The sequence below is a fragment of the Rhinopithecus roxellana genome, chromosome 17 (genome assembly GCF_007565055.1).
Source record: "Rhinopithecus roxellana isolate Shanxi Qingling chromosome 17, ASM756505v1, whole genome shotgun sequence".
NCBI classification, from domain to species: domain Eukaryota; kingdom Metazoa; phylum Chordata; class Mammalia; order Primates; family Cercopithecidae; genus Rhinopithecus; species Rhinopithecus roxellana.
In genome coordinates this window covers 84744305-84805252 of record NC_044565.1, presented here as the reverse complement: position 1 = coordinate 84805252, position 60948 = coordinate 84744305, and the positions used below count along the sequence as shown (strand labels likewise).

At 40.4% G+C, this 60948-nt stretch overlaps 2 pseudogenes; both read right to left on the bottom strand.

Moving 5' to 3' along the window:
• Nucleotides 1–13311: 13311 nt before the first annotated feature.
• On the bottom strand, nt 13312–15978 carry LOC104674558 (annotated as a pseudogene).
• A 21358-nt stretch (nt 15979–37336) lies between these two features.
• On the bottom strand, nt 37337–38621 carry LOC104674541 (annotated as a pseudogene).
• Between the last annotated feature and the right edge of the window lie 22327 nt (nt 38622–60948).

Below are 60948 nucleotides of genomic sequence, written 5' to 3'. Positions count from 1 at the left end.
TTTCTCTTGATTTATTTTCAGTCACTAACCTACCAATGAGCTATTCTAGTCAGTTTTTTATTTCAGTTGTACTTTTCGGCTCCTAAATTTTCATTTGGTTCTTAAAAAAACTAAGTCTCTTTATTGAGATTTTCTACTTATTGCTTTATTGTTAAACAATAGGTTGTTTAATTTCTTTGATAACAGTCATCACTCACTGAAAGTATCTTACTGAATTAGTTATCTCCTTCCTTGTATACTGTCTGTACTCCCCACCCCACCCCCACTTCAATAGAATGAAAGCTAGGTATCTTATTTGTCCTGTACATCCCTCCTTCCCTAGCACCTGCATAATGCCTGGATCATAGTAGGTGCTCAATAAGATAGTTATTCAGTGATCACATGAGAACTTCACAAGGTAGAGTTTTTTAAAAAAACACTGTGTTATACATGAGAAAATTCAGAGAGGTTAGGAAACTTGCTCAAAGTCACACAGCAAATAAATGGAAAAAACTGGTAATTTGCCCACAGAGTGTCTTTACCAAAACCATTTGCAAAGCTGCTACTGGAAAGGAAGGCATGTCACACTGAAGCCTAACAGGTGTGCTACATAAAAAGTCTGCTGTTTGTACTAGTATTTACTGATACTGTGCTAATATAAGATGCAATGAAAGATATAAAACAAAAGCAAAGAAGCCAATCTCTGGTCTCATTGCAAAAGGAAAAGCAAAGCAAAACAAAACAGAAGCAAAGGAACCAATCTCTGATCTTACTGCAATTGTCCTGGGTAAATTATAGCATACCCAGGAAACTTACTTCTCTCAGTCAGGTACTGCCAACTGCATGGAAAGTCAAAAGAGCTGTAGAATTCATACACACACACACACACACACACACACCTTAGTGTGTGTGAACACGAAAAACTTTAATTCCTTAAATATGCTTCCTTTCGTTCATTTAACATATTTATAATAGCTTCTTTGCTGTCTTTGTCCACTAAATCCAACATCTGGAGATATTCAGAGACAATTTCTATTGATTACTTTCTTCCCTGAGTATAGATTGCACTTGGCTTATCATTTTATGTCTCATTTTTTTTGTTGAAAACTGGACGTTTTAGGTAATATGTGGTAACAATTATGAATTCTGATTTCCTGCTCTCTCGTGTCAGCTACAGTTGTGTTGCTGTTGGTTTAACAATTGCCTGGGATTTGAAAACCTTGTCTCTCCCACTGTGTGTAGCCACTGATGTTTTTGCTCATTTTTTTAACATTCTCATTTTTATTTGTAGGCATGGCTTCCTAGGGGTCATAAGTGTCTGCATACATAGCTTAGTGACTAGCCATTAATAGGACAGAATTTGTGTTAAGACTGTGACCCAAGACACAGAGTGACAACCATGTGAAGACACGTACAAGCCAATGAGAGAGGCCTCAGAAGAAACCACCCCTGCTGACACCTTCATCTCAGACTTCTAGCCTCCAGAACTGTAAAAATAAGTGTCTATTTTGAAAGAATAAAGCCTTCTGTCATCTGCTGGAGTGAGTGTGTGTGTGTGTGTGTGTGTATGTGTGCATATTAGAGCACAATCAAAGTTAAAGCTGTATTCAGGTCTGCCTTGATTTTACTTTCCGCTGGGTCATTTTGTATCTCCTTGATGCATACATATAGCATCGGGATTGACCAGGAATGTGTTGCTAGCTTGGGCCATCTTTGGTCAGTGCTCACATGTACACAGCTTCAGCCAAGAATAGGTTTGTCCTGAGGACAACTGCAGCTTTAGCCAATGGAACCATTTACTCTTCCAGATGGCCTACTGCCAACACTGTCACTTTCACTGCCACCGCCACTAGATGTGGACCTCTCTCACCACTCCTCTTTGATGACGCTGCGTGTCCTTACAGCCAGCCCCACCTAGGCAGAAATTCCTCGCTGATCTAGATATAATAAGGATGGGAAGAGCTTTCTGGCTCCAAGGTTTTGCTTAAAGGACTGTAGACTCATATATCTCTTTAAGAGGGGGGAAAATAAATTTGTCTTTGTGGTAGGGTTACCGGATTTAACAAATAAAAATAAAGTTAAGTTTAAATTTTAGATAAACAATAATTTTTGATATAAGTATGTCCCAAGTATTACATAGAAAATTCAGATAAAAATTGTTTTTTAAAAATTTGAAATGTAAGTTTTCTGAGTGTCCGGTGTTTTATCTGGCAGTCCTACTTTGAGGAGTTCCAAGGTTTATTACAGAGAAAGTAATATTTCAGCTGAGTCTTAACAAATGTGCAGGTGGTGACCAAGGATGGGTCACCTTGCTGTTTCGGAAAGGCCAGGACTGGTCCAATCCACTGGAGAGACCCACTTCATTTTATGGCATATAGCTGGTTGGGGACTGGGAGCTATAAAACTTTAGGCTTTTTTCTCTCCCAAAAGGTACAACACGAGCAATGTAGCAATTATAGACTTAAAGGCCATCATTTTACAAGGAGGCTAAGAAGAATTATATTTAGAGTTGGGAAAAAAACAGACTCCTTTGGGAAGTTTGGTATCTTGTCTGAGCTTACTGAATTATTTTCTAGGTTCCTGGGACAGGAAAGTCAGAAATGACTATTCTCATTTGAAGTATCAGGATTAAATGTATTACCATGTGTTTCAGGGCCAAGTAAAGGACCTGGATAAGAATGTACATGTTCATGAATTAATAATGAATGTGTGAAGGAATGAATGATTTTCTCTTGTGGAATAACTGATTTCCAGTAGATATTTTTTCTCAATCCCGTTAAAGATTCTTAACTAGGGTCTAGAATTCCTTAGGAATCCATAGATGGGTTTCACAGACCCTGAGACCTCCAAAATTGTATTTGAAAATTTCTGTGTATGGATATATGTGAAATTTGTCTGGTTATAGTTGTGCTATCCAATATAGTATCCACTAGCTATGTGTGTTACATATATATATATACACATGTAGAGAGAGAGACAGGATCTTGCTCTGGCACCCAGGCTGGAGTGCAGTGGTGCTATCATAGCTCACTGCAGCCTCAATTACCCAGTCTCAAGTGACCCTCCTGCCTCAGCCTGCCATAGTGTTGGGATTACAGGCATGAGCCACTGCACCTGGCCTATGTATGCTATTGAACACTTGAAGTGTATCTAATATGAATGAAACAGACACCAGATTTCAAAGATTTACTACAAAAAGGGAGTAAAATATCTCAATAATATTTTATACTGATTACATGTTGAAATGAAAACTTAGGTGTATACAATATAGTGTTAATATTAATTTAGCTTTTTTTTTTTTTTTTTTTTTTTTTTTTTAATTTATAAGGGAAAGAGGTTTAATGGACTCACAGTTCCGCAGGGCTGGGGGTGCCTCACAATCATGGCAGGAGGCAAAGGAGAAGCAAAGTCACATCTTACATGGTGGCAGACAGGAGAGCTTCTGCAGGGGAATTCCCACTTACAAAATTTTAAAATGTGGCTTCTTGAAAATTTACCATGCTATATGACTCACATTATATTTTTGTTGTATAGCACTGCTGTTTTAGTCTGTTTGTTCTGCTATAACAAAATACCTGTGACTAGGTAATTTACACATAATAGAAACTTATTTATCACAGTTTTGGAGGCTGGAAGTCCAAGATCAAGGTGCTGGCAGTTTCAGTGTCTGGGACGGCCTCGCGTCTTATTACTATCATATTGGTGATTAAGTTTCAACATATGAATTTTGGAGGAGACACAAGCATTCAAAACATAGCAACTATATTAGAAGGTTTATCTCTTTCCTAAGTCTCAAAGGAATCTGTGACCAGATATGATTAAGAGTCATTGTAGGTAGTTTACATCTGACCTGCGATCAAGCCACATCACTAGATGTTCATATAACAGGATCACATTATCTTATCCACTGGAATTACTTCACCATGGGAAACTATTGCATTTGTCATAATAATATTGTTTAGACTATTGTACATTTATCCATTCATTCAATAAACTTGCAGATGCTGGCACAGGCCCTAGGATATAGCAGTGAACAAAACAGAGGAAAATTCTGGTCTGGGGGAACCTACATTCTAGCTGGTGGTAAGCCAATTAAAAAAATAAGCATGTGGTATGTTAAAATGATGGTAGATGCTATACAGAAAAATAAACCAGAAAGAAGGGGGAGGGAGTGCAAGGATGAGGATGGAGGTTAGCAATTTTAAGTGGGATTATTGGGAAAGGTCCCATCGAAACAATGACATTTGAGCTAAGACTTGAGGCAGTGAGGGAGTTGAGTTGTGTGAATTACAGGGAACAGAACATTCCAGGCAGCAGAACAGCAGCTACAAAGGCTGGAGGCAGGAGCAGTCCTGACATATTCGTGTAACAGCAGGACAAGGCATCCCCTTTGTAAAACCACACAGAAATTTTTTTTGTAATACCAGTGCTAATTTAGAACTTGGTTTTTCTGCGGAACTGGAATGTTGTATCCTCTCTGGTAACACACATGTATGTGTTGCTGAAGAAAGTTTTCTCTTTCTTTTGACTCTCAGGAAGCTTGGAAGAAACTCGATGGGTCCTTATGAACTGAATCCAATGTATTTGTATTTTTGTCTTCGCCTTACTTTGTCTTACCGCTTTAGTTTGTATTTCCCTTGAGTTTCATGCTTTGCCCTCTTATTTATAGTTGACGATGAATTTTGGTGTATGCATCATAGGAAGCCATCCCAACTGCTTGAAAGAAAGAGGCAGTGAACATTTTGGGAAGCAAAACCCTGTCAGTGGCAGGATCCATAATTTATCACTGTTAATCCACCTGATTCATTCCATAAATTTAGCAAATGCCAGTTAGGCGCTACTGACTGTGGAGTGAAAGAAGCTGCCACATGTAAAAACAAATCCACTTTTAGATCATTGTGACTTTAAAAATGTGTTCAGTTGTTGGCTGGCTCACTCACACATTTGTGGCTTTATATTGTAATAGTATTGTGGGTCTGTTGAAGGTTGAAATCTGATTGTAAATCCCTGTGTGAAAAAGCTCTGTAAAGTCAGTTTTTCCTCTTGATGTATTCTCTGATGGCTGCCCGTGGAGCTTCCATAGGTTGCATTCAGCCACAGGGGTTGGGGCCAGCCATCCTTTCAAATGACCATCAAATTAATACAATCCATATTTCTCATTCCAAAGATATTTGTATATCTTTCATGGAGACACTAGGGACGCCTTATCACATGCTAACACTTTTGAGCATTTTTGAATTTGGTAGCTTTTCTTTGGTAAGTGTAGCAGATGGATTGCTAAGGAGTGAGGCATATTTGTCACAGTGGGTGGATATTTTCTGCATGGACATTCTGCATTTGAGATTAGTTTGTTTCTTTTACTGTTGTCATCCATGCATTCCCTTCTCCTCTTCCTCAGTAACTGGGGCGTATTTTTGTAGATGAAAAGAGAAAAAATGATGACAGTTTTGGCTTTGCAGAATCTCTGAGGTCATTTGTACCCAAAGAAATAAAAAAGTTTATTAAGTGTGCACCTGCTGAGGTACTAAAGGGAAGCAGAAAGTGCTTGTCCTTCATCTTTATTCATGAAGCCCTTGAGGGTGACGGGAAAGGAGACTGGTGATTAGGAGGCCAAGCACACTTGTAGACAGTCAGAGACTGTGCAGACACATTTGGGTTGGTGAGTCCTGGCTGCTTCTGTTCATGTGCATTCAGGGCTGTGCCAAGCCGTCTACCTTGGTGTGCTCTGCATTATTAATCTTTCATCAGGGCACTTATTTGTATGCTGCAGAGGAGGCCAGGTTGGCACCATCTCATCTGCACTGAACCCTGCCTATTCACTGCTGTGACACCAGGGCTCCCAGAATGATGCAAAATTGAGCAAGCACAGCTGGAAGACAGCAGATTGTCTGAAAGTAGGAAAAACATGCGTTTAGTCAATTTTAAATTAAGAGGCTTTGTTTACGTTTTCTCAGCTCCTTTTACAGAGTTAGTCAAATTTTAGATTCCCTCCAAAATTAAACAAGTGTCAGGAACAGATGGTGGGTTTATTTTACTTCATTCAACCTGCTCAAAGAGTGTGAACTCAGGGACAGATCACTGTGACACAACTTTTCATGTTAAATTGTCAAAAGAAAGCTTGATGTATGAGTTCCTCAAAGAGAATAATTTATATGCATGTGAGGTGATAGCCTATGGGTTGGATTGGCCCTGACCAGACCTGGCATTATTCTCTTGTCCTGAGAAGACAGGCTGCTGCCAAAGCCTACTAAATAGGAAGGTAGAAAGTCAGATCTGGGCTCGTATTAATAGTTCTGGCTTATATTCTATCAGTTTTCACGTTGGGGAAAAGATTTAGTAAATCTCGATATTACGGCTAAAATGAAATGCTTTGATGGTGTCAATGATCTCCGAATTAATGATTCCAAGTTTACTTCCGCTTTCAAGCCAATTTCCCATGGTCTTTTGGAGTTAACTTTTGTGTATATTTTACAACTGCTATGATCTCATTGGTGGGAGCAAGGGAGGGAAAGCCAGTCTACTAGAATTTCAAACACGTTGAAAATCTTGTTTTATTGCTTCTCATTTGAGTTTGCATTTGAATTTGGGCAAGGCTGACACTGTGGGAAAACATAAATAATTTGGACTTGTGATTCTGTAGACATAGTTCCTGTCTTTTTATAGATATGAGTAATTGTTTTTCAATTACATGATCACATAATCACACTGGAATATTTTCTTTGTTTTGGAGATTCTTGTCATCTAAATGAGGCATTCCATTTGGAAACTAATAGTGGTTAAAATAGAAGCAATGATTTTTTAATGGGTAATTTGAGTCTCCATTCTCTACTTCCCACCCTTTCCCCTTGATAGCATATCATGAGATTTTTAATTATCCAGATAATTACTTCAGTGCTCCACTTAATACTGCATTTGCAGAAACAGGATATTACATCAGGTTTTTAGGTAAATGTCTGAATACTCCAAATCTCTCCTGCTTGTTTTACTCTGTTACTAATGTAAAATGACTGTGGAAGTCAATTTCTAATTAAAAATAGAAAAACAGCCAGATCAATAGATGCCCAGTTGCTTGGTGTTTAGTTTACACTTTTCCCAAACTTTCCTATTTCTCATGGAACCTAATTAGCTGATGTTCTTTAGCTACACAGCAAGCCTTCAGTAATAATTTAACTTAATAAGTTGCCAGATAATTCTTATGTGAGGTGAGTGATTGGTCAGTTGTTCAAAGCTTTTCTTAATCTTGTTGTTAGTGTCGACAAGCATCAAAAATGTAAAGTTGGGCCAGGCACAGTGGCTCCTGCCTGTAATCCCAGCACTTTGGGAGGCCAAGGCAGGTGGTTTATCTGAGATCAGGAGCTTGCGACCAGCCTGGCCAACATGGTGAAACCCTGTCTTTACTAAAAATACAAAAATTAGGTGGGTGTGGTGGCATGCACCTGTAATCCCAGCAACTCGGGAGGCTGAGGCAGAAGAATCGCTTGAACCTGGGAGGTGGAGGTTGCAGTGAGCCAGGATCATTGCACTGCACTCCAGCCTGGGAAACAGAGTGATACTCTGTCTTAAAAAAGGGAAAGTCGATGTTAAAGAAATATCTTCATTAATAATAATAAAAAGAAAATATTTCCTGATGTTTTAAAGCATGTATTCAGGGAAATATTCTCATTGGTCATCATCATGGATTTGTTGGGCAATGTATGTATTTTTAGTACTGTAGCATGCTAAAGTAAAAAGATGTAAGATAAATGGCTAGTGAAGGATATTCCTCTATGTAAAGACTTACCTGAACATATTAACAAAGTAATTTATCATGGAATGATTATGTGTATTTCTAATTACGACCAGTTCTGTGTGGCCCTTTCTTTAGTTTGATATTTATTAAGAGTAAAACAAAATGAATTTCTTAATTCTTTTAAGAAGGAAAAAATAAAGACCATCAGAAATAATTAGCTGGCTTGTACTTAACTTTGAGGCTAGCCCAAGACATGATATACAAAAGAAGCAGGTGTTTCCTAATTACAGTGGTCCCCCTTATTGGAAGGAAATATGATCCAAGACCTCCAGTGAATGCCTGAAACTGTGTATAGTACTAAATCCTGTATATACAGTATAGACTATGTATTTTCAATCTGATAACTGGGATGGCTACTAGGTGGCCAATGGGCAGGTACCATACACAGTGTGGATAGGTTGGGCAAAGGATAATTCATGTCTGGTAGACAGTGGTGTGGAAGACAGAAGAGGATGGTGAGAGATTTTATTGTGCTGCTCAGAACAGCACAATTTTAAGCATGCAAATTTTTTACATCTGGAATTTTCCATTTATTATTTAAGGACTGCAGTTGAACATGGGTAACTGAAACCTCAGAAAGTGAAACGCTGGATAAAGGGGCATTACTGCATTTGTTTGCCTAATTATGAATCTGTAGTCCATCATCATTAAACAAAACTTGGTGTTCAATTCATGGATGTAAATATACGACATTGTATGTGTTCATAATTGTCATTTCATTTATTTTAAGCATTTACCCTAAACAAAAGTTAATAATAACTGCTATTTCATGAGTTGCTTACTGTGTACAAGATACTGTGTTAAGTGTCTATTGAATCCTCATGGTGGCTGTAGAGACTGTCATTTTATAGGTGAGGAAATCAAGGCTCAGGGCAGAAAAGACACTTGTCCCAAGTCACACTGCCGATCAGCACATTGAGCTCAGTCTGTCTGATTGTATTATGCTGCCTCGTTGGGAATATAATCCATGAGAGAAAATTTACTTTAAATTCATTTACATAGTAATATAGAGTTTTACTTTTCTTGTAGTTAGAAATAGATAGGACGTTATTATTGAGTTCTGCTTGTCCCCCATTTAAGTTTTTCTGAAGGTGTCAGCCTATTTTGTCAAAGCTACTAAGGCATCCAATAACTTTTCTCAGGTGGTGGAGAAGAGTCAAGGGAGAAGCTAAAATTTCTAATAGGATACTGAAAAATCTACTTATCACAAATATCTAAGAATCCTTAGAAAAAATGGTAATCTAGAATTAAAAAGTAGAAAAACAGTAGATGTCGGTGTGGATGTGGCAGAAGGGAACACTTACATTGCTGGTGGGAATATAAATTAGTACAGCCTCTATGGAGAACAGTATGTAGATTCCTTAAAGAACTAAAAGTAGATCTACCATTTGATCCAGCAATCTCACTACTGGGTATCTATCCAAAGGAAAATAAGTCAGCATATGAAAAAGACACAGATACATGCACATGTATGTCTATAGCAGCACAATTCACATTTGCAAATATATGGAACCAAGTGCCCACTGACCATCGAGTGGATAAAGAAAATGTGATATATATAGACCATGTAATACTACTCAGCCATAAAAAAGAATGAAATAATGTCTTAGACATAAAGAGTGATATAATGGACTTTGGGAACTCAGGATTGGGGGACGTTGGGAGGGGGTGGTTGACAACAGACTACGTATTGGGTACAGTGTACACTGCTCAGGTGATGGGTGCACTAGAAGTTCCGAATTCGCCACTTATAGAATTCATCTATGTAACCACAAACTACATGTACCCCAAAAGCTATTGAAATTTTTTAAAAAATTGGCAAACTGAGTTATACATTTAAAAAATCCAGTAAATTTAAGTGAAGTAAAAGGAATTAAATAATATTTAATTAAAACGGAACTGTTTTTAGACAATTATCAGTTTAAAGATTATTTCTCCTAGCAAATGAAATCTCAAGCATTTTAAAGGGGTTTTAAAATAGTGACTTATAAAAATTACTCCACATACTTAAAAATCTCAGTTTCCTTCTGCAGTTGAGCAGTCCTCATACGACAATTTGCAAATGGGCTCAGATTTTTCCCTATGGATCTTGCTATATGTTTGTAGCAAGTTTGTTAGGGAAAGAACAGGATAGAGTATTATATAGGCAAATAACTTTTCACATTATTCTCATGTAGACATCATTTTTTAAAACTAAACTTATTTGATGTTTTGGAAATGTGAAAGATAAGTAGATAAATTAAGCATGGGTATTCAGAACTTTTGGAGGAAGTTTAGTTTTACTAAAAGTAGTCATTCATGATGATGACAATGTTAAAATTATGTATGTTCTCATTGATAAGATTCAAGATGGAGAGAAGATTGCTCTTGGCATTGTAGAGGTAGCCATGAGGAAAGGAATGATGATTTAGGCAAAATAAAATTATATCAACAAATTTAAGAAAAAAATTGGGCAGTTTTTTCACCAAAGATTAACACAAGGAAGGACGTGGTCATGTACAATTGGCTCCAGATTGCGGGAGGCCCTGGAGGCCAGATTGAATCCCATTTTGACTCTGGAAAGTGATTTATTGAACATCTACCATGTGAGTCTGTTTTATTTTAGCAGATACTGAGATAATACAATAAGGAAAATGTGGAAATTACGCTCTCAAGGATATTTTAACCCAAAAGCATATGTCAGGATAAATGTTGAGAAACTGGTGTATGCACATACTTCCTTCATATGCATGGAAAGGAAGAACAGAAATATGTGGAAGGTCACATGTATAGACAAAAAGAAAGAGGAAGAACCAAAATGACCTATCTAGACACTAGGCTTCTGTGCGGACAGAAGCTCTGTCTGGAGTTTTCAGCTCTGTCTGGAGCTTTTAGCTCTATCTGGAGATGAGCTCAGCTGAAGAAAACTGCCGCCCTCAAAATCATGTTTACTCAGTTACTGGCCTCTGTCCAGTAGCTGAGTAACACTTGAGTATAAAGACCTGGCTCCCTTGCTCCAACTTAGGACAACTTAGAAAAGCCATCCCAGCTCCAGAACTTCTTGAGGGGTAGGTAGAAGCCTCTGTTCGTCCTGCATTGAAGGTTAAGTTCTCCCTCTGCCCAAATCCGCCTCCTTTCCTATGTTTCTACAAGTGTTAATCCCAAGAGCTCTTTTTAGTAAACATACAGGTTGCCAGTCTCCATCTCACCACCTTCTTTCTGGGAAACCTGTGATAACTTCTTGGGTCTATGAATGACACTGCCCTTCTTTTCAGCTCCTCTGCTTCTCTGTGACTTTCTTTCTTTCTTTTTTTTTTTTTGAGACGGAGTCTTGCTCTGTTGCCTGGGCTAGAGTGTGGTGGCCAGATCTCAGCTCACTGCAAGCTCCGCCTCCCGGGTTTACGCCATTCTCCTGCCTCAGCCTCCCGAGTAGCTGGGACTACAGGCGCCCGCCACCTCGCCCAGCTAGTTTTTTTTTTTTTTTTTTTTTTTTTGTATTTTTAGTAGAGACGGGGTTTCACCGTATTAGCCAGGATGGTCTCGATCTCCTGACCTCGTGATCCGCCCGTCTTGGCCTCCCAAAGTGCTGGGATTACAGGCTTGAGCCACCGCGCCCGGCTTCTCTGTGACTTTCTTTTATCTGCCATTCTCTTTGTTTATTTGTCTTTCTGTTGTCTAGTCACTCTTCTTTTTTTCTCATGCTCCTGTCTTTCACCAAAATGTATTCCTAAAATGTTTGTTTTAATTATTTAGTAGTGTTTATTTCACTCTATTTTTAAAAATAATTGTTTTCTATTTATTTCTTTCATAATACACTCTCATTCCTTCTAGTTTTTCTTCAAAACAATCTACAATCCAACACACTCTTCATTAAAAAACCCAAAAAAGTAGCCTAAATAAACTACTGAATCTCATTTTTGAATTTACCTATCTGACCCTTAACTAGGGTGACAATATGAGTATATGCTGTTGTCTCAGTACTGTATATTTATTAATAGCACTCCAGTTCACCCTCAAAAGTGTCCCTTTTTAGATAAAAAACTGCTGAGATATTTTCTTTACTTTTAATGGAGTTTTGTAGGTTTCGGCTGATTTGCAATTGGAAAAATGCTCCCCTCTTCTAGTTTAGGTGGCACATTTATTTAATAAAATCTTAAGAATGAAGTCAAGGTTTATGTGTCATTATCTCAACCCCCTCCCTCTCCACCCCAGTACCTTTGAACTGATTCAGAAATAAGCCCTTTTGGAATTAAACACTTTAAATGTTGTATCACAATTTTGATTTAAAACGGTAACTCAAGAAAGGATGCCAACAGTCTTTTTATTAGTTTGATACTTTCTCTGAAGATTCATTCCTGTTAATCATACCCACAGATGGGTTCACTGAAGAACTGCTTCACACATTAAGTCCAAGGACAAAATTCATTCATTCAGAAAAAAATCCATTGAGTGAGAACGATGGCCGGGTCCTGCTCTTTAGGCATATAGTGGTGCCCTTGCTCAAACAAATAAATGCATGAGAGCATTTCAGATTATGAATAGAACTATTCACGGGATAGTGAATAGTTGGGATTCCATGGGTGGGATGGATGATGAGGGAGGGCCTCATGGAGAAGGGGGCATTTCAATTGTGACCTAAAAGATCTAAATGTAGAGTGTTCCCAGGAGAGGGAAGAGTGCATACAAAGACCCAGAGGTGGAAATGAATGTTTGATTGGAAGACAGTGAATAGTTGGGATAGTGCAACCAGTGGGCCTGGTAATGTGAAGCCCTTCTTGGATTTTATTTTGAGTAGTTTAGAAAGCCATTGGGATGCTTTAACCAGAGTGCAACATAATGTACTTTACATTTTTAGAAGATCACTCTGGCCACTGGGTGATGGATGGACTGTAGTGGGGCAAGAGTGAAAGCTGAGGGACCAGTTGGGCTCTTGTAAGAATCTCAGTGATGACAGTGGCTTAGATCTAGGCTGGCAATGGAGGACATGGAGCCAACATGACTTGCTGCTGGGTTGGAAGTAGGGAAGAAGAAAAATGTAGGCTGTGTTCTAGACTTCTGGTTTGAGCAGCTGGTAGGTTGGATAGTGTCATCATAATGAGTTGAGAAAGACTGGAAGAAAGACTGGGTTTTCTTTTCTTTTCTTTCTTTCTTTCTTTCTTTCTTTCTTTCTTTCTTTCTTTCTTTCTTTCTTTCTTTCTTTCTTTCTTTCTTTCTTTTTTTTTACAAGAGGGGATCTGGTAAAAAACAAACAAACAGAAAAACAAACAAACTATCTTTGGGCTGTTTAAAATGTAAGATGTTTCTAACCAGATTTTAAATGAGATTTTTCTTGTTGTTTTGGGATTTTAACTAAAGCCCAAAGCTAAGGACAGTAGATGACCATTGCCCCCCATTTTTTGGGGGGGGTACCAAATTTATTTATTTGAAGGAATGGTACAAATCAAAGAACTTAAGTGGATGTTTTGGTACAACTTATAGAAAAGGTAAAGGAAACCCCAACATGCATACGCTGCCTTGGTGACCAGGGAAGTCACCCCATGGCTATGGGGAAATTCGCCTGAGGCTTAGCTTTCATTGTCATTGTCTCCCAGGTTGTGCTTGTCAAAGAGATAGTCTGCCAAGCCAGATTCGGGTGCTCCCATCTTGCGCAAGTTGGTCACGTGGTCACCCAATTCTTTGGTGGCTTTCACCTGCTCATTCAGGTAATGTGTCTCAATGAAGTCACACAAATGGGGGTCATTTTTGTCAGTGGCCAGTTCGTGCAGTTCCAGTAGTGACAGATTCACATTTTTTTTTCCAAATGTAATGCACACTCCGTCGCATTCAGCCCGCTCTCTCAGTCGTCGTAGTCTGGTTTCTTGATATCCTGAAGGAAGATTCGGCCACCTTGTTGGTTCTGCAGTTTCACGGCATGTTCCCTCTCCTCATGAGATTGGTGAAGAAAGTGTTTGGCAAAGTTCTTCAAAGCCACATCATGGCGGTCAGAGTAGTAAGACATGGACAGGTAAATGCAGGAGGCGTAGAGCTCCAGGCTGATCTGGCGGTTGATGGCAGCCTCTGAGTCCTGGTGGTAGTTGTGGCGCACCTGCCAGGTGGACGAGGTCATCAGGGCGGTGGCTAAGGACAGGCGGCAGCGGGGGTGGCTGCACAGCGCTGGAGCGGTGGTGGGGGCCTTGTGCCCCCCATTTTTAAAGGAGATGTTATACCCACCCTCACATGGCATGTTAAAAGGTGGCTTAAACTAGGCCTGAGCTTACCTCTAGTATCTGACAGAGAGGATTCTTTAAAGGTAGTTCATGGAAGTAAGATGCCATTCTCTTTTTATGAGGAGCAAGGCATGTGTGTGTGTGTGGTTTTTTTTTTCCCCCGTAAGCTGAGAAAGGGACTTCAAGACCCCCTCAGAGAGATTGGAGATGCTTGCCAGAAGGAGGGCACTAGCTTGCTCTTTGACCATCAATAAATCAACTTTGCAAGTACTGTATTCCTTCATTTGTCCAAGTATTCTAGGCTGCAGCGTGTGAGGAAATTGGGGACTTGTGCTTGTTGTGTGTTATGTTTATTATCCTTTCCTTATGTATACCTGTATTGTAAGATACAGCTTTTACTGACCCTAACAGAAACTTCAGATTGACTAGGTTAGACAGAAATGCAAATAGGTAGGTATTCTTATGTAAAATCAGTGGTGGAATCTTAGCATTGATAATTAAACTAATTAATTATTGTCTTTTAAATAAGATAACTGAGGGCCTCAAATGCGAATTGACATATTCTAGGTTTCAATCCATTAAAAATGGAGCCAGGACAAGAACCCAGATATCCTGACTCTTGGTGATGGTTCTTGCATTAACTCTTTGTTAAGATGGAAGCAAAACAAATTTCCCTCTTTTGGGGGGGACTATTTAAACCAATTCTTTTAGAAGTAGGCCAATAATGTGGGTAAGAACAAGTCTTTTTTTGTGTGTGTGTGATCTTTTGCTTTTTACTCATTGCTGAGAGACACTTCTGCTTCTCTCAAATCTTTAAGTTCAGAAATTCTCTGAGATTTTGGTTTAAGTAGGGAAAAAGAGGAGAAATACTACTGATTCCGTATTGTATCTTCCCCTTCCTCCTCATATTTCTCTGTGTCCTCTCCCCTACATCCTCATTTTTTTTTCCTTTTGATTTGCTGGCAAGCTGCAGAACCTCACTGTGTTGAATACCTTCTTCCTAAATTATGCCTTAGCTGCCCCTTTCATGGAGAAAAGAAGGAAATAGCATGTGTGTTTCACCATCACAGTGACATATTTCCCTTGGCATTGTATTTAATTAGATTATAGTGAATGCCATGCTGTGTGGTGCTGTGTTTTATTAAGGTCAAAACGTGGTTCCATGATAGAACATGCTGCAAGTCCTGCAGTGCAGTGCAACACGAAATTTGTAGCAACACCTGTGTCTGCTACATCATAGAGGGTAAATACGGGCCAAAATGTCTATGTAAGGGAGGAAAAAGCCAGAGGAGGTGCTATTATCCAAGTAAAAAACACTCTCAGCTTGAAGCATAAAATCTAAGTTTATGATAGAAAATTTCAAACTTTTTAATAGTATCGGAATGGAGCTTTTCATTTTAAGCATGATTGTCTGGTGCAGGCAGTGCTGGAAGGCTGAGGTCACTGAAGGATTCGGGTATTCGTTTGTTCACTTGTCCATTTGTTCAATACCTATTTGTTGATCATCTGCCTTTTACATAGCACTGAGGGGATACAAAGTTTGTTTCCTTCCTCGATGAGCTTGCCCTGTGGATCCACTTGTGAGCCTTATTTTCCTTATCATTGAAGTGAACTCTGTCTACAATACAGCTTTCAAAAAAGGCTCCATTGCAACAAATGTTTGTTGAACACTGGCTGGCTATATGGAAAGAATTAGACTAGATTCTATCTATGTTCTAGTCAGAGCCTTAGCTGTTTCTTAAAATGAATATTTGCTCCTCCCCCCTGCTTATTTTCACATTTTCTTCTTTTGCCAAATATAGGAACTTCTTTGTGTGTGCCATGATTCAAACTAAAGAATATGTGGACATTTTAAATCTGAGGTTACTGTATCCATTGGCTTTGCTTTATCTCCTTCCTCCAGGCCTAATTGGGTACTCATATGGAAATATGCCAAGAGATAATAAAGTGGCATAGGAATAAGCCACTTGTTGGAAATGTATTACGTTCTTCGTGCAAGAACATCATACTGATTGCGATATCCATGGAGCATACTCTGATTTTATGCAGCTCCTGTTCAGTCCTGGGCTGAGTCTGCCATTCACAAGCCAGATTTGTTTTGCATCTGGTGCTATTAAGAAGTCAGGGTGAATGATGCTTATTGCTGTGTGTAAGTTCTCAGTCCAGAGGACAGACTTTCCAGGAGATTTAAAATGAAGCACAGAAAGGCACACAATGTAACCACTACTTCAGGTCTTCTCTATCTGAAACCTCAAAACACATGAAATGGGGTTGCGTTGCTAGGTAGCACCTGTCCTGCCAAAAACTAATGGGCTGAGGATTTTTCCAAATGAGATAAAATTCATTTCTTTAAAGGGTTGGTTCTGCTCTCCTAGAATGTTTCTGGAGAGGCACCTGGTAGCTCTCTTCAGTGAAAATTACAGAAATAGACAGTTATCACAAGACTGTTTAGTGATGAGATGCCATTGCTTAGCTAGTAGGATGACAGAGTTTGAGCTAGCCAAGCAGCGAGTCCCATTGAAGTTAACCTTAGTAGATAAAGAGTAGCAGTTCTTATATTCATGAGAAGTTCAGACCAGAAGATGATCTATTGCTGCAAGTAGATACCACGAGAAAGAGGAGTTACTGACAGAATATGATAAATAACACAGCTAGATTATACATGAGAAAGGGCTTAAATCTTTCAAAAACTAATGAATAGATGACAATGATAGCTCAGTCAATGCCGATAAATAATAAAAAGTTGCTGGATAGTGGAATATGGGACTAATTTGTGCACCACTCAGCGTATGAGATTAAAAGTCTAAGAGTCAAGTATGTGTAACATTAAATATGAATGATTAAAATGAAGATGGAATGAAGTGAAAGTCAAGTCTGTATGTGCCATTAAATATGAACCTACAGCACCCGTAGGCATTTTTTTCAATCTCTTGGAGGATCAAAGTGTACTTGCCTCTGAAAGCAAATGTGTGTATATTTCTTACATGTGAAAAGAGTCAGTGTAAATAAAGAAACTTTAAAAATGGACAGCATATTCAGAAAGAATTGGTAATGTGACTTTTGATTCTGAACATTTGGATCAGTGTGAGCAGTATTGATATTTGGCTCTGAGAATGAAAGGCAAAGAACCAAAGAACAAAGGGCAGCCTGAGCTGGCAATGGACAAGAATGGAATAGCAGATAATGAGGAGAGGAGTACAACCAGACACACAGGGCCTCAGATGTCTGGGAGGATAACTGACAAGAAAGGACAGAGTCAGGGCAAAGAAATGTGAAATCATGGCGTCTTTGATGAATCTTTTCCCCATCAGTCTAGGTATGTTGTAAAGCAGACCTAAAGAAATAAAAAGCATCATCCAAAGGCCTGTCTTTGAGTTCCATTAATGATGACATGACAGAAGACAAAACATCCACATCCGTATGCAGACTCTTTGAAAACACTGATGAGTGAGATGTCATCGAATCTTTTAGTGCTTATTAAATTGTATGGAATAGAGTGTTTCTGTTAGAGGGAAAAATGTATATCCAGCTAGTTAAGAAATAAAGAGACAAACTAATTTGTATTAATCCAAGGAAAACCACTTATCTGCAACTAAATGATATGGTGGTTAGAATGGGTCTTTCTAATTAGTCAAATAAGAGCAGCATTGCCCATATCTAGATACTCTAGCCTTTCTTCATATGTGTAAATTCCATCACCTAAAGACAGATATGAATAAATTTTATCTTACAAGGATGATCAGAGAAGACCCTCAGGAGAAACAAAATGTTTAAGTATGGAAAGATAGGATGCTATTACTGCTATTGCTTAAAAAGTAAAATTCTAGCTAATCAATCATTTCTGTTCCTTGGTTTATAATTAACCAGTTTGGAAGAGTTTCTTTCTTTTGCCACAAGAAATTGGGTAGTCAGAAGTAATGATGATTTCTGTATACAGTTGCCCTGGAACAATGCAGGGGTTAGGGACACTGACGCCCTGCGCAGTTGAAAATCTGTGTATAACTTTTGATGCTCCCCCAAACTTAACTACTAATAAGCACTGTTGACCAGAAGCCTTACTACTAACATATAGTTGATTATGTTATCTATTTTGTATGTTGTATGTATTATATGCTGTATTCTTACAATAAAGTGTGCTAGATAAATGAAAATGTTATTAAGAAAATTACAGGAAAGATAATATATTTACTATTCATTAACTGGAAGTGGATCATAATAAAGGTCTTCATTTTTGTCATCTTCACATTGAGTAGGCTGAAGAGGATGACGAAGAGGAGCATTGGTCTTGCTGTTTCAGGTGTAGCAGAGGCAAAACAAGTGGAGGAGGTAGGAGGGGAAGCAGGAGAGGCAGGCACACTCTGTGTAACTTTATGGAAATACGTCATAATTTCTGTCTGACTTTTTGCTTTTTCATTTCTCTAAAAATGTTTCTATAAGGTATTAATCCTTCTTCAATCATTTGCTTTAGTTTTAGTACCTGTATCATAGAAGGGTCCATGTTGTACAAGAAGTTAAAATCAGTCTTGAATAATCAGAACCCTTCTGTCAGGTTTTCTGATGTCATCTTCTTTCCTGGCACTGCTTTTCTGTCTTTTTCCTCGTTGTCTGGCACTGATTCAGAAACGCTCATCTCCATTAAGTCCTGTTCTGTTAATTTCTCTTGTGTAGTGTCTATTTGCTCTTGAATTTCTCCAACATCCATATCTTGAAACCCTTTATGCCCCACTTTTTTGCCATATCCACAATCTCTTTTGTTATTTTCTTCATAGGCACTGTCAGAAAGCCTGTGAAGTAATGAACAACATCTGTATATAGTTTTGTCCAGCAGAAATTTATGGTTTTGAGCTGAAGGATTTAACTTTTTTTTTTTTTTTTTTTTCTGAAACAACAATGGCATCAAAAATCCTGGAATCCTTCCAGATTTTTATGGTGTTCTCTCTTTCAGGTTTCTCTTCCATATGCTGAAAACTGAAACTGGACCCCTTCCTTTCACCTTATACAAAAATTAACTCAAGGTGGATTAAAGATTTAAATGTAAGACCTAAAACTATAAAAACCCTAGAAGAAATCCTAGGCAATACCATTCAGGACATAGGCATGGGCCAAGACTTCATGACTAAAACATCAAAAGCAATTGCAACAAAAGCCAAAATTGACAAATGGGATCTAACTAAATGAAAGAGCTTCTGCACAGCAAAAGAAACTATCATCAGAGTGAACAGGCAACCTACAGAATGGGAGAAAATTTTTGCAATCTGTCTATCTGACAAAGGGCTACTATCCAGAATATACAAGGAACTTAAACAAACTTTTTACAAGAAAAAACAACCCCATCAAAAAGTGGGCAAAGGATGTGAACAGACACGGACATCTATGCAGCCAACAGACACATGAAAAAATGTTCATCATCACTGGTCATCAGAGAAATGCAAATCAAAACCACAACGAGATACCATCTCACTCCAGTTAGAATGGCAATCATTAAAAAGTCAGGAAACAACAGATACTGGAGAGGATGTGGAGAAATAGGAACGCTTTTACACTGTTGGTGGGATTGTAAACTAGTTCAACCATTGTGGAAGACAGTGTGGCCATTCCTTAAGGATCTAGAACCAGAAATACCATTTGACCTAGCAATCCCATTACTGGGTATATACCCAAAGGATTGTAAATCATTCTACTATAAAGACACAAGCACACATATGTTTATTGAAGCACCTTTCACAATAGCAAAGACTTGGAACCAAGCCACAAATACCCATCAATGATCGACTGGATGAAGAAAATGTGGCACACATACACCATGGAATACTATGCAGCCATAAAAAATAATGAGTTCATGTCCTTTGCAGGGACATGGATGAAACTGGAAACCATCATTCTCAGCAAACTAACACAGGAACAAAAAACCAAACACCGCATGTTCTCACTCATAACTGGGAGTTGAACAATGGGAACATATGGGCACAGGGAGGGGAACATCACACACTGGGGCCTGTCATGGGGTCAGGGGCAAGGGGAGGGATAGCATTAGGAGAAATACCTAATGTAGATGATGGGTTGATGGGTGCAGCAGACCACCATGGCATGTGTATACCTATGTAACAAAACCGGACGTTCTGCACATGTATCCCGGAACTTATAGTAAAAAAAAAAAAAAAAAAAAGGAATCATTTTCGTGGAGTACTGTGTGTAATGAGCCTTAAAGTCCTTATGAGCCCCTGATCTGAATTAGAGATGTGTTTAGGGGCTAGTATACCACATTTTTTCAGTGTTAAACTCATGGCGTTCTGGGTAACTTGGGGCATTGTCCAATCTCAAAGAAGGTTAAAAAACAGTCCCTTACTGGCAAGGTACTTCCTGACTTCAGGAACAAAGCATTGATGGAACCTCTCCAGAGAAAGGGTTCTCACTTTATAGGCCTTCTTTTTGTACAACCAAAAGATTAGAAGCTGGTGTTTATCTTTTCCTTTCAAGTCTCAGGGGTTAGCAGCTTTATAGATAAGGGAAGTCCTGTTATAAACCCAACTGCATTGGCACATAAACTGTAGAGTTAGCCAATCTCTTCCTGCCTTTAATCCTGGTGTTTGCTTCTCTCTCTCTCTCTCTCTCTCTCTCTCTCTCTCTCTCTCTCTCTCTTTTTTCCAGAGTAGAACACTTTTGTCTGCATTAAAAACCAGATCAGGCAAATATCCTTTCTCCTCAATGATTTTCTTTATGGCATCTGGGAACTTGTCTGCTGACTCTTGGCTAGCAGAATCTGCTTCTCCTGTTATCTTGACATTTTTAAAGCCAAACCTCTTTCAAAAATTATCAAACCATCTTTGCTGACATTAAATTCTCCAACTTTAGATCCTTCATCTTCCTTTTGCTTTAATTTGTAATATAATGACTTCTTTTTTTCTCAAATCGTATTAGAGACCATAGGTGTGCCTTTCTTATAGCAATCCTGCAACCACGTAAAAGCTGAATTTTTAATATGAGATAAAAATGTATTTTGCAAAAAGTACAAGGTTTTCGTGCATGCTGGTATAGCTGCAGTGAAGGTGTCACAAATTTCCTTTTCGTTTTTTACATAGGTCATTATACTGGATTCATTTATCTCCAATTTGTGAGCAACCACAACTATAGACCTCAATCTATGATACATATCAAGCAATTTAACTTTTTCTCATAATGTCATGACTTTGCTTCTTGGGAGCACTTCCAGCATTACTAGTGGCACTAGTTCACTGCAATAGCAAGAGAAGGCCAGGCGCTGTGGCTCACACCTGTAATCCCAGCACTTTGGGAGGCTGAGGCGGGCGAATCATGAGGTCAGGAGTTCGAGACCAGCCTGGCCAACATGGTAAAACCCTGTCTCTACTAAAGATACAAAAATTAGCTGGGCATGGCAGTGTGTGCCTGCAATCCCAGCTACTCGGGAAGCTGGGGCAGGAGAATCACTTGAACCCAGGAGATGGAGGTTGCAGTGAGCCGAGATCACGCCACTGCACTCCAGCCTAGGTGACAGGGCAAGACTCCATCTCAAAAAAAAAAAAAAAAAAAAAAAAAAAAGCAAGAGAAGGTGGCTAGGAAATAATTGCAATAATATGAATTGTACTACAGTTGCATTCATGTGGTTATGATTTAATACTATACCTTTATGTTTGTTTACATTTCTCTTGACTGGAAATGACACCATGTATGGTCTGAAGTGTTTGTGTGCATATGTTTTGATAAATTTTAACTTTTTATAATAGATTTGTGTATACTTATGGTAGTAAATGATAGACTAATATCTACATATATTTTATGAATTTATGACATACCTAACTTTCTCTCAAAATTTTTAAATATTTCTAGGCTACAAGATTCATCTGCAAGTTTTCTCAAATGGTGGTAAATCTTCAAAAAATTTTCAATATTTATTGAAAAATATCTGTGTCTAAGTGGTCCCGTGCAGTTCAAACCTGTTGTTTAAGGGTCAACTACACACGATAACAAAGCATCCAGCTAAAAAGTGATTCAGTCCTTCATCATTTCCCACCTTCTGAGAGAGGACTTGAGTTCAGAATGCTGACTTCTGTCCCTTCGTATTCTTTCAGTAGTTAGTATCTCCCTTTTGTCAGAGGCAGATATCTAGAATGATGGGAAGGTGAAAGAAAATCCTGGCTCAGTGAATACAAATACCTCTTTCACTACTCGTGATAAACCTTAACGACCCATCCTCCTTAGAAAACAAAATGAAACAATCAAATAAGCTATTTTTGTCATTTGTGCAGGCAGGGGAATCTTTCTCTTTGAAAGAGTATGTTGGCTGGTATTACCAAGATTTGGGTCATCTGGTGTCCCTGGGGAATTTGGAAGCTTAGATTCTTAGGGATGACAAGAACCACAAAGGGTAGTCTGGTTGCCCTGAGAGAATATATTAAACCTTGTATCAGGAACTTAGATTATCTGTTTATGAATTTGTTTGTTCATTCAATTATCTATTCTTGTAGGTGTTAGGACAATAGTGTTGAGTGAAATCAGATGTGATTCCTGTCCTCCTGGAACACTAATTCTAGTTGGGGAGATAATATATACTAAATAACTAATCACGGATATGAAGTATATGACTATGGTAATAATGAAATGCTCTGAAGGAGGGCACCAAGTTTTGTAAGCACATGCAACAAAGAAGACAAACCTAGACTTGTAGTTTAGGAAAGACTTGATGGAAGGATGAATGGAAGTTAATTTGATGAGGTGGAATGGAGGAGAGTGTTCCAGACAGGAGGACTCTCATGAGCATCATCCTATGGAGGGGAAAAGATTTTCTTAAAATTCTCCAGACACAATACTTGAAAGAGGAGGTTCTGGGGCTCCCTACTCTATGAAATCCTGGCTTTATTATTCACTAAGTGAACATTGATAGTTTCTCTAAGCCTCAATTTCTGAGGAAAAGATTAAAAATGGTAAGAGATAAAAGTATCGACTTCATAGGGTTGCTTTGCATTAAATAAGTGAATGCATATAAACCAGAAGAGTTTGTAGCTCATTTGAACTAATTGTCAGTTATTTTTGTTAGGTGACAACATTCTAAATTTACACAGTTTTTAGAGTCAGGAAATTCTTTTTTTGTGAAGTTTAAAATTTTATTAAAGGTATACATATACATGGTTTAAAGAGTCAGAGTGTTACATAGCTTGTAATGAGAAATAGCTGACTGGTCATCTTTACAGCCTGACATTTTGCATTCCCAGGAGGCAACTGTGTTTCACCTCCATGTTTCTAAATAAAATGCTGGTACTATGACTTCTTGAATTTTTAGTTTTGATGTTAGCTACTTACTTTTATGTAAGACAAGGATTTAACCTACCACGTATGCTGGAAGTAATGACTATTTCTATATATAAGATATGTAGAAACTTCTCTCCTCTTGCTGTGTTTACAGTCTTAAACCTATGTTATGTAAATTCAGTGAGCCAGGTAGTATACTATTATTAATTTTGCTTCCTCTATAATATTTTATTTTTCTCAAAGTTGTTAATATTTTTAAAATTTATATATTTGCTTATCTTTCTATGTATTAATTGCTAATTCAACCCCAAACCCTCCTTAGTTGTGCATAGCTTATTTCAATACATTTAAACATATTAGGCCATCCCAATTTTGTTTTTTCGAAAAAAATCTCCCCTAGAATTTTGGGTCTGCACTGATCTGTACTGCTTGCCCTTTAGACCTGAGGTACAGCTATTATGCTGCATTTCCCTTTACCATCATGCTGAGGCTCCCTGTCACTTTCACTATTCTCTGGCTTTCCTTTTCCTTTGATTATGTTCATCATTCATTCTTATTTTTCTCTTTCATTTTCATTTCATTTCATATTCCAGTACATTCCCGAGAAAAGGTATGTGAGAATACAAAATTTTGAAATGTTGAATATCTGAACATGCCTTTATTCTGTCTTCACACTGAATTGGTAATTTGGCTGGGTATAGAATTTTAGGTTGGAAAATTTTTTTCCATCAGTATTTTAATGGTATTCCTTCATTATCTTTTATATGTAGGAGATGATGTTAATAAGTCACTGCCATAGTGATTTATTTAATTAATTTATTTGTTTATTTATTAGACAGAGTCTTGCTCTGTTGCCCAGACTGGAGTGCAGTGGCAGGATCTTAGATCACTGCAACCTCCACCTCCTGGGTTCAAGTGATTCTCATGCTTCAGCCTCTTGAGTAGCTGGGACTACAGGCACGTGCCACCATGTCTGGCTAATTTTTGGTAGTAGAGATGGGAGTTTCACCATGTTGCCCAGGCTGGTCTCGAACTCCTGAGCTCCGGCAATCTGCCTGCCTCAGCCTCCCAAAGTGCTAGGATTACAGGTGTGCCCAGCCTGATTTTTGATCTTGTGTATGAAAATTGTTTCTTATCCCTTCTCTGAAGACTTGTAGTATTTTCTCTTTGTCTTCCAGAATTTTCATGATGATATATGTCTGGATGTGTGATAATTTTTATCCCTTGTACTGGATACTTTCAATCTAGAAAATTATGTCTTTTAGTCATGAGGGATTTTCTTGAATTATATTTTCGATTTTTTCTCCTCTGTTTCTCTCTCCTTTCTTTCTGGAATTCTTATTATTTGAAAGCTAAAAATCCTGGATTGATACACAAATTTTTATCTATTTTTCTTCCTATTTTCCATCTCTGTTGTATTTCTCTCTTTTGTAACATTGCCTCAAAATTACTTTCCATCCTGTCTGTGAATTTTTCATTTTTGTTGTCATACTTTTAATTTCTAAGAGCGATTTTTTTTGTTTTTGAATGCTCCTTTAAAAATGGAATAATACCTTTCTTGTTTTACAGAGGCAGCATATTCTTTTATCTCCCTAATGGTTGATTACAACATTTTTTGAAGTTTTCTTCTTCTTCTTCGTAGCTCACAATCTGCTTTTTTGTTCATTATAGTCTCTTGTCTTTCATACAGAGCGTTCCTCAAATATATGTTAATTCTTTTTTTTTTTTTTTTTTTTTTTTTTTTTTTTTTTTTTTTGAGGCGGAGTCTCGCTCTGTCGCCCGGACTGGAGTGCAGTGGCCAGATCTCAGCTCACTGCAAGCTCCGCCTCCCGAGTTTACGCCATTCTCCTGCCTCAGCCTCCCGAGTAGCTGGGACTACAGGCGCCCGCCACTTCGCCCGGCTAGTTTTTTTTTTGTATTTTTAGTAGAGACGGGGTTTCACCGTGTTAGCCAGGATGGTCTCGATCTCCTGACCTCGTGATCCGCCCGTCTCGGCCTCCCAAAGTGCTGGGATTACAGGCTTGAGCCACCGCGCCCGGCCAAATATATGTTAATTCTTGACTGCTTATATTTAAGTGTGAGGCTGTAGAGAAGACTGGAAACTGTGAAGAGATGAATCTTGTCTGCTCTGGCCTTCAGTATAGGGAGATCTGGCTGGGCTCCCAGATATTCACTTGGGAAGCCTCTGATATCAGTTATCAGTTTTATTAGGTCTGTTCTCTTGGACTAGTCAGATTTCTGAAGAAAGATCGTCCTATGTCCTCTGTGTCTGTGTTTATATTTGTGTATGTATCTGGCTGCGAGCATTTTGGCAACCAAGCAGAGGAAAAAGTCTGAGGGCCTTAACATTGGTATGTATATATTCACCTAATTTCCCTTATTTTAGTACAGTGCCCTTTCACTTAGCGAGCATGGTGTCTCCTGGTCCAGAAGTCCTCTATTTTACATTCTCAAGAGAATAAAACTTTAGTCTTCTACCAGAGCTGGGGAAGGGCAATCACCCAGTTATATAGAGTGAAGGAGAGAAATCCTGGGTGTCATCTTATTTTCTCTGAAACAGTTTTTCATCCAGGCATCCTATTTTTATCCTCACTTTCGCCCTTATATCCAAAGATACATGGCACTACTACTGTCTGAGCCTTTTGGGAGTTTGTGGTATAAATTGATTTGTTTTGTTCTTTTCCTGCTGACTTAGATTCAGGTTACTTAGGACCTAGTCAACTAGATAACTAACTTACTTGATTTTCTGACTTCCAATTTATAAAAGCATTCTGTTCTTTCCCATTGTTGTTTTGAGTTTACAACTTGAAATTGTCCTTTATTGTAATTTTATAGAGCTTAAGGGAAAGAGGAAAATTAAATGCATGTGTCCAATCTGCCATCTTTTGCTGAAAGTGAAAAGGTTATTTGATCTAAATATTTCCTTAGGTAGAGAGCACTTTACGTATTTCGAAGTTATTTTTTTCTGCCCTTTCTCCTCCTTAATTTGCATATATTTTCATCTAAAAAAGATGGTAATATTTCAGTATTACTTATTTTTAATACCATCAACACCAATAACATCTTCTGCTATATGGAATCAATGTGTTGAGACTTCATGAAAAGGCAAGTTCAAATAATATTCTGTATGTTCTTGCTCAATAGTGATTATTGGTTTTAATAAGGCTGTAATTATAGTTAAAAGAATGATAGTTAATTTTCTATTTCTCAGGGACTGATTGCCCAATTTGGGGATTATTTAGATTCCTTGATTTCTATTTTCTTTTTTTACTGCTACTTTGCTTCTGAGCCCTTCAGTTCTCATTAAGAAGTCTGCTTCCATTAAATTAAAAACAAAGGATAAGAAGTAGAATAAGTTGTCCAATTATTGTCTTTGGTTCAGCTTAACAAACATTTCTCAAATGTTTATAAGTGTTGTGCTAGACGTTGGAGTTATAAAAATGGGAATGATCTCTACCCAGGCTAGCTCCATTATTTGCAGTTAAATATTGAGGAAGTTGAAACTAAAATGGACAAGTATTTGTTTTTGATTATCTGTATATTTTATTTGATCTAATCTTCCTACTCATGTTAAAATGTGTGTTTTTTTTTTGGTTTAACCTTTTAAACAATGTTGAGATATACGAAGAAAAACTTCGTATTGCCTGCTCTCCCAAACCTTCCCTATTTAATTTACAAATGACCAAAATTCACCATGGAAATGCATATCTTTCATTCAAGGGTCTGAACATCATTAAATGTAAAAACACATTGTCTGTATTAACATTTCAGTACCTGCAGAGTCTCTCCTGTCAGGAGTTTTGGCAGGCTTGGACATGGAGAGAAGATGAGGCTCTTGCTCATCAGTAAGAGATGGTAAGGGATTTATTGAAGGGGATTAAGGGAGTACATTTGAAAAGGAAGGCTGGGCGTACAGATACCAGAGAAGATCACAAGTTTCTTGATGTTTTTATTCACTTTTTGATTTTTAAAAAATATGTCATCTATTTTGTTTTATTCTAATTCTAGGAAATTAACAGTCCTTGAATGATCTGTGTGGCATTGCCAAACTAACTAGCATATTTTATTGACCAGAACATCTTTCCTGCCAACTACCCTGGACCGTTGAGGTTTATTGTGGATCATTAGTTCATGGAGGGAGGAGACCATGTGTATCTTTTATTCCTTTTGTATCCCTTCTTAATACTAACACCTGTCCTCTAGGCATGAGTGCTGGAGCCTCAGTTAAGCCTGTTGATTGACTGACTGAAGATGTCCTGACATACTGCTTCATCAGTCAAGTTTCTTCTTGGCTTGAATTATTTTAATGCTATTTTTACCTACTGAATTCTCAAATATGCCCCCGCTCCCATACCAGCTAATTGGTCAGGACTTCATTACAGAGAACCCTGCAGTTGGAATTGCTCCCTAGAAGCTGAAAATACTCCAATTAATGGTTCATGGGTTACTGGGTAGTCAGACCCCACCACCTGCATTTACTTACATTATTGGGAACCTGGATGTCAAAGGCCCTGGGAAGTTTTCTGCACGTTATGTTTGGGAAGGTGAAGATCTTATGGCCCTTCACCTTTGCAGAGAAGCAGAACCCCTGAGAAGAATTTTCGGGAGTTGATCCTTTAGTGGAGATTTCTTGAGGGGTGATGGGCTCAGACATGCTGCCCTTTCAAATAACCCATTCTCCCACCTTTCCTTCTTAATTAAAGAAATTATTGCACCAGAGTGGTTAATATGCAGCCTCCAGAGTCATTCTGCTTGGTCTCAAATTTAAATTTTAGCATTCACTAACTGGTTTTTGCAAAAGCAACCTTAGCCTTTCTGTACCTCAGTTTTCTCTTTTGCTTACTTGTAAAATAGGGATAATAATATCTACCTTATGAGGTCATTAGGTGGGGATTAAATGAATTAATACAAGTTAAATATGTAGAAAATAAGTATCCAATGAATGTTTAGCCATTATTGTTATCATCCAGATCAATATCTTGAAGAATCCAGGGGATTTGGAGAACCCCTGACCTTCAAGTCCCTCTGAATTGCTTTTCACTGGGAAGAAAATAATGATCTGCTCTATGTAAACCCTCCTTGTCACTAGCTCACTAATTAGGTTTCTAACTAATCATAGCCCAGAGGGTGACAGATAAAACTGGAGCATGGAAGAAGAAGTTGTACCTAAAAATAATAAGAAATTTGGTAAAATGTATTGTTGCTATGGAGGCAGCAGTGTATGCAGAAGCAGCAATGGACATGGGAATCAATGGCCTCTGCTTCTGGGCAAACCATTTAACCTCTCTTATCCTCTGATTTCTCACCTTTAAAATAAAGATAAGAATATCTGCTTGCTTTAGAATGAATGTTTGTGTCGCTCTAAAATTCATATGTTGTAGCCTCAATCCTCAGTATGATGGTATTTGGAAGTGGGGACTTTTGGGGGCCAAGTAGGATTAGATGAGACCATGAGACCATAAAAGTGGGCCCCTCATTATGGGATGAATGCCCTTATAAAAAAAGGTGGAGGCGCAGGATCTCACCCTGTGTGCATGCAACAAAGAAATGCCATGTGTGGATATAATGAGAAGACAGGCATTTGCAAGCCAGGAAGAGAACCCTCCCAGTTCTGGGGCATGGGAAGTCCAAGATCAAAGAGGTTGGGGAAGCATGCCTCATAGAACATTTTGAAAATTAATTACATACAAACATTAATTACATAGGCACACATGCTCACGTGCACATGCACACACAAACACAGAGCTAATATTCATTGAGAGGTTAGCACAGTGCCTGGTATGTAATACATGTTTAATAAATGTTAGTTATTTTTCTTATCATGCTGCACTATGAATAGGTGCTTGACTTTCTTCCTGAATCTGGTCTAATCATCTCTTATATGAAGATCTGTGTATTTGTGCTCCTAAAACCATGAGAATTCAAAGAGCAATTAAGGCAAAGCCATGAAGAATGCACCAGAATTGTGTGGCTATGGCCTGTAAGCATTAGTAGGTATGGAGGCCTCATCTGATATGTTAACATGGCAGAATAGCCCCTTTGGGCCATCTATTCCATAGATGGAATGTATGTAACTATTGATTTTAGGGTGATCCTGGGTACCCGGACAGAGTATAACAAAAGAAATAGTCTCTGAAGTTTTGCTTTCCAATTGTCTATTTCCTTTGGGCAATTGAATTATTGCTAATGATCATTTTTTTCTAGTGTAGGTCTTATCCTATGCTATTAGCCATCCCCCTAGCTTAAAAACCTTCCCCTTCACCCTTCTTGACACCTTATCTCCCACAGTGTCTTTCTATAATGGCATCTTCTCAGTCCTTCCATGGGTTCCTTGTCTGTTGCTTATCTCTCAAATGTTGATGACCGTCAAGGATCCGCTGTCACTCCTCTTCTCTTCTCTCCTTATACATCTGTGACAGAGAGAGCTACTTGTTTACCTCTACATCTAATTTCTCCTTTATGCTTAGTAACAGAACCTCATGTTAGATGGGCACATGCCTACTTGGGATAAAGATAATTCCCAGACTCCCTTGCAGTCATGTAATGAAAAGGTTATTTTGTGTGGGACTTCAAGGAAGAATTTTCTTCTCCCTGTCTTCTTCTTTCTGATCTGCAATGAGGATATGATGGTGAAGCTCAAGCAGCTCCCTTGGGCCATGAGCTGACTTTGAGAGTGAAAGCCATGTTCTAGGGTGGTGGGGTAGAAAGAGAAGGTCCTTTTCAGAAGATGTCATATCAGCTCTAGGTTGCTCACCTACAGACTTGTTTTGTATGACAGAGCTAGATCCCCATGTTGTTTAAGCTACTGCTATTTTGGGTTTTCCTGTTACACGCTTGGCACAGGTGAACTTCAAGGAGGACGCAGGCATGGACAATGATTGGTGGAGAGGACGATGGGCTGAAGAGTAGAGGTCGTACTTTGTTTTGTGTGTACCATTTAAGGTTCTGAAATTCTTATGCAGCTGTAGGGATGTGAAAGACATTCTGTTATTGACTGACATAAAACTTTCTGCCAAATTGGAGGCTCAAAGTTAGATACAACTTGTGAAGAAATGAGGTATTTATTGCACACATGGGTTAGTGGAGTAGGGTTCGTCTTGCTATACACATAGATGATATTTTGTATATAACATTCTTTAACCTTCTTTATTTTCCCCTTAATATATCGAGGACCCTTTCAATGTTGATAAATACATATGTATATCATCATTTAAAATGAGCACATCATAGTCTGCTGGAATATATTTGATCACCTCCTTTTCTTCTTTACCAGCCCTTGCCAGCCAGTATCTCAGAAGGTATATTGGACACTGTTGCTTGCTATCACTTGTACATACATTGTGTGACTTTTTCCCTAACTGGCTCCTCCCCGGTGGTTTTCAGACTACTTTGGCGACTTACTTACGATCCTTGACTAGCTTTTAGTAGGCATTCTTCTGATCCTCATTTAAGCTTTGCTGGTCTCATGCTGGTATAGGCTCTCTGAAAGGACCCTACCATCTCTGTGGTTCGAGGCCTCAATATCTCTGCATGACCTCCATTTTATCAATCTTTGAAGGCCCAGCTCATATACCATCAACTGCTTAAAGTCTCTTCTTACCCACTCTACCAAATGGAAGTCATCTCTCCCTTATCTTTTTTTTTGAGACAGGGTTTTGCCCTTGTTGCCCAGGCTGGAGTGCAATGGTGCCATTTTGGCTCACTGCAACCTCTGCCCTCTGGGTTCAAGCGATTCTCCTGCCTCAACCTCCTGAGTACCTAGGATTACAGGTGTTCGCCACCACGCCTGGCTAATTTTTGGATTTTTAGTACACACAGGGTTTTACCATGTTGGCCAGGCTGGTCTCGAACTCCTGACCTCAGGTGATCCACCCGCCTCTGCCTCCCAAAGTGCTGGGATTACAGGCGTGAGCCACCACACCTGGCCCCTCTCCCTTTTCATAACAATTTAGCCACTTACCTGTGCTTCCTGTGTGACTGTGACATTTCTAACCATCTCCTTAGGCTCATAGCTCACCCTATCACCTCCCACCAGGCCTTTATCCTTAATGAAAGGACTGATGGTCTGCCTTACCTCCCAACTCCAGTGATTTTTTCATAGTCAGGGCGTGGGAGATGTTTGTCAAATGAGTGGCATCTCTGTTGATTTTCTTCACAATAATGTACTGTTCATGATATCCTAGAATGTCAATGCCATTTAGAGATTTGTCATTGTAGTAAATCTCAAGGCCTTAGAGGTAAATTTTGTGTCTGAAAACCCACCTACTATGCTGCAGAAGCAGGTAGCAGGAAAGCAGTTTTATAAATGACCTGGCTGGATTGTTCTGTGTTGTTTTCACCCTTCAAAAGACACAACGAAAGCAAGAAAAGTGGCTTTCCCAGTGCCTCCTCAGCAGTTAGAGACTGTCTCGGGTTGCTCTTGCCTTGACCTCATTCACCTGTTGAGATTGTTAGCCCTAAAATGCTTAATCAAAAGTGTAATATCTTAACATTATCAGGCAGGTCAGACTGACCCCGGCCAAATCCTTTCGAATGGCTGACACACTAGGAATCTAGGGCACCGATTTCAGATATATTCACTGGCATGTGGGGCTTCAAAGAGATCGAGGAGAAATGGATTGTTTCTTTGCTGGGTGGGGATGTCTACAATGCTTAACAAGGCCAGTTCTGGGCTTTGCAGCCTGCTGGTGGGAGGCCTGGTGTGACAGGCAGTTAATGTTTAAGGACAATGAACTGTCTTGCTGTGTGATCACTGAAAGATGGTCTTTTATAGTCTCATTGATGAGTCATCCTCTCTGGGCAATCAATTTTTAGCTTGCTATACTTTCTGTTTTCCCTATGAATAAGTTTATTTATAATCTTCAAATCCTCTATTCCTGCTCGGTCTCTTGTTTTGAACTTTGGCTGGGCACTGGCTGGGAAACTTCAGGCTGTTCAGATTTAGGGTATGTATTTCAAAGTCAAATTGTCTAGACATCTGTTACAGAAGTTGGTGCGGCTCTGCTGAGCTTGTCACTTGGGAGATGAATTTCTTTATGGCTGGCCTGGCATCGTTAATTTTAGTAAAAAGTTTTTACATTGTAGTTTTATACACTAATAGTCTGGAAGTGCTCTGCATTACTAATCCCACAGGCCTGGGAAAATGAAAGCCTCTGACAGAGTCTGTGACAGGAAAATATCACCAACTCCAACACCTGATTACTCCTTGATGTTTCCAATGAATCTGCCAATGCCTGAGCCATCTGCTCCACCTAGGCATTTTTTCTCACTTAATATGAGAATGTAAATATGCCAATAATGCTGAAGAGCATAACAACAGTGATGACGGTGATAGTGGTGATGGCCACCATTTATCAAATACCAACTACAGACCAGCTGCTGGGCCAGGTGCTCTGTGTACGTCTGTGGTTTCTACCCCCCACTGCACGTTAGAATCACCTGGGGAATTAACAAGCAAAAATATACAGCAGTCCCACCCCATAGCAATTAAATCAGAATTTTCTTTTCCAATATTACTTCCCAGAGTCCCTTTTCATAAACTCTTTTCAAAATTACCATGTAATTTCCCATGATTGTTAAACTAATGAATATTCCTGTTAAAGTATGTTGATAATAAAGAGAATAAGAAAATTAAAATCATATATGATTCCAACACAGAGAAATGCTCTATTAACATTTTTTAACAACTTCATTGAGTTCTAATTGACACGCAGTAAGTCGCACATACTTGAAATGGACAGACTGAAAAGTTTTGACATTCCATTAACCTTTTGATATATTTCTTCTGATCTCTTTTTTTGTTTGTTTTTTGAGACAGAGTCTTCCTCTGTCACCCAGGCTAGAGTGCAAGGGCACAATCCCAGCTCACTGCAACCTCCACCTCCCAGGTTCAAGTGATTTTCCTGCCTCAGCCTCCTGAGTAACAGGATTATAGGTGCGTGCCACCGTGCCCGGCGAATTTTTGTATTTTTAGTAGAGACGGTGTTTCACCATCTTGGCCAGGCTGGTCTCGAACTTCTGACCTCATGATGCACCCGCCTCAGCCTCCAAAAGTGCTGGGATTACAGGCGTGAGCCACTGTGTCTGGCGTCTTCTGATCTCTTTTCCTCCTTCCCTCCTTTTGTCTCTCCCTCCTTCTCTCCCTGTCCCTTTCTCTTTCTCTGTCTAATACACATTTTGTATTCTATTCTTTATAAGTTAACATTTATGATAAAATTTTTCTGTATAATTTTTTTTAATACAAGAGTGTAATGGCTATACAGTATTCTGTTGTATGGCTGTCATAGTTAATTTAACATTCATTTAATTTTGGACAGTTATGTAATTTCTACCTTTTTACTATCAGAAACAAAAGTATAATGAACTGTTATAAATTGTCCTTGTCAGTTTAGACTATTATATATCGAATTTTGGTTGAGTAAAAAAAAAAACTTTGTGCCTCAGTTTTCCCATCTGCAAATGGGGTGCATGTTGATACCTACCATATAAGGATGTTTGATGAATAAATGAAATATTACTTTTGCATAATAATATTTAGTGCAGCACTTAGCATTTTATTTTATTTTTTATTTTTGAGGTGGAGTCTTGCTCTTGTCACCCAGGCTGGAGTGCAGTGGCATGATCTTGGTTCACTGCAAGCTCTGCCTCCCGGGTTCAGGCAATTCTCCTGTCTCAGCCTCCCAGATAGCTGGGACTACAGGTGCTCACCACCACGCCTGGCTAAGTTTTTGGATTTTTAGTAGAGACGGAGTTTCACTATGTTGGCCAGGCTGGTGTCAAACTCCTGACCTCAGGTGATCCACCTGTCTCAGCCTCCTGAGGTGCTAGGATTATAGGCATAAGCCACTGTGCCTGGCCTCACCACTCAGCATTTTATAAGTGTTCAATTTATATTAGCTGTTGTCTTTATCATTTTTGGCATTTAGCTGTATGTGTGTATAGCCTTTCTCCCATATTAAGTGGAACCCCTTTGAAGACTAAAAACTTATGTTATGCTTTTTGTCTCCTTCAGAGGCGACTGCACAGTGGTAAGCACATGGCCACGCTTATACAATTTTTGAATAAAGTCACTGAATTGATCCATTAGTCAATCAACCAATTCAACCTTTTAAAATGGGTTTTCAACTACTGTAGGCTCTCACAGCTCTCCTCCAGCCTGGAAATTTGGCATGGGCTTTGCCCATATTTGCTCCTTACTTCCTGTCATGCTCTTTCCCTTTTAAATCATTGTGCATACAGGGAACCGGAGTTACAGGTGCCTGCAGTAGGGGTGCTCAGGAGGATTCCATGGCCTCTCACACTGAGCATCTCATATAGTTGCCCTAGGGAGGACTCAGACTCATCAGAAGTGGGTGGGGCTGGAGATTGGAAGGAAAAAGAATGGATGCTTTTGCCTATGAGAGATGAGATCCAGGAAAATAAGGCAAGGGAAGAGCTGAAATGTGGGTAGGGTTCAGGTCATGGTGAGCTCCGGCCTGATAGGAGTAGGAGTGAAGTTATTTTGCTGGCAGGGGTGGTGTTGGGGGACAATGGCTGGATGGTGTGTTTCCCTCCTCATGTGGCTAATCTACATAGGTTACAGAAGCTTTCCCACAGTTCCATATTACTGCATGACTCTGGATCTACTGACGGATGGGAGGCAGCTGTAAGCAGCAGGCAGCCCCCACTTGCCATTGGATTTGGGGTGTGTGCCAGGGTCAGGATTGGAGAAGAAGCTCAAGGTGATGAATGTTACCTCTTCCGGCATTTTGTTTTTTTCATCACTGTGGCAGGATAATTAATTTGACTGCCAATTAATGTTTGTTCTCTATTTTTTCTTCTCCCTTGAAAGCAGGTTGCTAGGGCCTTAGTGAGCCTTGGAATCAGAGATTCCAAAGTTTTTAACTATGTGGAAAATAGAAGCTTCTGGGAGCCAATTTCTCCTTCTTCTTTTGGAACAACTAAACTGAAAAACAAGATTATACTTGTTTTTTTTTTTTTTCTTGGAAAGGGAGGGAGAGAGTAGAGGGAGGCTTCCAGCAATTATGGTGCCTCACTTTAATCATGAACCCACACCTGGCTTCAGAGGAGCATCCTAGAAGGTTGCAGTAGCTCAGAGGGGATGGCCATGTAGTCAACCTATGAAGGTGAGAATCTAGGCGCCAGGGGTCCCACCCTAAGCAAAGATTCTTGGGGCCCATGCATGACATGGACACAGAAGGCCACCGTATCTCAAGGGATCACAATGGGCTTGATAGATGAGGATAGCATCAGTAGTCACAATGGACTAATAGTCCCTACTGCCATTCCTGGTATCACATAAGGCTTCTCAATTCTGGTGCATCTTTAGGAGGAGACTCATTGCCTGGATGTCTGACTGAAATTCCCTCTGGCCTGGTGAGATGGAGATTTGGAGTTGGAGTTAAGTTTACTATAATAAATTAGAGAAAGGTGTATTTCTTGCAGGCATACATTTTCTTTTTTTATTTTTATTTTATTTTTATTTTTATAAGTTTTTATTTAAAAGATTCCCTTTTTAATCTGTTCCAAAGTGTTGGCAGCTGAACTATACAAGTTCCTGCCACTCATCCTTCCAGTACAGTTTTCTGAGGACATACTTTTTAAATGGAAAAATAACAGGAGGACCCTCTAACTGAAACCAGGTAGGACCAGAGTCAGTTCCTCAGGCCCCTGCGGCAGTCTGGCCAAAGCTGGCCTTATGAAGTGAGCACGTGGAGAAGTCTGGGGAACCAGGCCCTCCCTCTTGTGAGGAAAGGGCTGAGCAAAACTCATGTTCTCTTTAGTGAAAATGGTCCAAATTCAGATCCAAAAGCCTCCAGTATGGCATTCCCTGGCACTCTTCTTATACTTTATACATTGAAGGCAGCTCCCTCTTTTATGGCCAGTATAAGCAGGCAAAGAAACAAAGGAATATAGATACATATATGTGTATATATATATATGTTTTATATAGGTAAAATATATACATATTATATATATGTATATATACATATTTGGGGGTAGGGAAAGGAGAGGAGGGTCATGTAAACCTAAACAGTCATCACATTACCCCAAATGAGCCTGACTTTAACAAAAAGATAATAAATAACTCCTGGGGGTTAAGTGACAACATGGGTGCAGCAAGAAGGGAAAAGGCACAAATTTAACTATTAAATACACTTTGATATTTGTTTGGCAGAGTTCAGGCCAACCCCAGGCTTCTGCCCTTGCCAGACAAGTAAGCTGATGATATTCAAAGAAAAAAATAAAATATTTAAAAAAAAAATTCAAGCAGAGCTCCATACCACAGTTTTCCTTCAAGTCAGTTGGCCGGCAGGCAGTTTCCCGACCACCAGGAACAGAAACTTTGGCTCCAAGGTAAATGAAACAAACAAACAAAAGAAAGTATTTCCACTTAGAACATGAAAATCCAGAAACTTCATCAAAGAAAGAAAACTATCAAAGAAGTCTACTTCCAGCAAAACTGAGGTAGCACTGCTTTATCTGCATTCAATGCTTACGTGGTTCTCAGTACAACATGTTCTTAAAAAATGCTCACTTGACTGACAGTTGCAGCATGTTGATGGAAAAACTCAACATGAAATGCAATAGGTCAAAGAAGGAATGAGCAAGAAGTGAGGGAAATCAGGGTTCTGGATAAATTAGCTTAAAAGGGGGTTGTCACCAGACTACACATGCTCTTGGCTGGCCTTGGCTTTCCAAGAGCTCTAAATCGCCTGGGAATTAATGCAATGTGGTTAACAGTTAACACTGCTATTCAAATCTGTGTAAATCTTTAAAAATAATTATTACAACCTAAATTCAACCATGTAAACAGCACTACACACAGTACAGACCTGCCCTGAAAAACAATATGCAAAACTGAGATCTGGCACTGCATCATTTTGTAATGTTAATTCAACCTAACAGTCCCATCCCCCTCCCTGCTCTATGCCCTCTCCTACTGGAAAAAACAAACAAAAAACAAACAAAAAAAACCTAATTTGTGCAAGAAATGGCAGGCTTATTCTATCTGAAGGCTTCAAAAAAAGATACACAACATGTAACCAGGTTCAAATATTCTGGGAGATCCCCCCCAAAAGTAAATAACCAAAATAACCAAAAAAATGAAGAAAGTGCCTAAAACATGATACAGCATTTTAGAGCCCTTTCAGATACAAGGCAGAGAAAGGTGTAAAGTAGAAAATATCCGGATCTTCAGTAATTTCCAAAATGGTCCAATTCCTCTGTTGGCTGCAGGGCAGCTGGCAGATCCTTGCTGCTGCTCCTGGGACAGAGCCATTAAGTCTGCTCCTCGGGACACAAGCCCTCGGGCCCTGAGCTGAGTGCACCTCTCCCTTCCCCTTCTCTTTTCCTTCGCTCCATTTCCCACTCCACAAAGGTGTCAAAGAGACTTGGCCAGGCCTCATCTTCACTGTAGTTGCTGAGGTCAGGGCCAATCACCTGAGTGAAGTTAAGGAACATGTTCCAAGTGTCCCGGGAGATGCCCTTGATCCCCGAGGGGTTCTCTGTTAGGAAGTTTAGCCATTGGTCCAATACCGGCGGATTGTTCTGGGTAAAGACTAGTTTCCACAGGGCAATGGCTATTTCCCGATGCAGTGACCGCTGCCCTTCTTCAGAGTCCAGGCCAAACTGAAATGTAAACCGGTAGAGATCCTTGAATTTATCCTTTTGTTTGGCTTCTGTTAAGAGGCTAGGGAACCATGCACAGATTCCGTCAGTGCTGTCTGGACTTACTGCTTTGCAGCCATCAAAAAACTCCTTCCTGGTGAATTTGCACATGGTTGCAGCCTGGAACTTCCAAGCCAAGAGCAGCACTCGAAATTCTGTGGGGTCGACACATAGGTCATTGCAAAAGCGCTCCATGCCTTCCTCCAAAATTGCATCTTCCCGCTCATCCTTGTAGCGCCTGAACAGTTCTTCCAACCTCTGCAAGGAAGACTCCTCGGCATTGGACTTGGACTCCCTCCCAGCATCTCCCGAGGATGTCGGCAGCTGGCAGGCCTCAGTGGCAGCCTCGGCCTTCTTGGTCCCTTTGACAAGGATATTTCCACCTGGCTTGCCACAGGGTGGTACCTGCTCCTCACGGTGGCCTGCATCCCGCCTGCTGTGTGACTTGTTGCTGGGGTCACAGTCTCCATTCTTGCTGCCCAAGGTCGATGAGGGATTCTTACACTTGGTGACACACTGGCCCATGGTGCTGGTGGCCCGGCCTCTAGAGTGGCCCCCTCTGGATCGGATGCCCTCGCTGCCACTGGCCCATGTACCTCAACATGCCATCAGCCAGAGGAGCCAGCCAACCCACAACTCCAATAGCAAGTGGCATCAACTGGCTTTCTAGGTTGCCCGCCTTTCAGAAGAGTTTGTCCCAAAGCAGCTGCTCCAGAGGTTCCTCCAGTCAAACCGTTCCTGGAAACGACGGTGGCCCGGCGGGTCCAAACCACCTACCATCCCCGCTCGCGTTTCCAGGCTCCCTACCCCCGCCGCCGCCGCCTCTTCTTCCACCACTGCCACCGCCTCGTCTTCATCTCTGCAGGCATACATTTTCATGCCCACTGAGATTTCATTCACTCTGCATCTCAGAACTGAAGATGGCGTTTCCCCTTCTTACATGGAAGAGTTATAGTCAGAATGAAAGTAAAAGTGGGGAAACTGTAAGTGCTGTAAACTCTGTGAGGGCAGGGATATACCCAGCACCTACGTCGAAAGCCTTCAATAAGTGTTTGTTGAGTAAATGATGAATAAACAAGTAGGCAAAATGTAAACAGTTATTTTCACTTGATGGGTTTAGGAAGGAAAACTGGGACGTACACTGGCTGAATTTCTCTACTTCTGTGGCCCCTCTAGTCTTGAGTATTACATTCAACTCACTCATTTAACAAAGGCAAGCACGTGGCAGCACCAGAGGCCAGTAAATATCCTCTGAGGTCCCCATAATAACTGGCTGCCCTGAACACTGGAGAATAGGAGTCGGGAAAGGCAGACACGTTCAATTAAATTTCTCTAGGCTCACTGACTTGTCATCAGGTCTATTGCCTAATTTTCTTTCACCTGCTCCAGGTTCTTCTAGACACACAATCTAGGAGATGTGCCTGCCTGATACCCTCAGGTGGCAGAAAAGGTCACATCTGTGTCCTGAACCTATCACAGGGGACCCGGTGTGTCCTGGACCCAGAACTCTGTGGCTGGTATAAAAGCAGGCTTCTGTTTCTTGTTGACCTCTCTCATTTTCCAAACTGCATGGTACATAAAGCCCTGACTCAAGCCATTTTCCCCATTAGCTCTACCTGTGCATGAATGCCTCATTGCATTTCAAATGTCAAACTCTAATGGAATAATAGGCCTTAACCTAGAGCAGACAGTGAGGCTGATCAGGTGTTATAAAAGCATTATTAATGAAAATGAGAAAATGGCATATTTAAGAGAGTGTCAAACAAAGAGAACAGTGGGCCGGAATAATGGCTTTGCTGTTCATGGGAAGCAGCTGCAAAGGCACAGTTCTGCTTCAAAACAGACGCAGGGACGTTGTGTCCCAGGTAGTGATGGAGATTGCACCTTTCATCACAGGAGGGCAGCACATTGCCTGAACATTAGCTCCTTGCTTCTCACTGTGTCCCTGAGACAGATGTCACAGAGGGTGGGGAGAGATTGGCAGGAGGCTGTGTTTTGAAACCACCAGGAGTCGGGGACTGCAAGGCGAAGTGGAAAATGAGGGTGATGCAAATTGCTTTGGGACCAGAAAAGGCCCAGTATAGGCTTAGAACCAAGAGAGTTGAGTTGAGCAGAAAAAGCCCCAGTGAAGCACCAAAAGCAGGACGTGAGTTTGCTCATCTACCTGCACTTCCAGGGTGATGTAAGGAAAGTTCCTTGACCTTTCTGGCCCCAGTTTTACAGAGATAATAATATATCTGTTCTGCCTCCTTCCGGTAATTGTTGTGCTGTGGTAACAGATGTGGAAGTGATCTCAAAATATAAGTATATTTTAAATATATTCAAAATATAAGTTTATAAGTGTATTTCGCCCAGCAAGTGTTTGTTTAACAATTTATCTAACAATTTTGCATCCATAATACAGGAGGTACTGTGTTATATGCAAAGATAAACATGTAAAAAAACATGACTTTAGAATCCAGATGACTACAAGGTAAGGCAAGTGATGATAAATCCCTAAAGTGCAATGTAAAGAGCTATGAGACTTTACAGGAACAAGAAAGAGCTCATTTCTGGCTTGAGGCCCAATGGAAAGTTGCCTGTGGATACAGGTGGCAGGAAAGTGAAGACCATAGTCTGGGCAGATAGGGCAAGACAGCGTTCCAAGTGTGGGGAACAGAGAAAGACATGGAATGGAAGGGCCTAGTGGTGTTCATGGAGTGCAGAGTAATTGGTTGTTAGGAGTGAAGGGTGCCCATGGAAGTCAGTGAAAGATGCAGCTCAAATATGAAGAAGCAGCATGTCTATGAAGGTCATGAAAGCTGGGATGAGAAGCGAACTGTATTTGTTACTAATGGGGACCTCTGTAGGAAAATATTTTTTTCTCTTTTTAAAGTCTCTTTTCAAGAATAAATGCTGTTTGCCTTTTTTTTTTTTGAGACAGAGTCTTGCCCTGTAGCTCAGGCTGGAGTGCAGTGGTGTGATCACAGCTCACTGCAGCCTCAAACTCCTAGGCTCAAGTGATCCTCTAGCCTCAGCCTTCCAAGTAGCAAGGACTACAGGTGCATGCCACCATGCCCAGCTACTTTTTTGTAGAGATGGGATTTCACCATGTTGCCCAGGATAGTCTCAAAGTCCTGGGCTCCAGTGATCTGCCCACCTTGGCCTCCTAAAGTGCTACAATTACAGGTGTGAATCACTGAAACCTGGCTGGGGTTTTTCAAGTAATTTAATTTGGTTGGACAGTATAGTGTGGACTAAAGAAAGACGGGAAGCCCCTGTTAGGAGGCTCTTGGAATAGTCCAGATGTAATATACTAAAGGCTGGACTGGGATAATGATGAGAGAACAAAAAGGAAGGAATAAAGGCAAGAAATGGGAAAAAGGAAAAATCATCAAGTGCCCATTAGATATAAGGATCCAGGGAGAGAAGGTTGAGATTAGGAAGGGGAAGGTCCAAGAATGAGCCCGAGGAGATAGGGTGGAGTTGGACTCAGAAGAAGCTTTTGGGCCACTCTAAGTCAGACACTCTGAGATGTCTGACTCCTGTCAGTAGCTATGTGGAAATCACGAAGCTTCTAACTGACACAATGATGCCATCCAAGTTTTCTTTTGGGAGGATCCTATCAAGACTGGAGTCAGAAAAAGTGGTGGCAGAGAGAACTGTCAGGAAACATTATTATCTATTGTTTAGATTTTAAAAAGTTGATGAAGGCCAGGCACAGTGGCCCATGCCTGTAATCCCAGCATTTTGGGAAGCTGAGGCGGGCAGATTGCTTGAGCCTAGTACTTTGAGACCAGCTTGGGCAACATAATGAGGCTGCCAGCTCTACAAAAAATACAAAAATTAGCCGGGTGTGGTGCCATGCTCCTGTGGTCCCAGATACTCTGGAGGCTGAGGTGGGAGCATGGCTTGAACTTGGGAGGTCAAGTCTTCAGTGAGCTGTGATCACTCCACTGCACTCCAGCCTCAGTAACAGAACAAAACTCTCTCTCAAAAAGAGAGAGAGAAAAGCAAAAAAAAAAAAAAAAAAAAAAAGCTGATGGGATGTGATGATCATGTGATGAAAGGCAAGAAAGACAGAATTATTTCTGAGTTGGAACTTAGAAGGGAAAAAGAGGAGTTGAAGATGACTCAATTTTCTACCTGTGGAAAGTAGGTGTATGGTGACGTCTATTACTGGGAACCAGGGAAACAGGCAGAGAAATGGCTTTGTGGAGAACAGAAATTAATTCAGTTTTGGACATGCTGAGTTTTAAGTGCTTTTAAAGATCCAGGTGAAGATGTTCAGGAAGTAGCTAGAAATAAAGACCAAGAACTCTTTGGTGACATAGGGGATGAAAACAGTGATGAGAGTCAGCAGCACAGAGGTATAAATAGAAACAGATCTGGTAGGATGAGAACAGCACCAAGCATAGGCTCCTGAGGAACTCCAGCCTTTATGAGGCATTTTAGAGTCTATACAGAGCTGTAACAACCATTATGTCTTTTGATCTTTAGAACCCTGTAGGGTAGGTAGTGAAGGCTTCTTTATAGGCTAGGTCTCTTGGCAAGACAAATGTATGAACATGGGGAGATCCAGTGGCCTGATATTATAGTGATATTCGAACTTACTTTGTGGAGGGAATTTACCCATTTTTCTTGGTCGTTTCTTTATCGCTTTGGGCCTTTGGAGGAAAAAATTTCCTCCTTACTCTTTGAGTTAAACTCTTTATTTATTTATTTATTTTTTTTGAGACAGAGTCTCCCTCTGTCTCCCAGGCTGGAGTGCAGTGGCGTGATCTCAGCTCACTGCAAGCTCCGCCTTCTGGGTTTACGCCATTCTCCTGCCTCAGCCTCCTAAGTAGCTGGGACTACAGGCGCCTGCCACCACGCCTGGCTAATGTTTTGTATTTTTGGTAGAGACGGAGTTTCACCACGTTAGCCCAGTTGGTCTTGATCTCCTGACCTCGTGATCCGCCCGTCTTGGCCTCCCAAAGTGCGTCAAACTCTTTATAAAGATCACTAGGAGAGAAATCTAAATGAGAAGACAAAGGGCCATAAAATGGATAGGATATTGTTATATTAGTCGGGAATGCTTTTAGCTGCAGGTAACTAACAAAAGTTGAACATAGGGGTTTGTTTTCTTATATGAGAACCAGTCTGGAGACGGAACTGAAGGTGTTGATTCAGTAGTTCAATGAGAACTAACTTACTTGGCCTTTAACTTAAGGTTATTAGAGGACTCCCATGCTCTAAGCATCATGTCCCTTCAGTGCAGGAAAAAGAGAGGATGCCATCTACACTGATTTTTTTTTTTTCATTAGCAAATAATAAACGTGATCAGAAATGCTACAGAAGACTCTTTCTTACTTATTGGTCAGAACTGTGTGTGGTTACCCCTAGCTGTCTGTGTGTTTAGGAAAGTGAGACTATAGCTTTTCCATTCTCTATAATGAAGCCAGACAAGGAAGAAGAAAGAATCTGGGAATGGACGTCTGGTTGGCCAACCAGCAGTGCTTGCTATGTAGGTCACCTAATCATGCCACCTTGTCTCAGTCATAGCATTTACTATTATTGTTAAAAATTGCAACCATAAACATAATAAGGCAATGGAAATAATCCCTGATCATTATCACAGCATTGTTTTACTTTTAAAAGATTTTTTTTTTCACATTTACAAAAATCTGCTTTCTTTCTTTACTGCAATCTTTTGAGGCTGGTGTTCTCTGATAGATGAGGAAACTGAGTACAGGAGTGGCTGAGTGATTTGCCTAAAGTTGTGAAGTCGGTTAGTAGCAGAGCTGGAATGACCTGATTCTAATAACTGCTCCTGTGTGGCCGGGGCATGAGTAAGTCATGACAAAGCTCTCAGCCCAGACCTCTTTCCATTGGACCACAAAGCTTTTTGTCCAAATGCTAAAATGGTTACTCTTCCAAGTCCTGGGGCCTTGGCATCTTGAGGGATGAGTTAGAATGTGTGATCTGGGTGCAGCATGTCCTTCAGGCTTCCCACACGGCCTCTGGTCATAGGTGAGTAAAGACAGTAAGGTGCTGGAGAAGGACAAGCCCTCTGCTGAGGTCCTTTCCCCATTATTAGAATTCTTCCTCCATCACCTCTCCTTAAAAATGGATAGATGCTGTAGGCTGAGAGACAAAAACAACTTTATTGCTCCATACATGTAATAAGGCATTTAGGAAACTTGCTAAATAGAAAGGAGGTATTCATTTGTGAGCAAACAACAACAACAGTGTCACGAAGCCACACATAAAACTGTGGCCCAGTTGCTGAGATTCTCTAGCTGTCCTGATATTCTCCAGGTGTCCTGATATTCTCCAGGTGACCAGACTCAACCTGTTACGTTTGTCTGTAATCCCCAGTCTACAAGTAGTGGGACACCTAGTGTCCCACTTCACATCTCTGGGAATTCCTGGGGAAGGGGCGTATATTTTCCCAGTGATTTTTTTTTTGTTCTGGCTTTTCTCTCTTTGTTTAATTATTTCAGTTTATGATTCACATCGCCAAAAAATATATATACCAAACAGTATATAATCCTCTTATAAATCTTATCATTTGGTGCTGGTTAGTGCTCTATTCTTTCATGCTCTCAAGATATTGCCTCCACAGGGCTGTGTGTATTTCAGACTTTACCTAAGCTTTGGGGCCCTGCAGGGGATGACCTGGCTAGGTCCGGGGTGAGGCAAGTACCGTACAACCTTAAGAGTGAGCACCTCCTAAAATTTTGCAGCCTAGGTACCATTTTTTTTTTTGTTTTGAGACAGAGTTTTGCTCTTGTTGCCCATGCTGGGTGCAGTGGCAAGATCTCGGCTCACTGCAACCTCCATCTACCGAGTTGAAGCAATTCTCATGCCTCAGCCTCCCAAGTAGCTGGGATTATAGACACCCACCATCATGCCCGGATAATTTTTATATTTTTAGTAGAGACAGGGTTTTGCCATATTGGCTCCGCTGGTCTCTAACTCCTGACCTCAAGTGGTCCACCTGTCTCGGCCTCCCAAAGTGCCAGGATTACAGGCATGAGCCACCGTGCTCAGCTCCTAGGCACCACTCTTATCTCACCCTAGTCTGGTTCTGGGGATAGAAAACTACTATCCCCATCACAGAAAAGCAAACTACTTAAAACTGATTAATATCTGTTCTTTAAATCTCTAAGCCATTCTCACCCACATAGCATTTATTTATCCTCTGCTGCACCGAGGCTGAACTATCTTTCTCTCAGCTCTTCTCTCTGGGGCTCGTTTCGTATTACGTGTTTGGATACTGAATCCTACCTCTCTTCTCTTCTCCTTCCTCAGTTCCTTTCAGCTTAGCCAGAGCATGCTCCCTGGGCATCCTTTGTTTGTGAGAGTCCATCAAGATTTCTAGCTAAACAAAAATGAACTCTTTGTTTTACTTATGAAGAACATTGGTGCAGTCCCATAATTGCAGGCTATCAATCTATAGAGAAGTGGGAGATCAGTGTATCTGGACCGTGTCTCTAGAGATGCTCAAAATCTGGAGACAGCTGACTGTACTCAGCAGGGGGCCTTTTTGCTGGGAAGCAGTGCAATGAGGTGAACAGAGCACTGGCCTTGAAGCTGGCCAGCCTGGGGCTGTGGAGCTGGCTGGGTGCATGCTGGCAACTTACAAGTTTTGTGGGTTTGGGTCTGTCTCTTCACCATCTTGAGTTCCAGTTTACTCATCTGTAAAATGATGTTGAAATTATACGAGATCATATGTATGAAGTTCTTTCTAAACTGTATAGTACTCTAAATGCTCTTGTTGTTATAATGTAACAACGATAACAACAACAAACCCAAGGACAGGCTCCAGAGTATTTGTTAAAGCAAGTTTCTTATTGTGTAGGCATGGCTTGTGTGGCCGGGGTAGGATGACTTGGACTAAGGTAAGAGTACTGGAGATGCAGCCACAGGAAAACAGGATGCCATGTTTTCTACTGAATGACCCGCTGCAGGAAGTCACTTGCTTCCCTCACTTGTCCCCACAGAGCTCCTCTCTCAGGAGTAGCAATTAAGAAGGGTCTGAAGTGGCAAGTCGAATTAATGACTAATTGCTAAAAGTGTTAGAAGATTTTAACCAGGCTCCTAATGATCACTTAAGAGACCATTAGGTGCATGCCTGAGGCAGTGGGGTAGCCTGAGGAAAACAAACAAAAACCTCTGATCTCCAGAGGAGGTCTCTCCTTCAAGGGCATTTTGAAAGCATCTCTCAACTGGAAGTCTGCTGAGATGTGGCTGCAGAAATAATGCCTAGGACTCCCTCTGTTTGTGTTCTGTCTGTGGATTTCAGTTTTACTGTCAGCAAAAGGAACAAAGTGGAATTCCGTGCAGTATTAAGTGCAAATTTAGAGCTGGGAAAGTGATTGACACTTGGCTTTGTTATTTCTCTTCTATTTATATGTGACTATCATTCTATTTTGAAATAATGCTTTGACTACTGCAGCATGTCTTCCTTACTGGCCGATGGAAAACATGGAAAATTCTAGTTAAAAAATTATCTCCCTAGTATTTTCAATTAGAAGTGCTGTATTACAAGAAATTGATCCTAATGAATGAAGCAAACATTTACTACCTGTGTTGGGAGTAAGGTGGGAACATGGCTTCTTGGGTATGGGGATATTCTTTAGAGCAACACATTTTAGGATCGTTGGGGATATGGTTTGGCTCTGTGTCCTCACATAAATGTCATCTCATGTTGTAATCCCCCTGAGTTGAGGGCGGAAAGTGATTGGATTATGGGGGCGGTTTCCCCCATGCTATTCTCGTGATAGTGAGTCTCATGAGATCTGATGGCTTTAAAAGTAGCAGTTTTTCCTGTGTTCACATTTATTCTCTTTCCTGCCGCCTTGTGAAGAAGGTGCCTGCTTCCTGTTCTGCCATGATTGTAAGTTTCCTGAGGTGTTCCTGGCCATGCTTCTTGTTAAGCCTGTGGAACTGTGAGTCAGTTAAACCTCTTTCCTTTCTAATTACCCAGTCTCACCACAGGGGAGTCTCAGTGAGCAGTGGCTTGCTGAAATGGGGAAGAGACTTTTTCCACTGTTTTCCTTTTACTTTAGAGGCTTCTAATTAGAAATGACTGGGAATATTGTTTCTGGAATTTTTAAAAAAACACATATTTAGTTCATGCTGAATGGGAAAAGTGAAATGAATAAAATCCCGAGATAAGAAAGTGAGACTTAGAATATGAACCTTCTTATTTTAATTCAATGTTTCTTAACAGTGATATTTAAGAATTAACTTCTTTATTTTGTTTTTATTATTGCAGATTTTTTTTTCTGCCCTTTGGAAAACCTACTGGCCTATTTGCAAAGACAAGTACTTATACTTGCCCTAAATATTCCCTGGTCGAAATGTAATAAAGAGGCATATTCCTGTTTGTGGTTCAGGACTTAATACATGAGGCAAATTCCTTTATCATTCATGGGGGATTGAAGTATATTTATTTTTGAGACAGAGCCTCATTCTGTCACCCAGGCTGGAGTGCAGTGGCGTGATCTTGGCTCACTGCAACGTCCACCTCCCAGGTTCAAGCTTCTTGTGCCTCAGCCTCCCAAGTAGCTGGGACTATAGGCACATGCTACCATGCCTGGCTAGTTTTTTTATTTTTAGTAGAGACAGGGTTTTACCATTTTGGCCAGGCTAGTCTTGAACTCATGGCCTCAAGTGATCCACCTTCCTCAGCCTCCCAAAGTGCTGGGATTCCAGGTGTGAACCGCCATGCCTGGCCTGAAGTGTAAATTTGTTTAAAACCACAGTAGCAAAAGAGTCCAATGCATTTTCCATGGTCAGCTCTGCTTTATAATTAGGAATGTTGTGCGTTAGTTACATTTTCAGTAAGTGGGACTGAATTTTGGAGAACTAATAGAAGCTATCAGAAGGTACTTGAAGCTGTGATTCAGTAAAATGCCTGCACGTGGAGGAATTACAAATGTGGCTAGAACCAAGTCCTGGTGATTTGAGAATATTATATCATATTTTACTATCAATGTTGATGTCAATGTGTTAGTGTCTGTAATTCACTTTACATACTTCAGTGTAGATTGGATAACAGTAAGAATGTGTGTGAGTTAGTTTAAGCTGCATGTTTGGGGAAACCAGTGGCCCTAATCAGAAATTCATGCTCCAGGAGTGTCCAGTTAACAATTAATCAGAAAAAGCCATACTCCAGATGGAACTACTGGGGACTTCTGCTATACTTATTTTTGATCAACCCTAGAGGATTTGCTGACTAGAATAATAGATGTTAGTCATGAGGTATAACAGGTGAAATTAGTGACTTGTTTATTAGCTTAATTGATATTTGTAAGGGGCACTTTTTGGTGACATTAGTGTTATTAAAGAAGTATGAATCAGTTAAAATTCTTTAAAGATACTCTACACTTTTACAAATAAGGTTTAACAATCTAGCGAGCCCTCTAGGGAGATCTCATTATCTGATGCCTCATCACCTGTGACCAGAGACAGTGTGGGAAGCCTGAAGGACATGCTGCACCCAGATCACACATTCTAACTCATCTGTCAAGATGCCAAGGCCCCAGGACTTGGAAGAGTAACCATTTTAGCATTTGGACACAAAGCCTTGTGGTCCAATAGAAAGAGGTCTGGGCTGGGAGCTTTGTCATGACTTACTCATGCCCCGGCCACATAGGAGAAGTTATTAGAATCAGGTCATTCCAACTCTGCTACTAACCAACTTCACAACTTTAGGCAAGTCACTCAGCCACTCCTGTACTCAGTTTCCTCATCTATCAGAGAACACCAGCCTCAAAAGATTGCAGTAAGGAAAGAAAGCAGATTTTTGTAAATGTGGAAAAAAAAAATTTTTAAAGTAAAACAATGCTGTGTAGTGATCAGGGATTATTTCCATTGCCTTATTATGTTTATAGTTGTAGTTTTTAACAGTAATAATAAATGTGATTGAGACAAGTTGGCATGACTATGTGATCTGTATAGCAAGCATTGCTGGTTGGGCAACCAAATGTTCATTCCCAGTCCCTTCTTTTACTGGAAAGTACGAGATCGCAGTCTTTTTCTATAAGGGACAGGATAGTTAATATTTTATGCTTTGCCAGTCAAATGGTCTCTTTTCCAATTACTCAATTCTACCCTGTCCCATGAAAGCAGCCATGGACAATAGGTACAGGCAGGGCTGGTCTTTTGTCCATTGGTAGAAGTTTGTCAACCCCTGCAGATAAGTGTTTCATTCACAACAGGTGACTCAAGCCACAGTGGATTACCTAAAATGATGAACCCATGGAATGTCAGTGAGCAGATAGAGCAGACTGTGAGGAAGAGTTTGTGATTACTTGATGATAAATGTTAGTATGTGTGTGGCCAAATTTATCCAGAGACTTGCTTCCATCATATGCTTGAAACAGAAAGTAAGCCTCATATATCTGAAAAATGTTGGTGGATACTTACCTAAGGACTTCATGGTTGTATGTACTGAATTGACGTAGGCCATGACCTTGAACACCTTGGTCGTGATCAGGATGCTTCTCTTAGATGGCGGCCCCACTCCCGCAATGATTCATGATTATGCTGGTACATGGTAGGTGCTAAATGCAGATTTGCTGAATTAATGAATGGATTGACCTTTTTCACTTGGCAGTTCAGTTTGAGGTGGATGTATGGTAGATGCCCCTGACAGCAATGGTTTAACTTAAGGTCATGGCCTACGCCAATTCAGTGTATAACTTAAGCCTACGCTGAGAATGACCCTGTATGGCAGACACACTGGAATGTGTGTTTAGAGTTCTGAGCTAAGGAATCCAGGAGTGGCCAACCCAGAAGGTCATTCTTTATTGATGAGGAATGCCTAAGCCTTTGGGCAGTCCTGTGGAATGTGGGCTGTATAGGGGATTGAGGCCTTTTGTTTTTTGGGTAAATGAAAATTGCCAGGTGGAGATTGTTAGGGGAGGGTGTTAAGTAAAAATGCTATAAAATTGGCATGTTTTCTGCAGAGTGGCAGTTCTCCTGTCCAGCCTACCACCTCTGGGCTGTTCCCATATGTAAGTTTCCCTCAGTAAATCCTATGCCTTGTTTGCCGGCTCTGGGTCTCCTATTCGTCCTCTTGAAACTGGTGCCATCCCTATTGTCCTCTTGAAACTGATGCCATCCTTAGTAGGGGTCCAGCACAACCATGGGCTATTTCCTGGGGTCCTGATGTACTTAGTATGTAACTATCAGTGTGACCATGAGAATTAGGTAAACATGGATTAAAAATTGTGCACATTTACAGTGTTGACTTAGACATGTTGACTCATAAACATCATCTGATGGTTAAACTCCTGCTTAATATCAGGTTGCATGGAGTTGGACAATGAGCTTTATACACAAAACAAAAAAATAAGCTTTGTACACAGGTTATTTTTATGCCTCATGTGGCTTAATTTAGTCAATATGACTTGGAGATGAAATTTTAGGTTTTGAAATGAGTGAATCGTCATTGTACATAATCTACTAGAGGTAATTGAGATAATCGCTGACTATAACTGGGAGAATGGGGGTGGCACCCTCTTTTTTTCTTATTTCGCTTTTTTTCTGTCTTCCTCTATAGCTGCCTCCCATTGCAATGAGACTTTTCTTGTTTTAATATGTCTCATAATTTGCAAACTGAGCAAATCTTTATTAAGCAACTCTCATGTGCATATCACTGTGCTAGTTGCCCCAAAGGCACAAAGATTAAAAAAGGTAGTCCCCAGTCTTAAGGTCAAGTGAAAGAAAGGAGGGAAGACTTTTTCCATTGGGAGGAAAGCCCTTCTTAGAAGGCTTCATTTAATCTGGACCTTCAAGGACAGGTAGGGTTTTGATGGATGGTAAAGGCTTGCTGGTAGAGAGAACTGGCTGGGAAGACTTGGAGTTGGGAAAGTTCTGGGTGTGTTTGCATGAAGATAAATAGTCCAAAGTCAGGCCTGTGAATGGGGGTTCTTTTTCATGTTATCTTGGGAACCTAAGGGTTGTAAGGGAGGATAAGAAAGCTTGGCAGGGAGAATACTATTGTGCTAAAGGAAGTGTTTGATGCCGCTTGAGTTTTAACATCTGCTAGTCAATTCTAAGTGGACAAGAGCCAAGATATGCATGGTGCTGAGTGGTTACCCAGAGTGAAGAGAAAGCTGTGTGTGTAAAGGTGGCCCTCTCTAGAATTGAGGGGCTTGAGAGAGCCTGAGGAGACAGCGAGCTGGGATGCTGGTAGGCTGCTGGGACTTGGTCTCTGTTCCCTGGCTCCCTCCCATTCCTCGCCATCTGAGGCTGATGAGGCATAGCCAGTTTCTTTGGCAGTGATTTTTTTTTTTTTTTTTTTTTTAATCTGCATGAGAATTGTCTGCGGTTCTTTTAAAAACTCAAGACTGCTTAGGTCCAATCTAAATCTAAATCAGTGAATGTCTGAATTCCACTGAGTTCAGGTGTGTGCAATTTAATCCTTTGCTGAGTTTGGGTGTATGCAGTGTAATCCTTGCGATGATATTGTGGCAGGGCTACATTACATGACTTCAGGGGGCTCAAAATAAGTAAGTGGTCTGAGAAAATGGCAAAGTCAAGGCCTAGCACTAAGATAATTAGCTCCCAGGCCCCTGCTTTTTCTACTACACCACTGTTGTCTCAACAAGAAGAATTGCCCTCCTCAAAGCCAGCTGTAAATGTTTTCAAATCATGGCGTGTTCTGGCCTTGTTTTGTAGGAACACATTAGTAGTCCCTGGGGAATATTTCAAAGCAAAGTCTTCTTTTCAGCATGCGCAGATGGGCACTTGCCATTTAAGTTTCAAGATAGAGGAGAGGGTATATATATCAAGTATTCCCTGGCTTCTGTTAAAATTACCTTGGGTTTTGGAAGATTTTGTTCACATTTTAAAACTTTTTTTTCCTGAGGTGCTATTCTTGATGGTCAGGTGATGAGCAGGAGGTTCAAAAGAAAGAATGATACATTTCAGGTTTTCTGCTTAATGATGTTCAAAAGAAGCCGGTGTAGGTGATTGGAGTGTGAACCCACCGGCAGGGTATGTTTTAATTTCCATTTAAAGTGGGGCAGAAGCCCGTGGGGAGCCAGCCTGACCTCATTTAACTGGCAAAAGGTAGGTATGTGCATAGCTAATAAAGAAAGTATTTTATATTTGTAAAAGGCTTTATGCTTTGAAAGTTCTTTGACACATTTTATTATACTTTTGATTCCTCTAATAGTCCCAAGAGGAGGTCAGTATTATTATAACCTCTTTGGCTACATGGAAAATGAGATGCAAAAAAATGTAGCAATGTGCCCAATGTCACCTATAATCCCACAATCACATTGGCACAATTACAGTTCTAGAGATCATGTCTGATGCTGTTTCTATTACAGTAAAAATCACCACGGGACAGGGTACACTTTCCCCTTTTAAATCAAAGTGAGATCACTATATTACTGGGTATCACTTCTGACTCTGCTGGATTCATTGACTGATCAGTCAAAAAACTGCATTCCTTTGGACTCTAAAATCCTCTTTTGAAAAATAAGGATCACAAATGAGCCCTAAGTCTCCTTTGTATCTTAAAATGGTATTATTCTTCTTGTGGTTTACTTTCCATGGAACATTACATACTTCCTTACCCAACTTCCAGAGAAGGTCAAGTGTATTTTAGCCTGCTTCCCCGGATTGGATTGGATATTTTGGATTTGGTAAGCATGTCTAAAAACGCTTAAGACTGCTTTTTCTTACCCCAAGAATTGAAATGGGGGAGGTAGGGAATCAACTCAGCTAATGAGGTCCATCTTTTCCCTTAATGTGTATAAAGTATAGTTATGCTGTGATGTCATTAAAGATTCTTTCAGAGCTATTTGGTAGAGATGCTTGTCCAAAAAAAAAAAAAAAAAAAAAAAAAAAAAAAAAAAAAAAATAGAAACATGGAAGGAAGATAGAAGAAAAACCCAGCCTGTTCTGATAGAAGGCTGTTCTGATAGAAGGCTGTTCTGATAATTCTAAAATGCAAAACGTATGTGTTCCAAAAGAAAAGGCATCAACAGGGTGAAGAAGCAGAGAGCATTAGTTAGGAGGCCTTTAGAATCCATAATTCCAGCCTCCTCATTTTATAAATATGGACCTTATGCTTCAGAGAGGTAGATACTTTACCCAAAGTCATATGGCAGGCAATGACAATGCCAGGCTGGAAAGAAGAGAGCCAATTTTTGAATGTCTATTTTGTCAGGGGCTTTACAAATCTCCCGATTTCATGGGTTGAAGTATGTTTCTCTCAGTCTCCCATTTTCCCAGTCTCAATTCGTATGTTGACATCCTCACCCCAGTACCTTGCAATGTGACTTTATTTGGAGATAGAGTCTTCATGAGGTTAAGAGTTAAGTCAAGTTAAAAAGAGGTCATTGGGTGGACTCTAATCCAGTGTGACTGGTGTCCTTATAAAAAGGGGAGATTTAGATACAGATGAGCTTAAAGAAAGAACACCATGTGGGCCGGGCGCAGTGGCTCACGTCTGTAATCCCAGCACTTTGAGTGGCCGAGGCAGATGGATCACGAGGTCAGGAGTTCAAGACCAGCCTGGCCAACATGGTGAAACCCCTGTCTACTAAAACTACAAGAATTAGCTGGGCATGGTGGCACGCATCTGTAGTCCCAGCTACTTGGGAGGCTGAGGCAGGAGAATCACTTGAACCTGGGAAGCAGAGGTTGCAGTGAGCCGAGATCGCACCACTGCACTCCAGCCTGGGTGACAGAGTGAGACTCCATTACACACACACAAAAAGAACACCATGTGAACATGAAGACGGACATTTACAAACCAAAGAGACCCGGAACAGAGCCTCCTCGAACAGCCCACAGGAATAACCAACCTATCCACAACTGAATCTCAGACTTTCAGCCTCCAGAACTGTGAGACAATAAATCTGTTGTTTAAGTCACCCAGTTTGTGGTACCTTGTTATGGCGGCTCTAGGAGATGGTAACTCCCAATAACTTCTTCAGTGGGTGTTGTTTTTCTTATAATATTTAATAGTTGAGGAGGCTGAAAGGTTGTTAAGCAGGGGAGTTATGTTAGATTTCAAAGTCCATGCAGCTTTTGCCATGTGATGTGGCTCTGCTGGGAGGAAGAGCTATGAATTAAATAGGCCTTCCCTCTCCTCCTTTACTCTACACTGCCTAGGTGTGAAACTGTCATGGAAGGCCTCAGTGCATTTAGTGACCACCCAGCTTTATAGTTGAATCATGAAGTTTTTTTGTTTTTTTGTCCTCTCAAGAGAGGGTTTTTCGTCAAATGTTTTCAACTGTGAGAATTGGTAGGACCCAGGTCTAGGTGGATAAGCTCTTAGCTTTAGCAGTTGGAGAATTTAAACTCTTCAGTGTATCAAGTGGTTTGTTTTACTTTAAACCCTGACATCTGCAGCTGCAAGTAGAAATAGTATAACCAGTCAAGTGTCAGGTCACAATTGTGCAGAAGTTAAGATGCAGTGTTTCTTTTCAACACCAGGAAGCCCACTGTGAACCGGGCTAAAATGTGAGGTTAGGAAGCCCACTGGAGTGATTGTATTAAGCAGTTTTAAAAGCTACTTAAATTGAGAAGACTTGTGGTTGTTTCATTTCTTTAAACAGAGTTCCAAAAAAATGGTTTCTCTCAGTGTTGGCCTGTAAACTCTAATAGTTTTCCAAATCAAGGTAACTGTTTTGTAGAAAAATTATGTTTTATAGAATCATGTCTTGTAGAAAAAGCATATTTAAGTACTTGGGGTTTTTTTGTCTTAAAATATCTCTAAACTTCAGCTTCCTTAGCTATGAAATGTGGTAAAATCTGCCTCATGAGATTTTCGTGGGGGTGAAATGAAATGTGTGTTAGAAATTTTGGGAAAGTAGAAAGTCGTACACCCAAGTAAATAGTAGTTTTAATTAGACTATCAGTTTATCCAGATAAACATTAAAATAGTCTTAGAATCCATTCATTCAGAAGTGAAAGCCAAGGCTCCCTTCTCCTATTTTTGAAGAGCAGAGTAAGTATATTTATATATGGCATTTGTCAATACTTTGGGGAAAAACGTAAGTGAATTCAAGGTCTTGATATTATTAACTGACATGTTCCTCCTCTCACTCTTGATAAATGGTTTACAGCTACATCTAAAGGTTTTCACTCTATTTGTTCTTGTATTTCTGGCTCTACTGAGTCAGGCATGATTTGCACTGGCCACGGTCCAAGGTTTGAGTTTTTAAAAAAGTGAAGAAGACAAGCAGCTGTGTTGTACCCACAGCACCAAACCCAGTCACATACCACAACCTCACTGTTCCCTTTTATAGCCATCTGGGTGGGTATATGGCAGTCAGGGGCAAATAAAAGGAAAAAAGTATGTGCAATTCTGGGAGATTTGCTGGAAGGAGGTGGCAGAAGGTGCATGCAGAAGTGAGGAGTGTGGGATTGGAGTGCAAGGTGGCCATGTAGAAGGGTGCCTCTGGAGACTTCCTTGGTTTGAATTCCAGCACTTTCCCATCCATGCCTAAGTTTTCTCGTTTATAAAATGGGAATGATGAAAATCTGGTGATAAAACAGGTTATATATGTAGGCCAGCACATGGCAGCACTTGACGCTGGCTATTGTTACTCTCTTATTTTGATGGTCTGTTCATGCGTCCTCTTCCCCTGTTAGACTGGGAGCTCATTGAGAATGTCTTGTTCATCTTTCTGTCTGCTAACATGAATATTGTTGAAGGAATGAGCCAAAAAGACTACAGGAGTCTTGTGTACCTTTAGCGTCTCTCTTAGCCCTATCTATCATTATTTTTGAGGATAACTTGAAAGTAAGTTGGAGGAGTTTGGTTACCCAGGAGTTGGGAGGGATGGGGTGAGTAATCCTCCATTTTTTTTGAAACCATTTGACTCCAGATGTAGACAAGACATACAAATACTGTGGCTCACTGATAGTCCCTCGGCGTTGACAGCAGCAATTTTCAAAGTTAAGGGTCAAAAGAGGCATTGGAGGTTTATTGTTATTTAGAATGTGCAAGCAAGCATCTGCCTAGAACAAACTGGCTGAATATAAAGTTTGCCTTGAAGGAGCAGCCTCAAGGATAAGGTCATTTCTTTACTGATATTGAGTGGCACATCTGTTATCACAGTCCTCTGCTGTCCTGTCTCTGCCTTTCTTTCTGGCTTTGCAGGGCCTTGCCTGCCCTTCCCTCCTGTCTTTGCTCTCCTCTGATGTCAGCATTGTTTGTGTAGAGGCCAGTCCCCATCCTAAGACAGGGGGTGACTCATGGGAAGAATTGCATGTCCTTTTATGTTTCCCACCTTTCACCCCTTCCTCATCCCACATTGATCAAGACAAAATTAAGCACTAAATAAATGTTGGCCAGATTTGGTTCCTGCCTCCCTCTCTTTTCCCCAAAGCCAAACAAGCCAAACTTGCCTACACATAGCTTTGAGGCACATAAAATTGAACACATTTTCTAGGGTCACAACTGAATGACTAGATCAGCTCACATGCTATTAGGAATAGTAAGAAGCAGACAATTCAGTGGAGATTTAACACCCAGAATGGATTTAACTTTTCCCAGCTCTCAGTTTTGAAGCCTTACTGATGTGTAGCAGGAAATATAGCACTATTATTGTAAAACCAGTAGAATACAGGGTCCTGCAGGTCCTGTACAGAGGCCTTATACACTGTGAACACCGGCATAGACATGGGGAAGTTGGCCTGGGTAGCAGAGGGTTTTGGCCTGTTTAGGGGGACAGTCTCCTCTTCTGCTGTCACTGTTAGATCACATGTTGGGGTCCCTTGTGAAGCCCATGTTCTGTGGATTCCATGTCTGCCCCTTATTTTAGTCATATCAGATTTATGAAAAGATTTATTAGAGGGTAATAGTCTGGCTATCCTTTAGAAATTATATATTTTAAGTTGTTGGTTGTGAGAGACTTGGAGTTTTGTAGGAAGATTTATTTCAGTTAAGTTGTGTGTGTGGTGTGTGTGTTAGGGGTGTGTGTCAGGGAGGTCCCAGGAAAGCTTTAGAACCAGCTGCGTCATTTCAATGTTCAAAATGAAAACAGAAAGGAAAAATTTACCTTTGTATCCCGAAAGGGGTAGATGGGAAACATGCATTCCATACTTTTGGAGTTCATTTTGGCAGCAGGACGTGGCCTATTTCTTTGGCACCCTGTGTCTGGTGGATTACATCGTGGGCATTTGCTTATTCTGCCTTGTGGAAAAGACCTCTCAAAGGCAGAGCTGTGTCCAAACAGAATCTAGTCAGCTGTGTGCATTCTTGCACAAACCAGGGGACTATGGGTAGTCACTTTATATGATCCATGTATGAATGAATGCAACATTGATGAACAGTATAGCTCCATGTAAGGCAGCAATAAGTTTCTAACTGTAGATGAGGGAAGATTTATTATGCAATGGAAAAAGAATTCATAAACCAGCATTTCCCCATGTGAGTTCCATGGAAGACTAGTCTCCAAATATGATCCACAAAACGATGGTAGAGTGGAGCTCTGTGGTTTAATATGTTTGGGAAACTCTGTGAACCATATACTCCTTAGAAATTCATGATGTGGATTAACTTGTTAATGAGTCTGCGAAGTCCTCCAGTAAAAATACTCGAGTTTGTTTAGCCCAGTGTTTCCCAAACATATTTTACTTTGGACCACTTTTTTTGGTGCATAATACCAATGAATATCTGGATAGTGGTGTTTCTTATAACATGCTTGGAAAGTTCTATAATAAAGCACAAGGCTTTGGGCTAGTGGGGAGGGAATTGTTTTAAACTGTACTCATTCTGGAAAAGTTATTTTCTTCCCGTCAGAACCTAGAGAAACCTACACAGTGCCCTGCACTCAGTAACACACAGAAGGTGTTATTTTCTAGTAGGCAATTTTGCAGAATGAGTATTAGGGAAGAAATGCATCTCGGTATCTCTGCAATGGTACTAAATCTGTGTAGAAGCAAATAGAACAAGAACTATTAATAGTTGGAGTTGCTGAATGATAGTACAGGCTGAACACTGAGCTGCTGCATAAGTAGAAGACGAGGTTTCTCTCTATTCGTTCAGTAAGTATTTGGTACCCATTGGCTTCTAGCATCATGCTACACTTCTAGGATATAACTCTGAAAAAGACACAGCCCCTACTTTCAAGGACTAATGAGGAAGACCTAAAAGTACACAGGCCATGACACTTCAGTGTGAAGCATACTGTGATCAGGGAAGATTAGGGAGGACCCACCAAGGAGAAACACCTAATCCAGCCTTGTTGGATAATAGCAAAGTTTGTTAAAAGGAGGTGACAGCCAAGCAGAGGTATGAAGGGTGGAGAGCGGGGATTGGGAAGAATTCCTGGGCAGAGTAAGAGCCTGGGCAAAGGCTGGGAGGACAGCAAGTGTGGCGTGTTTGGAGAACTTAGAGATGAGTGGGCTGAAACACCATGTCTTAGGTGTGGGATTGACTGGAGACAGGAGGTGCTGAACAGGGGTTGCTAGGTTGTGAAGAGCCCTGCCTACCATGCTGACAGATGTCTTCTCTCTCCTTGATAAGCATAAGGAACTGGTACAAAAAGGTGAGGAGCCTGGATTAGTGGAGGGACAGAAACTGGATTAGCGGATGACCTGGGATCAGATAATAAGAGAAAAAGTTCTGAGGAGAAGTATCCTCCCAAAGCCACCAGTCTATGGATTCCCCAAACACACCAGTGAGGAGAAATCGGCAATTAGGCCAGAAGCACACAGGAGTCCACGTCTGTATGATGGGTGGTTTCCTTGAGTGGGTAGTACGTACACCTCTTTAGTGTCCATATTATTCGTTAGCCAAGTGCATGTTATTTACTACAGAGTTCGCATTAATGTACTCTCAGCTACTCCTTGTCTATTCTCATTTATTCTACAAGTATTTATTGTGCTTTTGGCAGTGCCAGGTGCTAAAGATATAATACATGACACAATAGTTACAGTCTGCCCTACAGTCTGGAGTGGGAGACTGACATTATTCAACTAATCATACTAATAAACATAAAATTACAACTGTGATAAGGGCCATGAGGGAAAGTACATAGTGTTATGTGATCATAGTCTTGAGGGGCAGGAAAAACCTCCCCGAGAAGGTGGGCTTTAGGCCGACAGCAGAAGAATGAACAGGAGTTAAGTAAGTAGGCTGAGGGCAGGAGACAGTGAATAGCACCTGCAGCAAGTGAGGGCCTGGTTCATTTAAGGAACTGAAAGGAGCTGGTGTGACTGGAACCCATGGAGTAAGGGGGAGTGGAGCAGTAGGGATTAAAATTAAAAGATTAAAAGATTCTAGACTCTGCAGAGCCTTATAGATGTGTTGAAGAATTTGCTTTTGTTCCAAGAGTGGGAAAACCAGTGGAGAGTTTTAAATAAGAGGTTACATCACCAGATTTGTGCCTTGAAAAGATTATGCTAGTCTCATCACGGAGAGTGTGTTGGAGGGAGCCAGAGTGGGTGTGCGGACCTGGCTGCTGTGGGACTCTGGGTGGTGCTTTGGACTAGAGTGGTAGCAATGGAGGTGGGGAGAAAATAATTCAAAAAACACTTAGGAAGTAAGCTTTACAGATATGTGATACATTGTGTATGGAGCAGGGAGAGAGAAGTAGGTCTCCTAGACTGTGTGCAACCTAGGTAGAGACGACTGGGTCAGATTTTAGGGGAAGGGTCACGCAATGAGTGTTGGTCATATGGTTATGAAGCTAGGGGGAGGGTTATGGACTGAGCTATAAGTTGGCAGAATTGGCATTTAGGGAGTGATTGATGCTATGGTGTGAGGAGTCTTAGGGAGACAGTAAAGACTGAGGAGAAGTTGGGCTAAGGAAAGCCTGAAGGTGGTCCAGGCAAAGGAAGATGTGCCCTTAGAGAAGTAGGAGAGAGACCAGCCAGAGAAGTTAGGAGAGAAAGCAGCAACATGAGATATGAAAGGCAAAGGGAGAGATTATTGCAAGAGGAAAGATGTGGTCAGTAGTGATTGCTATGAAAACATCAAAGAAGATGGGCAATGAAAAAATGAAAGTTGTACTTAGTAACACGGAACTGATCATTGGCCTTCATGAGAACTGTTTTGTTAGAGAAAGGGATGAGCCTGAATAGAATGCCTTTTATAGAGTTCATAGTAAGGAGTCCTTCATGTAATGTAATGCAGAGGCAAGTAAACTGGGTGGGTTCAGCACCTGTGTGTATTCACAAGGCTCAGAGTGAGAGATATAAACAGTTTTTATAGAGTGGTGTGGAAATAGCTCTTTCCTGTGGGCTACATGTTATAGACATATACACATAATATACTAATACACATATATACACTAACACACATGCATACACTAATACACACACTCTGAATGTACTGTATTTTAAGTACGCTGAGAGTAAGGTCATGTCTATCTTGTGTCTATTTCATTGTTGTAAATAGAGAGTAATCAATAAACAGTTGTTACATCAGTATGTTTAAAAGTCTTTTAAAATACATTAAAAATTGAGAGTGCTTCACCAGTTTTTTTTTCTGTTGATGGAGCAAAATAAAAGAATGATGTGACCTTATGTTGTTAAAAAAAAAAATGTCTACTTGTATAGTCATCCCATGGCGAACCTGAAAAAGAAATAGAAATGCTCAGTTTTTTTCCCAGAAGTCTGTAGCTGACTAGCTTTGGTAGATATCGAATGCCGTCAAAATTCTGCTAAGGTCGAAATCTTCGAATGTAATTTATCCTTTGTTTATCCTCTTGGGCAATGAGAATAAGCATTTGTCTCAAACTTATATTATCCCCACTTTATTGAACCACTCTGCAAAAAATGGAAGCATGATTTGCAGTAATGTTTCATAACAGCCGGTATTAATAAAATGGGTAAAGCTTTTGCAGGCTTTTCAGGATGAGGCTCTAAATTTTTAGAGGAAAAAGGATATTATGAATTACAATTTACAAAGTAGCTTGGTTCAATTCAGAGCTTTCAGGTTGCTTGTATTTCAACCAGATGGTAAGCAACATTGTGTAAAAAAAAATGTTGACTACTTCGTGCTTATTTAAAGGCAATTTTAATCTTATGTGGTCATTGATAGGTTGCTTTGTAGGATGCTGTGGCATTTAAAAAGAAAGACCTATAGTGTCTCATTCTCTAGGGCAA